Below are 72,089 nucleotides of genomic sequence, written 5' to 3' on the forward strand. Positions count from 1 at the left end.
TTAGAAGAGCAGACCCACTTCTCCTGATTTCTGTTTGTATTATATCAGAATACCGAGAAGGCTCAGGACATGCCATATTTTTTTTCATTAATACCCAGAATATTTCCCCCACTTCACCATAATAGCAATAATAGCCTCACTTTCTCTGTGGCCTTTCTGAATTGACCTTCCTTCCCGTCAAATGATTTGCTACTCGGTTCTCCTTCTATAGGAATGATTTTCTACCTCTATTATAGCATGTTGTTTAATAAAGTCAGATTTTAAGTCATGTTCTGAGCTCCTTAGGCTCTTCTTCCTCTTCTCACTCATCTGCATTCCCCTAGTACATAACACAGTGGTGATTCTAATAATACCTAATGTCTAAAAATTCAGTATATTATGTTTTTCTTAATAAAATATTTTAATTTGGGCTATTTTTATACTGCAAAAACCTCCACATCTTTTAAACTTTTGTGGAGCATAATTGGATTGTATTTTTATTGATATGTAACTTTCTGTTGCTGCTACTTTTATAGGTCCTTTTTCATATTGTTAATGACAGAAAAAGGAGAGGCCTGTACATGCATCTACATTCTTTGGGAAAATGTCAGGAAAACCAGATTGAAGCTATTGACTAATTTAAGAGACACATGTATGAATAAGTGAATTAGTAAATTTATACCTGTGTAAAATCTACTGATTTCATAATTGCTTAAGATTTCACATATATAGTATGCTGGACAATAATTGGTATGTGATTTAAATTTACTGTGTCATTTGAATACATTGTTTGCACATTTGCATACAAGAAATTCTAAATTATCACTGGAAGAGTTAACCACTCCTTGCTCATAAAATATCTTTCCCCAAAATACATTTGTATCTTCTATTAAATAGTCACAAGCAATTTATGACAAAATGAACATGTGCACTTAAGTATTAAATATGGTTATGAGTTTCTGAGAATATGCCAGATTGATAATATTTACAGGTAAAACAAAAGGAATATTTTTTAAACATACAGGTAAGAAGAAGGCAAATATTTTACTGATTAAGTGAAATTCTGCAGTGAATGAACACTCCCTAAAAAGTGAAGGACATTTCAAAAGAAAATATATAGAGCATTAAGCTTAAAGTTGAAAATGACAGTATTCAATTTTCTAAACTGACTCAAGTAAATTATATTAAGATTATGAATTACTTATTTTATTGTTCCCTGAGATTATAAGTATATTGCAAATGTCACTCTTGATGCCAAGACCTGTATTCCATTTATATATTTATTGAGAAGAGTATGGAGTGTGAGACAATATAATATGTCAAAATAGTTGAGATAATGATAGAATTTTACCAAAATATACTTACATCAGTTTTCGGTGACTTCTATAACAAATTACCCCAAGGTAGTGCTTAAATCAACAGAAATTTATTATCTTATAATTCCAGAAGCCAAAAGTACAAAAATAGTTTGACTGGATCAAAATTAAGTTGTTTTCTGCAGTGCTATGCTACTTCTGCAGGCTCTAGGGAGAATTCCTTTTTTGCCTCTTCCAGCTGCTGGCATTCCTTGGCTTGTGGTCATATTACAACAATCTCTCCCTTCATGGATACATCACCTTGTCTTCTTCTGTCTATAATCTCCCTCTGTGTTTCTCTTTTAAAGACATTGTGATTACATTTAGTGCCCAAGTAATGAAGAGAGACATCAAATAGCCTGGGGATTCGTGGACTTTTGAATCACCCTTGAAGTTGTTCAATCATGAGCAACAACGTGTATTTTGTGAGGCAAATTATGTGTTTCTGTGTGTGTGCAGGTACATGTGTGCATGTGAGTGGCATGTGTGTTTTAATGAAGAAACAGGAGAGGACTTTCAGACATACCAGAGTTTAATCAAATTGCCTTTTTCATGTAACTGTTTTGATGAATTGTAGGACTAAACACTATCAACTTCTGTAAACATTTGATCTTATGATGTCACCATCATGATGTCTGGTCTTAGAGTGTTAAGGACAAGAAAAGTATGTATTGTTTTTTGAACTCTATTTTCATTTAATGGATTCTCTTTCTTTCACATTGTTGTTTTTTTTCTCAATGTTCAGCTTTATTGGAGGATAGATGGCTTATAGAAACAATATTTTTTAAAAATTTATTGAGGTATAGTTGATATACAATATTATATTAGTTTCAGATGTACAGCATAGTTATTCAAAATTTTTATAGATTACACTCCATTTAATGTTACTATTAAATATTGGCTATATTCCCTATGCTGGATAATAACTCCTTGTAGCTTATTTGTTTTATCATAGTAGTTTGTACCTCTTAATTCCCTACCCCCTCTTATCCCCCACTCCCACCACTGGTAATCACTAGTTTGTTCTGTATGTCTGTGAGTCTCTTTCTGTTTTGTTATATTTATATTCATTTGTTTTATTTTTTAGATTCCATGTATGAGTGATAACATACAGTATTTGTCTTTCTCCATCTCGCTTATTTCACAAAGCATAATATATTTTTCCAAAGAAGACCTACAGATGGCCAGGAGTCACATGAAAAAATGCTCAACATCACTAATCATCAGAAAAGCAAATCAAAACTACAATGATATATCATCTCACACTTGTCAGAATGGCTGTCATCAAAAAGACCACAAATAACAAATTTTAGTGAGGATGTAGAGAAAAGGGAAAAGCTGTACACTGTTAGTGGAAACATAAATTGGGGCAGCCACTGTGGAAAACAGTATGGAGGTTCCTCAAAAAACTAAAAATATAGCTACCATATGATCCAGAAGTTTCACTCCTGGGGATATATCTAAAAAAGAACAAAAACAAAAGCACCAATTGGAAAAGATACCCACACCCCACTATTTATAGCAGCATTATTTACAATACCCAAGATATGAAAGTGTTCAACAGATGAATCAATAAAGATGTGGTATGGGGACTTCCCTGCGGTCCAGTGGTTAAGACTTCGCCTTCCAATGCAGGGGGTGCGGGTTCTATCCCTGGTCGGGGAGCTAAGATCCCACATGCCTCACAGCCAAAAAACCAAAACATAAAACAGGAGCAATATTGTAACAAATTCAATAAAGACTTTAAAAATGATTCACATCAAAAAAAAAAAACTTAAAAATGAAATGATGTGGTATGTATATACAATGAAATACTACTCAGCAATAAAAAAGAAGGAAATTTTGCCATTGGCAACAGCATGAACAGATCTTTCACATTGTTTTAAAGTCATTTATTCACTAAAAAATTTTCCTTGATATGAATTTTTAATCAAATATTTAACCAGTTTGATATTTTCAAACATCATCTATCACATCTTGTAACATCATGATAATAAGAATTTGTATTGTCTACATATTTAACAAATTCCCATGATCAATTCTGAGTAATATCTCTTATCAATATCTCATTCTTTACTTTTTATATGTTTTAATTCATTATTATTTTATATACTATTTTTTGTTTTTATTATTTTAATGTCTTTTATTATGAATGAGTGTAAAGTAGGGAGTGTTTCATACTTTTTAAAACTTAAGCATCATTTCTCAGTTGTATTTCAAGGAATACTTCTCTATATGGTACTTTTTATGAAAAAACTATTACCAAATAATTGTTGTCTAATTCATCCTTCCTTTAATATCCCAAAGTATGTTGCATGCTGTAGACTCTGGCAAATCTTGCAGCAATTTTAATAAAATCTATTTGCTGAACTTTCTAGAACATGATGAAGAGTATTACCTTAAATATTCCTCTTCTTTTTCATATTCCTGTTCTTCTTTTTCCCCTTCTTCTCTTCCTATATAACATATGATCTCTTAGAACAATCTTTTATATTCTCCAGTTTGGGGAGTGCCCAATTAGAGAACAGCTTTCTCCTATTAATATGTTTTATATTCCATTTCTTAAAAGCTCTTCACTAAATGATTCTTCCTAACACTGGTATTTGTATGGTATCACTGTACTAGGCAAAAGCACATGAGATAATCTTATTCTAAAAGCATGTGTTTTCCCAATTTTGTCATTGAGGCTATAAAGTAAATTGAAATGTGAGTCATTTACTCTGGAATGTCTTTTATATGTCTAAATCATTATAATTATTAAGAAATAAATGATTTCCCAAACTGAAAAATTGTAAAATATTGTCACCAATAAAAAACTAGAGATGATATGATTCACAGCTTTCATTTAACACTGGGAAAATAGACCCAGAGAATTTAATTATATTACCTAAAGTCATTCTAAGACTGGTAACCAAATTTTCTAGCTCTGAAATTGAGTGTGTTGTTTTTCCCCAGATGATGCTATTGAACTATTGATGTATTGTATGTTCACATTTTTGAAAATGATGACAACTCGATCACTATTGTTTATATATAATTTAAAAATTACTCTTTGATTTTTTTATTTTTAAAATCCATCCAGAGATTGGTGGGTTGAATTATTCCAATTTTAGAAAATTACAAAGTGAACATAACATTGACCTTTTTATACCTAGAATATTCACCTACAAATTTCAAATTGGAATCACTAGCTTTAAGTTCCAAATTGCCAAGGTAAATTACATGTTCAAATTAGAAGATACTTTGAGGGAAGCATATAAACTATATTACAATTGAAGGTTATAGCAGAAATCTATTTGCCTGCACACAGGAAAAGAATCTTACAGTGGAAAATGTCCTTTCTTTAATTATTATTAAAATTTAAGAAGACATTTTTTCAAAAGATAGCTAGCCTAATATATGTATCTTATACCTAATTTGTGAAGTTGTACATAATAAGTTGGAAAATATCAATCTCTTCTAAGAAATTCTTCTATTCAACCATAAATATAAATAAATTTAATGCACTTGAAGTAATCTTATGATATTTTGGTTTATATTTTGTGTTAAAATAGCAATTTTATGCTATTAAAAATAGGCACACTTATAAGATTTTTTTTTTTTTTTTTTTTTTTTTTTTTTTTTGCTGTACGCGGGCCTCCCACTGCTGTGGCCTCTCCTGCTGCGGAGCACAGACTCCAGACGCGCAGGCCCAGTGGCTATGGCTCACGGGCCCAGCCGCTCCGCGGCATGTGGGATCCCCCCAGACCGGGGCACGAACCCATGTCCCCCGCATCGGCAGGCGGACTCCCAACCACTGCGCAACCAGGGAAGCCCATAAGATTCATTTTTAACCTTACATTCTGTGTTATAGTTTTTCATAGTCTTTTTTAGAAGTCAAAAATTTTCTATTTTTAAATAGTATGTAATTCAAGTCCATATCTATTGGTACACAAGTTGCAATAAAATAAATTTTAAAACATGAGGATAAATTGGCTTTGAGGGAAGTAATCAAATAGTAATATATTTTTCTCATAAATCACTTGGAGTTTCACATTTACAGGAAAAAAAAATTCTAAAATGTCATAGACATGTATTTACCTCCAGGCACCCAATGTAATAAAATGAATCTATTTCCATTTGTTCTGTGACAGGAGAAAAGTAGTCAGCCAACCACAGAGAACATGTTTTGGAAGATGTTTTGATTTGTGGGCTCTTTCAGATTGATAATGAATATGAGGTTTTATTCACTTCCATCTCAAGTTTACTTGGAAAACAATACCATAAACATCTATGTTGTGATTGGAATGCAAGATTATGTGTTGTCACTTAGATTTGTAATAGCCTAACAACTTGTTTTACAGATGAACAAAAGACTTAAATGTCATCTTCCTTTTTAAAAAGAAGATTTATAAGTTATTAAATTACTACACTGTGAATGGTTTACAATAGTAATTTGATTAAGCTGGAGAACAGATAAAACATGTTAATATGAGGTTGATGTTTGACATAATTTATTTTAGCCTGAATTATTTTCATTCTACCTATCACCATAATACACATTTCTTATCTTCCCAAATGAGTCAAGAATCATGAGGTCACTGCTTATGAAAACACTGTATATAAATCATTTTAATTACTTGTGAATAAATTTATTACTAGGGAACACAAAGTATCACATATGAAAATTTATAGAATGTGAACAGTTGAAATTGTCATTAAAGAAACCTCTTTGGGCTTCCCTGGTGGCGCAGTGGTTGAGAGTCCGCCTGCCAATGCAGGGGACACGGGTTCATGCCCTGGTCCGGGAGGATCCCACATGCCGCGGAGCGGCTGGGCCCGTGAGCCATGGCCGCTGAGCCTGCGCGTCCGGAGCCTGTGCTCCACAACGGGAGAGGCCATAGCAGTGAGAGGCCCGCATACCGCAAAAAAAAAAAAAAAAGAAACCTCTTTACATATATCACACAAAAATTTACATTAGAAAGAGCAACCTGTTATACTCTTTCTAATGTCTATAAGACAATGTTTTATGTTATGTGATTATCTTATTATATTTGATATTTTATATTCAATATGAACTCTAAAAAAAGAATTCTATCCTATTTCAGTTTTCAAGCTATGAATAATTTTACAATTATTATTGATTAATAGCTATATTGTGTGAGTGTATATGAAGGGGGGGAGGAGTGGAGAGAAAGAAGAGCCAGTGTAAGATTTTATTAGTATTCAATAGCACTCGGAATGTTATTTCATTTTATGCAAAGTCTGAAAAGTCACAAACATTTCATGAGTTGAGGTTATTTAATTAAAAATGATCTTTATAAGCTAGCAAGAAACTATTCCAACTATCACTCTGCACTTTTTCTTCATTTTGGTTACTGACAAGGGTCCAAAGAAAAGGAGCAATGTGGTGGGCAAGGGTGAATTACATACTAAGACACATGCCCCTAAGAATTGAATCATTATTAATAGTTCTACAAATCAAAATAATTCTGAAAATGGTGCAATCAAACATTATCAGTTGTTATGGAATACATCATTTCAAACCTTCAGAGAAATTGACAATAGGGTATAGGAATCGGTTCCTATGAGAAGGAGATTTCTTATGCAATATCACTGTGAATAATTCTCACTCAAAAAAGCAAACGTAACAGTAACGCTGAATAGTGTTTGCTTTTAAGTGTTGATCTGACATAAGAAATAGAATTTATTAAATTACTAGCCGAAAAATAGAATTAAAGAAAAATCCAAATAACACCTGTCAAAATATACAAAACAAGCAAACAAAATTAAGTATTCATTTGCAGAAACACAAAAGTAAACTTTAGCATGAGTGTTTCCAAATATTAAATGTAAACTAGACATAAAATATAGATAATCTCCCACATATAATTAACAGTATGTATGAAATTTGTACTCTAAAACAATAAAAACAATTATTTTCAAGCAGACAGAAAATGTATCCAAAAGTTACCAAACATCAAACTGTTATGGAAATATCTGTAAGTTTTAAAAAATAAAATATTTAATGTCACATTCTGATAAAAGAAGGCATTAAAAGCAGAAATGAAAAACAAAATTTTGCATAAAATAGACCCAATTACTTGGAAACAGTGAATAGATATATTTCTTAATTATTTTAGTATAAGATGAAATCAAAACTTCTTTGCTCTCAATTTTGAGACAGACATTAAGATGCAGAATATACAGTGGAACTGTGAGGCTTAAAACGAAGTTATGAAAATGATGACATTTTAGTTAACAGTTTTGCTGCTGACCATTTTGGAGGTACTGGTACTGGACTAACTGTAACACAGTAAAATATAAAAATGGAACAAATATTTGAGTCAAATCTTTTCAAGTGTAGGAAAACACCTATCCATGATACTTGATAGAAAAGAGACAAATAAGGGACGTGTTACCTTCAGTCTGGCCTTCAATATTTATGCACTTTCAGACTGCGGCTGAAGAATGTGAAACAGGCAGAGAGAATTTGTCTTTCTGAGCTGATGATACAAACACTGGAGCTCAGTTTTCAGAAACAGCTGAAATTTGCAGAGAATATTATTGGAAGATAGTAAGCTACCCCAAAGTTTGAACCCAGAAGTCTTTCATGGGGCTTTTCTGTATGTCTTTGGCCAAGAGTTAGTCTGGGCAGGTGAAGAATGAGAATTTTAAAGTCCTGAAGCGTGTAACCACTGTGCAGTTTAAGGCAAAATGGAGATAATAGTTATGCACTCCTTGGACATATTAGAGTTCTGTCTACCTTGAGTGGAAGACATTACTGAGTACCTTGAGCACTCGTTTGTCACTCCAGAAATTCTGTGTTTTCATAGTTAGAGTCATGCTCTAAATTCAGAAAATATCCTAATACTAAGGGAAAAATCAAAACAGACCCAATCTAATCACTAGGGTCAAGTGAGAAGATACTATCTGCTTTCATCATGCTGGGCACACTAATCATCCTCTATTCAGTTCAACACAGATTAAACCGTCTCCATAGAAACAAGCAGGAAGATATTTTGGAAGGAAGACATAATGTAATCAACACAGAGTAAAATGTGGATACTATACCATGACCTGTATTTCAGCTGAGGGCACATTTCTTGGTCTTCTTTTCCAAAAAAAACTTCTAATCAGAAAAAATTTTTTAATTATTTAAGAACTTATGATGTTTGGCCTTATTTAAGCCTTGAAACAGTTCGGTTCATAGATTTGAATCTAACGATAGGCTGCAAAACTTAATATAATTGAAACACTTGAATACATTTTGATTTCTGCCTTTTTTTCTAATATTACAATAAGTTATTCAGGTTTGTTTATTTAATCAGTCATGCATTATTCTGAATTATGGATGAGTTCTAAAGCATTAAATTAAAATAAGAAACCTAACCTTGTAAGCAGAACTTGGAAATTACTACGATCAAGGTATTTTGGAGTGAGGAATATTAAAAACCTGGAGATATAATCAGGGATTACACATAAGCTATTGGAATATTGGAAATTGAAGTAGTTAAAATTCTGCTGCCAGTCAGAGACTAAAATTTGGATTCACTACTCTCCATCATTAAATGTTCCTGTAGAAAAGATATCATACATGAAACCTCCACAGTATAAAAATGATTATAAAAACACTGAACCAGAAAATTAAAATGATTGTTTATTTAAATTGATAATGTAAAAAAATGAGTCCAGAATTTTGATAAGTGTGGTATTTTGAAACTAATTTAAAAGTATTCCTAGTGCTTAAGTTATGATTTTACTTACATATTTCAAAATGTACAATTCAAATTAATGATTAAATCTTTATCTTTAAGAGAGAAAAGACTAATCTAAATGATAATACAAGAAAAATGTAAATATTTATACAGAAAAAGGATGACGTTATATTTTGTTTGTCAAATAGATTCCATTATTTGTATAATCATGAGGTTGCAAGAGAAAAAATAAATGATATATCTGCAACACACACACACACATACACACACAATTTCCTTCTTCTCACTATCCCCTTTATCTCCTAAGAAGTTATATATTGTTTATGTATCTTGCTTTGATTAATGGACTCTTTAGTAATTGGCTGGCTTTTTTCATCATAGAGTTATTTATTTATTTATTTATTTTTAGGGCATCCTGTGAATAATTTTTTTAACATCTTTTTCGAAGTATAATTGCTTTACAATGTTGTGTTAGTTTTTGCTGTATAAGAAAGTGAGTAAGCTATACGTATACATATATCCCCATATCCCCTCCCTCTTGCATCTCCCTCTCACCCTCCCTATTCCACCCCTCTAGGTGGTCACAAAGCACCGAGATGATCTCCCTGTGCTATGCAGCTGCTTCCTACTAGCTGTCTATTTTACATTTGGTAGTGTATATATGTCCATGCCATTCTCTCACTTTGTCCCAGCTTACCCTTTCCCCTCCCTGTGTCCTCGAGTCCATTCTCTAAGTCTGAGTCTCTATTCCTGTCCTACCCCTTGGTTCGTCAGAACCTTTATTTTTTTTTAAGATTCCATATATATGTGTTAGCATACGGTATTTGTTTTTCTCTTTCTGACTTACTTCACTCTGTATGACACACTCTAGGTCCATCCACCTCACTGCAAATAACTCAATTTCGTTTCCTTTTATGGCTGAGTAATATTCCATTGTATAAATGTGCCACATTCTCTTTATCCATTCATCTGTTGATGGACACTTATGTTGCTTCCATGTCCTGGTTATTGTAAATAGTGCTGCAATGAACATTGTGGTACATGACTCTTTTTGAATTATGGTTTTCTCAGGGTATATGCCCAGTAGTGGGATTGCTGGGTCGTATGGTAGTTCTATTTTTCATTTTTTAAGGAACCTCCATACTGTTCTCCATAGTGGCTGTATCAATTTACATTCCCACCTACACTGCAGGAGGGTTGCCTTTTCTCCACACCCTCTCCAGCATTTATGTTTGTAGATTTTTTTGATGGTAGCCATTCTGACTAGTGTGAGGTGGTATCTCATTGTAGTTTTGATTTGTATTTCTCTAATTATTAGTGATGTTGAGCATCCTTTCATGTGTTTGTTGGCAGTCTGTATATCTTCTTTGGAGAAATGTCTATTTAGGTCTTCTGCCCATTTTTGGATTGGGTTGTTTGTTTTCTTGATATTGAGCTGCATGAGCTGCTTGTAAATTTTGGAGATTAATCCTTTGTCAGTTGCTTCATTTGCAAATATTTTCTCCCATTCTGAGGGTTGTCTTTTTTGTCTTGTTTATGGTTTCCTTTGCTGTGCAAAAGCTTTTAAGTTTCATTAGGTCCCATTTGTTTATTTTTGTTTTTATTTCCATTTCTCTAGGAGGTGGGTCAAAAAGGATCTTTCTGTGATTTATGTCATCGAGTGTTCTACCTATGTTTTCCTCTAAGAGTTTGATGGTGTCTGGCCTTACATTTAGGTCTTTAATCCATTCATAGAGTTATTTTTTATTTACCACACTTTTTATCTACCTCACTCATAATGGTCTTCAGTGACTTAAATCCCTGAAATTACCCAGGCTTCCCGTGTTGCTTCATGATGGTGAAACTGATACAGTTGGTCTCAGGCAGTAAATCAGACATGTACTTGATGGCTACTTAACAATCACCTAGGAAGATTCCAGTGTTTATTAAATGTCTAGTAATAAAAAGTATCTGTGGTTGTATTCCAGTAAATACTTATGGAAACTGAAATTTGAATTTTGTATAATTTTCACTTTGCACAAAATATCAATCTTCTTTTGACTTTTATATCCATTTCAAAAATGTAAAAAACATTTTTTAGCTCAGAGATTGTTCAGACAGGCAGTAGGCTGTATATGGCAGCTATGTTTTGGCAATCCCTTGTACAAACAGGCTCCAGTCTTACATTTGAAGCATCGGGGAATGATTTTGAATTTAAAAAAATACTAAACTAAGATAGGTGCGAGGGGATTACACTTTCTAGCTCTGAATAGGGACTTAAAAATTAACTATTAACTCTAAGAGGTAGAGGAAACAGGAAATAGTTGCTCTAGAATCAAGGATCAGCTATTTAAAATCTACAACAGAAGTGGCTATGAAGTTTTGGAGAGACCAAAATACATTTAGTGAAACTGACTTGAAGACAAGAAAATGTGGAACCTTGAAGTGTGTGTTATTGGAAGACTCATTTACAGCTTTCAGCTGAGGTCTCTTCCTTTGCAAAGATGTGTAATAATATTCATTTTCCAGCTTTGTTGATACAGCTGAGTGAGATAATTGATACAGAACTGCTACATAGGTGGAAATTCACATACCTTCGTTGTTATTCTGTATATATTAGCTTCTTTTTTAGGACTTTGCCTACTACAATATTTTATTTTGACTTTATAAAATTGAATTAAATGTTTATGTTGATAATCAATGTTCTCAAATCAATATGGTTAAAATCTAAATGCACCCATTTTATTAAATTGACCAGTTTAATTTCACTGTAAAGGTTATCTTATAATGTTTACAAATTGGCGACAGAGATAATATTGTAATAGCTTAGGTAAGCTGAAATAAAACATTGTGTTATTTTGTTTTGTTCTGTTTTAATTTTGGTCAGTAAGGACAGACAGAGATGAAATATTGTGCGTTTATTGCACTAACCTTTAAAAAATTATAAATTAATTTAATTTTTTTATTAATCTGCTCAGCAAATATTAACCAGGGGTGCAATCACGTGTGGCAATTATCTTTATAACTTTAAGAGATAGAGTAGAAAAATAGGAACTACTTTTCCCTTAAGAACAAATCCAAAGTATAATTAACCACCTCAGCAAGAAAGGCACAGTTCTTCACTGCTCTTCAAATAATCCTGAAAGAATTATTTATTCCCCCTTAAAATAGATGACCAACTGAACTCACATCACCTCCTCTCCTTTCCTGCTGTGTGTATTTAGTCCTGAGCACACAGCCCACTGAGCCATCAGCTATTATTATAGTGCTATTTTCCTCTTTAATGTTACTTTTGACCTCTACATTGGTAATACGATTCAGGGTGCTTTGATTAAGGTCAATTTATCATATAGACAGTGAACTTATATGAAAAATCTGTTCCGTCAGTATAAGGATATAGGTAAGAAGTGCTTTAACAAAAGTTTCACTTTCTAAGTGAGATTTACTTCATTAGATTCGAGGCAGTGTAGCTAATGGATGAAGTTAGGAGATATTGCCCTATGCATTGTGATTGATATCAAAATTGTCTAACATTCCCTCTTGGCACTATTCTATTGATGTATGTGTGGTCTTTGGAATGTCATGGAACGTAGCTCCAGGTTACTCATTTGTGAAATGGCAGCACAAAGATCCATAGACCTCAAAGAAATTCAACATTATAATTATCAAATTTTTGTAAAATGTTAAGTAACACAATTTAGCCCTGAGATTAGTGTTCCATAACTTCCAGCAATATACAAATTATCCCTCTGATATTAAATCATTACTAAAAATAAGTGGCAGAGTTTATGAATCAGAGAACTAGATTTTAAGTTTTGGCAGGCTTATTTTCCCTTATAAAGGAAGAATAAGAATTATTAAATAAAAGTCATTGGGAAGCAAATCAAAGTTTATAAAATTTTGAAACTTAAGCAACATAATCAGCAACTCAAATATTGATTGCATGCTAATTATAAAGTTCTCTGCTAGCTCAGGAAAAAGGATATTTTTCATACTAAAGTAAGGGATCTATAATTATCAAATTATTTTTAGTATCACAAATAGCAAAAGTAAGCAGTCATATGATTGTGTTAAAGCCATATGAAATAAATACTGTGTTATTTGTTTTAGTTCATATCTGTTGTTAATGTTGATGAAGCTTTTAAAAAAGTAACATTTTTAATATTATCCTTTTCAATGGTAGAAAATATCCTCATCAGTAAAGGAGAATATATTTTTTCACATACCTTTAAAATATTGGGAAATGTGGAATATAATGCAAGGGAAAATTCACACAGCAAGAAATCTGTTGGAAGAAATAATTAGAATGAAGGGGTAGAAAGAAAGAAAAGGGAGGTAAATTCATTGACTGGATATATGCCAAGCACTGACATGTGTTACCTCACTTAATACATATCACTACTGAATATAATTTAACAACAGGAAAATTGACCTAATAACATTAATTATGGAGCCTAAGATCACTCAGCAGACAATTTTAAGAAAATAAATGTCAATACAAAACTAGATAACTCAAAGCCAATATATATAAATGTTAATATACCACAGTGCCTTCTCTAAGAAGTAGAAATTCTTTATCTTCCTATCTTCCTATACTTTCTATGTGGTGAATGATTTTACTACTATTTACTAAATTTTTTTAAAATGTAGTTTCTATAACCTAAAAGAACTTTGATGAAAGTCTTGGAATGTATTGAGTTTTGTTTTAACTCTCACATGAGTATAAAAAATCCTAATAGAGAAGAATTAACAAAGGAGTTAGTGGAGAAATTCTGCGTGGGAAAAATGTGTTGAAATAAGATCAACAATTCATTTGAGGAAATTAAATATATAGGAGAATGTGAAATTCCCACATCCAAGATGACATAAAGAAAATGGAAGTGACCACTTATGAAATGTAAGACAAAAAGAATGATTAGTTTTGGAGACATGGGCCAAGAAGAGAGGTTCAGATGAGTTGCTGTAGTAAACTAATACATGTAAGTACTTTCACTGAATTGTAGAGAGTGGATAATCACTGGATAGCAGTTACAAGTAAGACATTGCTGCCCTATCAATACTCAATCAGATGTGTCAAAAACTGATAAACAGAAACCTCAATTAAGTAGAGTTGGGAGACAAGAAGGAGGAACTCTCACACCCTGAGACATAGCTGAACCCACAGAAAGAAAAAAAGACTCCTCACCCAGCAAGGACTGAGCCAATGAAAAGCCATGGACTCTTTGTTAACTAGAGCCCTCCCAACTTCTTTTTCCTGTCTATAAAAGCAGTCTCCTTCCCTTGCCTTGCAGGGACTTGCACGTGGCTTGTCATGGTTGCAGACCCCAAACTGCAATTCCCTGCTGATCCTGAATGAAGCCCATCTTTGCTGAAGAAATATTTGGCAGTCTATTTGTTTCAGGTCAACATATGATTATATTGACAGCATTTTGAGAGTGTAAGAAAGAGATGTCAGATATACCCTTGTCGGGCTTCCCTGGTGGCGCAGTGGTTGAGAGTCCACCTGCAAATGCATGGGACACGGGTTCATGCCCCGGTCCGGGAAGATCCCACATGCCGCGGAGCAGCTGGGCCCGTGAGCCATGGCTGCTAAGCCTGCGTGTCCGGAGCCTGTGCTCCGCAATGGGAGAGGCCACAACAGTGAGAGGCCCGCGTACCAAAAAAAACAAACAAACAAGCAAACAAACAAAATATATATATATATACCCTTGTCTCTTTCATCACCTATTAGTAAGAGGTATGAAGGTGAAAAAAGGTAAATGAAATAAAGCTTGGGGATATTCATGCTGTACAAACAATATTTCCATAACTTAACTTCAAAAGCTTCCTGGGAACAAAAGCAGGATTCCATTGTCAACTCAGTAGGAAGAATAATTGAGCTAAGAGCCAGGTCTCTGCCTTTGGAGGAATGCAGTTGAACTCTCTGGTGAAATCATCAGCAGGTAATGACTCCTGTCACTCAGGTCAGGAGGCATTTATAAATGGTTTCAGAGTTCTAACTAGTCCTCATGCCACCACTCTTAAGCCTCTCCAGATCTTCTACAGGGCTGCTAGGGAAACAGCTACTCACCTCATGAACATCTTTTAAAATCTCCTTACTTGTTTCAAAAATAGAACACAGAATTCTTACATTCGCATAAAATGAACCCCCCTCCCAAATTATCATCTGCATTCTGCTTACCTACTCAATCTAAAATTTCATTTATTTATCTTTCATATCTTAAATTTTGATATCCACAAAACCATATGCAACTTTTTCAGCATTCTGTGCCATTGTCTCTCTTCTCTGTTCCAGCCATTCTAAACTGAATTGAGATACTTAGCTATACTAAGAACCAGTTTGTAATATTTCTTATGTTGTTTCTCTTTCTGAAATACTTTCTTCTACTACCTTCTTTCAAGTCCGTCTATTTTTCAGGTTAAATGTTGGTAGATTCTTTCATAGAAAAAAAAATATCACTGGCCATTATCTTTAAGTTCACTTTCAATTTAAATCAAAATTTAACTGATAGCATACACAAATCATTCACACACTTCTCTAGCCTCCAAGGATTTGTATTTGAAAGCTGTAATTTTTACTCCTAAACACCTAATATTTAATTAGATGAAACCTAATTAAATAAATAGTTAAACCCTCTATAGTATGACTATGCGAATAGGTAACATCTAAGCTGATGTGTGAAGAAGAAGCAATAGTTAAACAGATGAAAGAAGAGAAGGCATTGGGGAGAGGGGTCACAGAGGGATGAACATGGAAAAGACATATGGTGAGAGATGCTACTTTAGGGGAGCAGGGGCAGAACTGCATGAGCTGTTGTGCCATATTAATGAGTTTCTACTTAACCTGGAGGATAATGTGGAGCCTAGGGAAAGTTGTTAAGCAGAGCAATACACATGATCAGATGTATATCTTTAAGTGCTCATCATGAATAATTGAATAGAATTATTCAGAGAGGCTCATGAATGGAGAGAGACCAGTTTAAAGGTCTGTAGTGATCTAAGGGTAGAAAATGGTGGTCTGTATAGTCAGCCCTTTGTATTCAAGGGTTCTGCATAGGGAGATTGAACCAACTGCTGATCAAAAATATTTTTTTCCTAAATTTCAGCAAGTTACAAAGACCAAAACTTGGAATTTCTGTGCACAGACAACTATTTACATAGCATTTACATTGTATTTATATACTTACATAGCATTTACAATGTATTGGGTACTACAAGTAATCTAGAGATGATTTAAAGCATATAGGAGGATACGTGTAAGTTATTTGCAAATACTGTGCCATTGTATTTATTTTTGTTTTTTTTCTAATTTACTGAAGTATAGTTGACTTATAATATTATATTAGTTTCAGGTGTACAGCATAGTGATTTGATATTTTTATAGATTACACACTATATAAAAATATTATAAAATATTGACTGTATTTTCTGTGTTATACATTACATCCCTGCAATTTATTTATTTTGTAACTGGTAGTTTGTACCTCTTAATCCCCTTCACCTATTTCACCCCTCCTGCCACCTCTTTCCCCTCTGGTAACCACTAGTTTGTTTTCTGTATCTGTGAGTCTGTTTCTGTTTTGTTGTATCTGTTGGTTTGTTTTGTTTTTTAGATTTCACATATAAGTCAAAACATACAGTATTTGTCTTTCTCTGTCTGATTTATTTCACTAAGCATAATACCCTCCAGTTTCACCCATGTTGTCGAAAATGGCAAGATTTCATCTTTTTATGGCTGAATAATATAAAATGGAATATTATATACCACAACCTATTTTATCCATTCATCTATTTAATAGAGATACCATGGCATTTTATATAAGGGAACTGAGCATCCGTGGATTTTATTATTCACAGGGGGTTCTGGAACCAATCCCCATGGATACCAAAGGATAACTGTACTACACTGTGAGATAAAGATAGAGAACAGTTAACAGGTTTTGGTGGAAAAATCAGTTACCCCTAATGATTAATTATATGTGAGAAATGAGAAAATAAAACTATGCTTGTGGATTAAACAAGCATTAAGACAGTCGAAGAAAACAAGGGCTTTTATATGGTGTAGGGACAAGTTCAAGAATATAATATATGCAGTAAGCTTTTAATAAGCTACGGTGTAATACTGATATTTATATCTAATTTTTCCTCAACAAAAAATAGGTAAAAAACTTAACCAGAAGTATTGAGGAAAATGTCCATGTCCTGAAAAAGTTTAGATAATTTTTTTGATTATGCCAAGTACACTTTTCCCCTGGTTTCTTGGTCAGTCTCTTTACCAAATGTTAAATATAGAACATTAATAAGTTCTTTTCATATATTTAATACTGTATTTTTATATTTCAGAAATAAGGAAGGGGCTCTTTTCTGTAAAATTTTTTCTGAAATTACTGTCAAAAAGTGGTGAACTGATATCTGAATGGCTGTGCATCTCTTTTTCTGTACAAACATATCTGAGATCTTACAAATATACTAAAACAAACAAAAAACATTAAGATCAGGCAGGTTAGAAATTTTGAAATTTAAAAACATTGCCAGTGTTAAACCTCATGAGGAAAACAGATTGCTTTTATCATTGCTAAAGAAGAAAAGGCCTTTCTTTAACACACTTAATACATATAAATTTATTTTATAAAATAAGTGAATCAGTACACCTTATGACAGCTTGTCACCATTAAAGGCCGGTTTCTATAGTGTTCCACATTTGCCTAGTATTAAAGCTCAGCAGAACTATTAAATATAAATAATTATAGCAATGATTGCAATAATAATAATGAAGAAGGATGAAAAGGATGAGAAGAAGAAGGAACCTTATTTTTAATAAGGCAGGATCATTTGATCCAAAGTTAAATTTGTATCACATTTACAAAGAAGAATGTTTTGATGTACATTATGTTCTCTTAACTCATTAGGGTAGGAGGGAATCATATTTCCAAGGAGACTGGGAAAGTTGGAAAAAGACGTTAAAATTTAGACTATTTGTAAACAATGCTGCAACTTACGTTTTCCAGTTTTCCTCTTAGATATTTTATGAAGCAATAAAAAACATAATAAAGACATATTAACTCTCATCTATTCCTTGAATTCTTTTTATTAAAAAAAAACCCTTATTCTCAACCAATGAGACATGCAATGCTCCTTGGATCACAATTTCTAATGAAGTTACTTTTCAAGCCTTTAGCCGGATTTTTAAATTTAATTTCTAATGTAGATGTTGCTGAGGTTCTCACCTTGGCTCTGATCCCAAGTTCTTTTTTTTTTTTTTCTTCAAATCAGCAGAGGCAGGGCTGACAGGAAGGGGATTAAGATGAGAAGTGACTCCCCCTTGTGCCTCTGCATCATTCCTTCCCCTTCTTCCCCCTGTGCCCATCACAGCAGTGGATGAACAGAGCTGGAAAACGGAGCACAGGGTAGAGGTATGCAGTCCGTTCTAACAGCACAGTCTCCCTGGATTCTGGGTTGAGTGTGTCAGATATTTAGAAAGCAGCAGAGGAATTCTTGATAACTACCAACATCCACATATAAGGTATAATAAGTAACAATCATATTTATTATCTTTATAAAGATAACTAAAAATGTAACAATCAAGAAGCTGTGTTGAGAGACATTCTGTTTTTGCCAAGAAATCCTCTCACTTTCAGAAATTTTTTATATAAACTGCATCACACACACAAAAGATTATACTTAGAATATATTTACAATATAAAAAGTTATATTAAAATAAATACTGATGACCACACCACCCAGCTTGAACATTTTAAAATAAATCGTACTTTGGAAATCTCCTTACCAGAGCTGTGATTTTTGTGTTAACCATCCCTTTGACATCCTTTACAGTTTAAACATACATCTGTTGTATATATGTATATATATATATACATGTATATATATATATATACAAAAAAATTGTTTGGTTTGAACTTTATACAATTCACATAAAACTGTGTGCTCTTTTCAGTACATTTCATTAAATTGGCCCACAGTTACATATTTATGACCTATCTGAATTGATGTATATAGTTGTGGTACATTTATTTTCAGTAACGTCTTTTATTATTTTATAAAGATATACATAATTTACTTGTCTTTTGTACTATTGATGGAAAATTCTTAAAAAGCTATTCAAAATAGTTAACAATAAATATTGCATAAAAACGGAACAGTGGAAACAAAATCATAACCACTCTGAACATTGTCAGGTTTAAAAAAAGAAACAGCCATACCAGTGAATCTCAGCCAAATTCGTACCATTAGGGGAGCTTCCTTTTCTTCCCTACTAAATATAAATTTGATATAAGTATATCTGAACATGTACCTTGGTGCAAATGCATTAACTTTTTTCTTAAAAAAAACACACTTAGAAGAATTGGCAAATTGTTGAATGTATACATGTTTATTTGTATTAAATGATGCCAAATTGCTCATGATGTTGTACCAATTTAGTGTCATTAGCAGTTGTGTGTGAGTTCCCATTAATCCACTAACACTGGTCCTTGAACGCTTCTTGAGTTTTCCAGTCTGGTGGACGTAAGGAAAAAATATCTTTCTAATTCCTGCCTCATCAAGTCTGGTGGAGTAAACTGTGCATAGCCCAGAAATCTTGAGATAAAGCTGGATCTGATAATATAGTAGGACTGGTGAAAGAGTAGGTTGTGTCCCTCAGAGAGAAAAAGAGAGCACCTGAATATCCGAAAGGCTAGTGAAGCAAAATGTTAACCTGCAGCTGAAGCAAAATGTTAACCTGCAGCTAAAAATAAAATTCTCAGTCCTCTAATAGTTCAGTAAAGCCAAGTAACTACCTTTGGGCAATGGAATGTAAATGGTAATGATGTGGATTATTTCCAAGTCATCTCCTTGCAGATAAATCCACTTTCTCTAGACTCTACGTTTTCCTTTTATATTGTCTGGGAAATGGTGATAATTGGAGCCAATTAGGGAGTTTGGTTTTGGGGATAGCAGCACCAACACCGAACCCTCAAAGCTAAACGTCTCATTCAGGGACTTTACATGAGTGAATATAATCTCATATTTAAGCTACTTTATTTGTGATCTATTTGTCACAGCAACTTAGCCTGTACCTACCTAATGCACTTGGAAAAATAAATATTTTCTACTCTGCGTGTCTGAACTTTCAAATTAAATAAAATCTATCATGAAACAAATCTATCTTTCTATCCAAATATCTACATATATGCTAAAAAAGAAATAAATGTAGGTGGTGCCCATGTTATATAAATGTATCTAACAAGAAAAAGTAAGAATCACTACTCATGTGACAGGTCATTTCCAGGTATGCACTCTAGCTAGAAATAAAGAAATATAATGGGGCTTCCCTGGCGGCACAGTAGTTAAGAATCTGCCTGCCAATGCAGGGGACACGGGTTCGAGTTGCTGCGGAGCAACTAAGTCTGTGCGCCGCAACTACTGACCCTGCGCTCTAGAGCCCACGAGCCACAACTACTGAGCCCACGTGCCACAACTACTGAAGCCCGCATGACTAGAGCCCGTACTCCACAACAAAAGAAGCCAATGCAATGAGAAGCCCAAACCCGGCAACAAAGAGTAGTCCCCACTCGCCGCAACCAAAGAAAAACCCGTGCAGCAGTGAAGATCCAACACAGCCAAAAATAAATAAAATAAAATAAATTAATTTTTTTTAAAAATGCCTAATCTTTTAAAAAAAGAAATATAATGAAGCAAAGCTCAATATAATATTTTTTTCCTTTTGGCTATATTTCAGAAAAATAGTTTAAGATTATATCTCTAGTCAGATGACCTGAGTTTCCTTCATCTACTAACACTTTTCTTTACCCATAAATTAAAATTCCAGTTTATATCGAGAGATTTTTTAATCAAAATGCTGTAATTTTTAATTCATGAAAACTTGGTTAAATGATGAATTACTAAGTATCTCCTGGTGAAACTGTTTATCTAACTCTTACTTGAAATAGTGAAAGAACACATCAGTGAGTTTTCCTTAAATTGGCATGAAATTTTAGTTGCCATGGACAAGATAATTCCTTAAAATGCAGTATGTTGCAAATGCAGTAAACATTAACATTTAAAATATAAAGTTCTATTCTGTAACATCCTTCTTACAAACATTCATGGTTAGCAATTAATAAATATAATTTATTAACATTTTAATATTAAATCAATCAACAAGTTTTAATATCCAGGTCTCAGAGATTTGTGAAGTGTTTATTTGTAGCAGAATATTGACCTGTGAGTTTCTACTTCCCTCAAATAGAAAAAAATATAGGTGTATTTGTTAGTTTTAGATGTGGAGGAAGCATTGGATTTCAGTCCTCAGTTTACAGGGATGTAATTGGAATTGTTGAAGGTTGTAAAGGTATAGTATCCTTCCACATAATGGTGGTGGCAGAAGTAGTTCTAGAAGCCATGTATGTGGATTTCAAATAAGAATACTATTCTTTGACTAAATCCGTATTCCTTATTTATCTACCTTTATATATGCTCTTTGTAATGTGTGTTTTTTCAGTGACCTATTCCTTTCTTTATTATTTTAAATATAAGTGCTAATGATGCTGACTGTTAAGTATGATTTTGAAGCTTTTAGTAATTTTCATAGCATGTGAGAGAGCTCCCAGCTTTTGGAGATGAGATCTGTAAATGTATTTAAATGTTAGGTAAACTAGCTAGCCCTGCTTTCCAGTAGGCAAACATTCAAAGCAAAAATTGAAGTTTAGTTATGGTACATTTATGCATTTCAATAATAGCACTTCACCGTGATCTTTCAATGTACTCAAATTTAATTTTTACATACTATGGTTACAAATCATGATTGAACAATTGATTAATTTTTATTATTTAGATATTGCCACTGACACATTTTAAAAATAGGATTTCAGTCACCTTGTGGGGGGATAGACTCAAAGAAAATAAACTAAATTTCTTTTTGTCTTTTGACTAAAATTTGTGTTCAGAAGAACAATCCAACAATTTCCAACAATTTTTGCCCCTTCCCCCAACAATATAACCCACTGTTGACATGCCACATCACAGTGGTACATTTGTTACAAATGAACTAAGATTGAAAAATCATTATCACCCAAAGTCCACAGTTTACGTTAGGGTTCCCTCTTAGTGTCGTACATTCTGTGTTTTGACAAATGTGTAATGACTTGTATCCACCATTGTAGTCTCAGATAGAATGGTTTCACTGCCCTGAAAATGCTTGGTACTCTGCCTATTTATTCTTCTTTGGCCCTAAACCCTGACAACCACTGATCATTTTACTTTCTCCAGAGTTTTGCCTTTTTCAGAATTTCATAAAGTTTGAATTGTGGAGAATGTAGTATGTTCTGATTAGCTTCTTTCACTTAGTAATATGTATTTGAGTTTCCTCCATGTCTTTTCATGGTTTAATAGCTAATTTAATTTTAACTCTGAATAATATCCCTATGTCTGGATGTACCAAAATTTATTCATTCATTCACCTACTATAGCACACTTTGGTGCTTCTACGAATTGCAATTATAAATAAAGGTGCTATAAACATGAATGTGCAGGCTTTTGTGTAGACATAAGTTTTCAAAGGAATGCAATTGCTGGATCATATGGTAAGCGTATGTATAATTTTGTAATAAACTGTCAGTTGTCTTCCAAAGAAGCTTCACCGTTTTGCATTCCCACCAGCCATGAATGAAGAGTCCTTGTTGATCTTCATCCTTGCCAGCATTTGGTTGTCAGTGTCCCAGATTTTGGCCATTCTTATAGGTGTGTAGTGGTATCTCACTGTTGTTTTAATTTGTAATTCCCTAATGACATATGAAGTTGGACATCTTTTCATATGCTTAGTTGCTATATACATAATATATATTTGGTGAGGTATCTGTTCAAATCTTTACCTATTTTTAAATTTTTGTTTTATTTTGTTTTCTTATGGTTGAATTTCTTGAATTTGGGTTCTTTGTATATTTTGGATAACAGTCCTTTATCAGATTAGTCCTTTGCAAATCCCAGTCTGTGGCTTGTTTTCTTATTTTCTTGACATTGTGTTTTGCAGAGCAGAGCATTTTACTTTAAATGAAATCCAGGTTATCAATTATTTCTTTCATGGATTGTGTCTTGTTGATGTATCTAAAAGTAATTACTATACCTGAGGTCAATTAGATTATCTCCTATGTTATTTTGTAGGAATTTTATAGTTTTGTATTTTACATTTAGGTCTGTGATCCATTTTGAGTTATTTTGTAAATTCTGTGTCTAGATTCATTGTTTTGTCTGTGGATGTCCAGTTGTTCTAAGACCATTTGTTGAAAAGACTATGTTTGTCCCATTGTATTGCTTTTTTCCTTTGTCCCAGATCAGTTGGCTTATTTATGTGAGCCTTTAGCAATATGGTGACAAGGTGTGGGGAGATGGGAAGCATAATATAGTCCTGTGATTAGTCTCAGTCTTCTGGCAATCCTGTGCCCCTGGACTGTGACCTTCAGCAGTGCATTTCAGGTTTTTTCCCCACTTAGGTGGGACAGGATGGCTAAAGGAAACTGGAGTTGGGTGCTTCCCTTCCTGTGGGTAGGTTAAACTCTGATAAAATATTTTCTCCTGAGGGCACATAATGCTCTGGAGTATATCAAATGGTTATTTTTTTTCCCTCCCTTTGCCTGAAGCCAGAGGTTTTTTTCAGCTTTGATATTCACTGTGAGGATCAGATCAGGCTTTTGGAGGTAAAACTCACATAAGCATGGAGGTCCCCCATGGCGAGGTCCTCCTGTGGCTTTTATTTCTCAGGCTGGCCCACACCAAACCTCCATTAATTTGTCAATTACAGTTTAGGTTTTCCTACCCCTGCACTGGTTCCCATGAGGGTTTCTGCTAATGGGTTTCTGCTCTGGTAAATTATGATTCTCTGTAATCACCTCTGTCTCCAATTTAAAGGGCAGTGGTTTGCCCTGTGTCTTCATTTCCCTGCCAGATCTAAGACTAGTTGTTGATTTTTCAATTTCTACAGCTTTTTACTTGTTGGTGGGATGAAGTAGCAACTTCTAAGCTCTTTATGTTCCGAATTGAAAACCTGGTTTACTTTCTTCAAAAAAGATATTTATTTTTTATTTTTATATTTTTATTGAAGTGTAGTTGATTTACAATGTCGTGTTAGTTTCTAGTGTACAGCAAAGTGATTCAGTTATATATATGTATATATTTATATTTATATAATATTTTCATATTCTTTTCCATTATAATTTATTACAAGATATTGAGTACATTGAATGTAGTTCCCTGTGCTATACAGTAGGACCTTGTTGTTTATGTATTTTATATACAGTAGTGTTTATCTGCTAATCCCATATTCTTAATTTATCTCTCCCCACCCTTTCCCCTTTGGTAACCATAAGTTTGTTTTCTGTATCTGTGAGTCTGTTTCTGTTTTGTAAATAAGTTCATTTGTATCCTATTTTAGATTCCACATGTAAGTAAGTAATCTCATATGATATTTGTCTTTCTCTGTCTGACTTACTTCATTTAGTATGATAATCTCTGGGTCCATCCATGTTGCTGCATATGACATTCTTTCATTCCTTTTCGTGGCTGAATAGTATTCCATTGTATATATAGATATACAATGGATATATATATAGCCATATATATTGATCTGTTCGGATTATCTGTTTTTTCTTGATTCAGTTTTGGAGGGCTGTATGTTTCTAGAAACTTGTCCAGTTCTTCTAGATTGTCCAATTTGTTAACATATAATTGACAATATCAACAGTATTTTCTTAATGCTTTTTGTATTTCTGCAGTATCAGTTTATATTGCACTGAAATTACATTACAAAATCTCCCTTCTCTGCCTACACTCTCAATTACCAGCTATGAATTCACATAGCAAAACATATGACAGGGCTATTGTTATTTGTATATGCTTTCCAGCCTTTAAAAATAATTTTAGGGTGTTATAATTTCAATATTATTATAGCACTTAATCCATAGTAATAAATGTTATCCTTTATACTACATTTTGAGAAGTATTATGTACTCTATGATGTTTTACTCAGTATATGATTGTTTATCATTGTGAGAATATTTAATTCTTTCACTCCAGTAGTTGCAGATGATATGTTTTGATGCAATTTTTGTCAGTCTCTTGTATTCATTCTATTTTTTTGTTCCTTGTTTTTTATTTTTATTTTGTTGTTGTTGTTGTTGTTCCCATTGTATTCTTTCTGTTGCTATATGCCTAGTTCTGTTTACTTTTGTCCCTATAAATTTGGAATGCATGCACTCATTTTAAAAATATTTATTTGCAAATATTTTTTAGTACGTATATACAGAGGACTTCTTTTCAGTTGAAAAACTACAGAGTAGCAGACAATGAGGTGGAGGGAGTTAGAAGATTGGGTTATTTTGAGCAAGGTTTGAAAGTTCCCTGAAAAGGAAAGAAAGCATCATCCCGCTGGGTGTCTAATGAGTTTTCTCTGGGTGTGTGTGTGTGGGGGGGGGGGGGTTGTCCATCTATGACAAGTTTGTGGTCAGCCCTTCTAAAGGGTTTAATATGCAAATTCTTGTCCTGCCACCTGGAGAAGTTGGCCCTGTTGTGCCAAGCAAGGACTGCCAGCATACCGTCATTTTTTTTAACCTTTAAATATCTTTAAATCACCAAAAATAGCCATGAACTTTAGCAGCTAAAATATACTGGTAGTATCCCTGGTGAAATGATTCTCAGCACTCTTGCATTTCCCTTCTGCTGCCCTCTAAAATTGACGCATTTGTGAAGAGGGAGATCTGAATTGCTCTCTGCTACTAATTTTTTAATACATGGGTCAGTCTTCAATGTCTTATTTCATAACTAGCAGAACTTTATAAAAATTCATAGGGTGTTACTTGTTTTCAGTACTAGTGAAAAGATTTTTTTGTTTGTTCATCTATTTGGTAAATTAAAAGTTTAACTTGATTGTAACAAAAATATCAATAAAGGTCCCATTGTAAAAATGAATAGATAAATCTAGCAAGAAAATATTGAAAAATAACTATCTTATCACTTATATGTGAGTTTGCCCTACAAAGCTCTGTAACATTATTTACAGAATTATTTGAACAACTACATTTTAGTGGCTGTCATTGATCCTGTTTCACAACTCTATCTTAAATGATGGGATTTTATTTACCTGTAAACAGAACCAGTACTGTATTTATTTTCTTCATAGAACTATTTGCTATAATTTCTGCAACATCGAATATATTAGAGTTTCTTTTTGTAGCTTTTCCCCCATAAGTCATGGCTTAGATTACCTGAGAATTATTGGCTCTAATCTTTACAAACTAATATTTTTTTTGATAAACCACAGGATGCTTCATTAAGAATGGTTTAAGCAGGTAGAAAAAAAATCCCTTAAACATCAAGATACATGAAATTAGGCAGTCCAGTGCACCAACATAAAGTACCCTGGATCTATTTATTCCCATGTTCCGTTTATCTTAACATTTTCTTTCATCTTCATGATTTAAAAATGGCTGCTAATCCTCAGGGCATCTCATTTAAGTTCCAGGCAAGAAGAAGAGTGAGGAAGCAGGGGGAAGAGTCGGGTGTAGGTAAATTCATGTGCCATGACTTTGCATCCTTTAAGGCTCTTTTTTGAATTTTTACTTGTGTATGAAGAGCTAAGTAAAAGTGCCCCTGCTGCCCCAATGACAAAAAAAAACCCTCGATAATCTACAAAATCATAATTTCCATGACTTCTCCTGGTGTTGGTTATGTTTTATATACTTATTAACAAGAGTAAGTTTTATTTATTAAATGAATGAATGGATGAATGAATGAATAATCCAGTGGTGGAAGTGTAGGAGGTTGTTACAGTAAGTAAGAATTTCATTGGTAGAATAGACAGGTACCTTGGTGGAAGTGTCTTATTATTTCAAAAATACTGTCCAGGTTAACTGTGCCTTTATTTTCAAAAGGTAGATTTAATGTAAATACACAGTGAGTTTCTCACAGTGTGTTTCTCACAGTGAGTTTCTCATATAGAGGTATTAAAGTATGTGAATCCACCAAAGTCATATATCAATATTTTTGATGAAACAGAAGTAGTAGGATTATCTTTGCTCTTGAATCAAATCATACTTTTCTAGATTGATAACTTGTGACAAAGTAAAATACAACCTGAGGTAAGAGAGGTAGTATCAGCTACTAAGCAAATGTTCTGGGCTTCTTTTTTTAAAATCACTTGTTAATTGATAGCCTTTGGTAAGTTGTTTACATACTCTGAAGTTTAGTTTTCTCATCTAAACTAGAAAAATGACAGACTGTTGAAGGATTAATAAATGTATTCATTCATTTGAAATATTATTGAGCATCATCTATATGCCATTTCATGTTAAAATATCAGAAAGATATCAGTGAAATACCTAGAATACTGGCAGTGAACAAATAATAGTCTTCAAGTAACACAACTTCATCTGACTTCATTTATTTAAAAAAACCATTATTTTCAATTTGAAGTATTATGTTCATTTTTTAAAAATCTGTATACCTGTACTTCCTGAAATTTTATGAGATTGATGCCAGGGTGAATCATAATTTATTTTACTAACTGAAATTCCAAGCTGCCTACATGTATATTCAGTAATATGTCATAAAATGTTTAGTTTACATGTTTAAAAAAGAAAAATGTAGAATGCATAATGTAAGTAAAATAAAAGGCATTCAGTTCCTGTAATGCACTGCAGAGTCCAAATATAATTTCCTTATTGACATCATGATAAATTTAGCTTAGAGAGTTCAAATAAACATTTGTTGCCTCCACTCAAAAATGTGTTCAACCATTCATGCTTCAAATGCCTATCATATTTTTAAGTGAAAATAATTTATAACCCAATTATAGTGTGTCTTTTAGTCTGCTTGAATGTGATACTGAGAGAAAAGTTTATTAATAAATTATAGTTTGTGGGAAAATTGAAATGTGATAAGAAAAAATTTAATAATAAGGGCATTTAGTTTGATTATGACCAAATAATTTCACTTAAATTCTTGTAGTCCACAAACCTCTAATGGCATAAACTTAATGTTTCTCATTTGTATATTCACAACAGCAAAGAGACATAAAATGTGCCAAAGGTATATCAGCACTGCCCGGGGAGGGGGAAGAAGTTGGAGGAGTGGTAACTGCTGGGTTAAGTGGGAAGAAAGCTGCTACCATAGTGTAAGATGTGGCCCAAAGAGGAGTCATTCTTTCCAGCACGTTGAGAGTTTGAGGTCACTGCACTGCTGGGTGGGCAGAGGTCAGAAGTTAGACGTGGGACTGAAAAGCAGTCATTACTTTCAAGTATTCCTAGAGAGGACTTAGCTCCACCTTTGACCCCATTCTCCATGCAAAATCTCTTCAGACAGGAAGATATAGAAATAAAAATTTGCTTCTCTGAAGACACTGCAAGGCCCTGAGCAAATTTTCCGATACTTTCCAATTTTATGTATTCCTAAATACGCTTATGTTTAAGTATGTTTCCAAACTAAAACCCCACTCCTACATGATGAATCTAAAGTAAAGCCCGTCAGTTCCAAAGCCCCACTGATAGTCACAGAACACTGAAATACCTTTTTATTGTTGTTGTTGGTAAATCTTTAAAAATTAATTGAAAACTATAATAACTAAATTTACAACATGATAGATATTGCAATAGGGTAAAAGAAAAATTGACCCCCCTGAAAAGGTAATATAATTCTATGAACAAAAAGATGCTTAAATGTGCATGAATAACATATCTGCATTTGTGCATAATGCACCACTCTACTGGTATTTCAAAGAGAATCAAGAATATAGTACAATCATGAAAGAACATCTACTTAATATAAAACAGTAACAAATGAAAAGAACTATTAAAAGAAAAGTACTGAACATTTAAAATAATAATAATATTATTAATTAATTAATTAGCCTGATATAAGGACAAGAGCAAGCGGGAATAACAGAGATACATAAAATGCTAAAGTAAAAAATAAGAAAAACTGAGGGGGGAAAAGGAAACACAGGGAAAGAAAATCTCTATAATTATTGGGCATATGTTTAGACTTTGATAGAGTTTATCATGTACAAGCAATGGAAAGGCAGTAAGACCCAGACCTAGACAAATCATCATGAAAATTCAGAGCACTAAGGATAAAAGAAAAATTTAGCTCTCTAAAGGTACAAGAGTTAAATTGGTTCTTGAGCAACACAAGATAATATAATAATATATATTCACTTCAATTTACTGAGGAAAAAAGTTTTAATTTAATATTGAATTCTATATTAAGGCCAACACTTAATCAAATCTGTTGGTAAATTATTTTTAAATGATCATTTAAATATATATAATGTTATTCATATGTATTATATATATATATTACTTGTATTAGAATAGCTTACACATTTTATAATGTAACATTTAGCATTATATATCATATTACTTTTAGAATTACTTACATATAAATATTTTAAATATATATCTACCTATTTACATATATATACATATATATAATATATATGTATGTATTTTATATAATATATATACATAAAATCCCACATGGACATGAACAGAAAGATAGTGACAGATAAAATCCAGGAGAGTGGATTCAACTCAGGAGACTAAGAAAGGAGGCTCTGATGTGAATTATGCAACACCCTTGGAGAAGACTCAGTAGAGGTTTGAGCAGATTTATGCAGGGCATCAGAGAGATTACAACTGAAGAAAAACAAAATTATAGGATTTAATATGATAAGGTCTTTGATATTTTTGAAAAATTTAATGAGAACATGAAAGTTACGATTCATAGACTTTGAAATTTTATATCTGTTTACATTGTCATCTGTAGCCCTAATTTGTTGGAATTTAGTATTATTTCTGATTTAAAATTTCCTAAATTTTTCCAAAACATTTCCTAAATGCCTTTTTGAGATTTATCATTTCAATTGATCATCTTTTCAAGAGATGTCATAAAAATAAATGTAAGAAAGAAGAATTTGTATTAGGAATAATTAGAAGTGATAAATATGAAAATCCTAATTTTCTCATCATCTTGTAGAGGAGACTTAACCAATACAGTCAAAAATAATTATTCAATTTTCTTAATCATTTCACAATTTTTAAGACTATTTAAAGTTCAACTCCTTTTGTAGTGAAAAAATTAACTATTTTTTCTCTATTTCTTTCTTTCTTTCTCCTATGAAATTGAAGTTACATTTAATACCATCTATTAATATCACTTGTATGGAAGAATTCTGGTTCCTCTGCAGTCATATGAAACCTTGATACATATGAAACCTTGAATACTCCTGATAATTACAACTAAAAATTCAAAATCCAGTCGTATGAAACCTTGATACATATGAAACCTTGAATACTCCTGATAATTACAATTAAAAATTCAAAATCCAATAATATAAGCAACTAACTGAGGAAACAAACATTTGGGCTCCTACAACAAAATACCACAGACTGGGTAGCTGACAAATAGAAATTTATTTCCCACAGTTGTAGAGGCTGGAAGTCCAAGATTGGGGTGCCACCATGGTCAGGTGACAGCCCTCTTCTGGGTTGCAGATTGTAGATTTCTTGCTGTGTGTGTCCTCACGTGGATGAAATGGGCTAGTAAGTTCTCTGTGGCCTTTTCTATAAAGGCACTATTCCCATTTATGAGGGCTACACCCTCATAACCTAAGCACCTTTCAATGGCCCCAGCTCCTGATAACATCTTATCAGGCATTAGAATTTCAACATATGAATTTTGAGGAGACAAACATTCAGACCATAGCAGGCAGATTGTGGAAAGGAGGCAAAACATGCAGGGTTGGTGTGCTTGGTAGCAAATATCTTAGCTTTGTGTTTTATTGTGTTCTGTTTTAGTTTAGATTAGTTTAGTTTAGTTTTTCTTTTTGTAGCTTTGCTCAGAGGCTGAGTGATAGTCATGGGTGTAATCCAAAGTTAACTCTTAAGAAGTGGAAAGAGGAGAGCATGGTAAAACCAAAGTAGAAGGAATGAAATCAGCAAGATTGAAAAACAGGTAGATAATATTCAGAAGTAACAAAACCTAAAGCTAATTCATGAAAAGATCAACAAAATTGACAGCTAGACTGATTTTGGGAAAAAAGAAAAGACACAAGTCATCAAATCAGGAATTGATAAGTATAATCAACACATACACTCCTGTCATTTTTGGAAAATAAGAATATGATGAATAATATTCTGCCATGAAATTCTTGAAAAAATGATTATGATCTAAAGTTAATAATGTTTATTTTTGATTATGAAGTTTTGTGTAATTTTTTGCTATTTTAATTTTGTTTTATATATTGTTTTACTTTCATAGCTATTGTTTAGCGTGTATTTCTCAAGTATGACATTTAATTACCATTTTAACAAGGTCTTAGTAAGCAGAGATAAAGGGATGGTAGAATGTATTCCTTAAACAAATCAAGGACCTCATATAATACAAAAACACAGGTAACCTTAAATTACTTAGATGTTCTTTTATTCTTTTTAGAATTTATTTATTTATTTTTATTTGGAATATAATTGCTTTATAATGTTGAGTTAGTTTCTGCTGTACAACCAAATGAATCAGCTATATGTGTACATATATACCCCCCTTTTGGACTCCGCTTCCACCCCCTACCCCATCCCACACATCTAGGTCATCACAGAGCACTGAGCTGAGCTCCCTGTGCTATACTGCAGATATAATCTTAATCTTAATCTTGTGTTTGCAGCACCAAGCATGGTGTTCGTCTGTTGCAGGCATGCACATAAGTAATGGACATACATTTATTTTTACAGTACATTAATGCTGTTTACTCATAAAATATTAAAATACAAGATGAAAGATTTAAACTAATACTGCTTAGTTATTTTTATGGGCTTGGTATTACATATGCTTCATATTATGCAATGTGATTTAATCCTCAGAATCAGTATTTGTTTGCACTTCTGGGTTAATTCCTGGATGTCTATTGTAGAACAATATGCAGCAAATTCTGGCTCTCACAGCATTTACATTTTATGGATAAACTGGTAGGATAGTTCTTATTACTCCCATTTTACCCATTAGAAAATTGTATTTCACAATTGGTTTGGACACTTTTGTAGCCAGACGTCAGCAGAAGTATGTTTCCTTTTGAGCTTCAAATGAAATTTCCTGCAATCTTATGCCATGTTTGGTAAGAAAGAGGCAGGCTTAAGTGTGTTAAAATTCACATCTGTCTATGATCCTCTGCTTCTGCTGCATTGGTCAATGAACTACTCACCACCAGCCTTTGATTTCTGTATAGATTCCAGATCATAACGAGCTCAAATAACACTGATATGGTCATGGTCATCAACCCTTTTCTGTAATTTTCATAAAAGAGCAAATAAAGCAAGAGTTACAACAATAACAACAAAAGTCAAAGAAATGCAAGTAACCAGAATTGAATAATAAAAACAATTACAGTTAAGTAAAATTAAGCTATTTTTGACAATGTGAGCTCTTACCTCTTCTCTACTTTCATTACTCTTGTGCTTTCTTCAGCCTTCGCATTCAAGGACATGTGCAAGACATTTTAGTATTTGCTGTATCCTGCCAAACCATTTCCCCAGGGCCTCTACCTGAATCCGAGGCAGTTATTTTCATAGACAGCTTTGCATCAGTGCAAACTCTACTTGCATTAAATCAAAAATCTAGTAAGTGGTGAAACCAATATTCACATGCCTCAAAAGAGTATAGACTTTTCACTGCATTTGCTGCCTCAAATATATGAATAATAGCAATAAGTCTTGAATAGAACATAGGGGGATTACCTTTTTAGAGCATAGCTATAAGGCAAAAACAGTGTAGCATTTAAGCATTCAACCTATTAAAATAGCTAAAATTCATAGTGATTACTATGGGCTAGGCAATACGATAAAAGATGTTCTCATTGTTTCCTGACCTTCTTAAAATATCCTTAAGAAAAAATACATATTGTTATCCTCAAGTACCAATAGACAGAGGATTGGCACACAGTGACATATCTGGTAAATTGCGGTAACATAATCTCAACCAAGTATGCATGATTCTAGAATTTATTGTATTAACTATTATCCTACACTATTGGCACATTATGTAAAATGTACAATGGCATTGCAGATTTTACAGAGGCAGATAACAGTGTGCTGAGACATCAAATAACTCTCCCAGTGTGACAAAACTGGTAATGATGAGATTTGTAAACATAACCTTTTTCTGTGACTCCAAACCCTTGCTCATTGCACCACACCATGCTACTGTTTAAATCAATGCCATTTCAGCTTTTAGCAACCAGGGTTCCTCACATCTACAAGCGCTAATTAGATTTAGTCAGCCTCTTTTATCTGGATGAGGCCATTGTAGTGTGAAGCCGAAAACCCCAGTGACCTGTAAATGACATTAACTTAGGCTAATAATGTAGCCCAAGTATGCTATTTTTAAATTTGTCTTCTTTGAACTTTAAAATATGAACTATCAAATATTATTAAGTTTGAAAATAATGATCTTTCAATGTCACACAATGGCATTATCTGATGAATGTAATTTTACAATAAAGGAAATCCTTTCTTAAATTTAAGGAAACTTTTTCACACTTTAACTTAATATTCCGTTTCCTCTTGTTCTGTTTTTCATTTCTTTATAATACATTTGGCCTTTCAACAAGCTTATTTTCTGAAGACAGCATATTGATGTGCTGGGGTTTAATACCATTAGTAATAGATTTCTGATTTCAAGTTGTTTCTTAGATTTCATTTTCTTACCATAAAATAGTAAAGTTTGTTGTCTTAAATGTTACATTATTGATCATTTCACTGACATTGTATCAATCCAGCGTCGGTGCCAGACCCAGTGCTGTAAGCAATGAATTTGCTTTTTTTCTTTTTTACATATTACAGTATATCTTACAGTTTATTTTTAATATATAATTGAGTATTAATTTGTCTAATGATTTATCTTATGAAGTGGATTATTTTAATAACCTGTTATCATTCTTTATAAAATAAGTGGCTAAAACCTTAAAATTACTAAGATCTTAGTAATTTTTCATTATATTTTTCACTATATTTTTCATCAAAGTAAAAAATATATTAAAGATCATAAGCCATTTCCATAACTTTATATTATTTTAAACTAAACTGTTTAGAGTACATATTATGTATCAGTATGCATTTATTAATCCATACCCAAATCCATGCTAAGATTATCATATTTTTTATGAAAGCCATATATCCAAAAATATGTTTCATTCAATATGAGAGCCTTCCCCCAAAGAGAAAAAATTCTTCTTTAGCTCCCCATAAAACAATATCAGGATACTTTTAAAATTATTGACACTCAATGTGTTCTTCTAAATTACTTAAGTCATGGAAATGTTTTAAAATAGATATGAGCATTATAAAGCCTTAAATCTAAGACATTACTTTTTTTAACACAATTTTATAAAATCGAGATGCATCTTAAAATAGTTGTTTACAATTAATGTAATATATTTTCATTTTCTTCAAAAGCTATTATTGCAATTTTGTTCTCAAAATGAATGAGTCATAAAATAAAGATACAATGCTACCCATTTATCTCATATTAATTTGAGAAGCAAATATATAAGATAGAAAATTTGAAGAAGTTACATATGAGATCCTCATTATTATGAAGTATTTTTAGCAATAAACAAATAAAACAAACTGAATATAAGCATCTTTTTGAGTTGCTTTAAATTTATGGTGGTCTTCCAAGAAAAATTATACATTTATCTTTCTGAATCTCACATTGCTTATATTGAAAATAGGTTACAGTCATTGCCCCATTATATACAGTTACAAGGTACTTTAAGATAAACTATCATTTCAGAATAAAAGTAAACATAAAAATGGGGAAAATATGACTCAAAAAGATTATCTTCTCTAATTTTGAGCAACTCAAATAAATAGATTTAAAAAAAGAGGAAGGTTTGTCAAATGTTAATTTGGAGGATTTGAAGCTGTCAGACCTGGGATAATGAGTAAGCCCTTATTCAAATTCATGTTCTCTCCCAAGAGGTGAATTATCAGGAGGTTGCAATTCATGTGCTACAAAAGTGCACTTATTATGAACTGGCTTCTTTACATGAAAGTTCATTTGTGTAAAATGTGTGAGGTAAGAGAGGGGAACAATAAAATGTATTTAAGATGTGCATTTGCAGACCATAGTTCGTTCACTGTGTGTCCAAACATATACATAAGCCTTGAGAGTGACAGAGCTTCATGTTGTATTCTACTGACAGAGTGGCCAGCCTGATTCAAGCCTGTGTAACCCTGAAAATAATACTTTTATAGGAAAATTATTTGCCCTCACAGCCTGGCTGTGAAAGAATTAGAAAAAAGACATCATTTACTCTATGTCTTCCTACTGCTATAGTTCCATCTTCACTTGCCAAGAAGCTGAATAATTCAACAAATAATTTATAAAAATCAAGATTTATCATACCATTTATTAGACAACATGAATCAACATCATTCTAGCCTAATCTATACAACAGAATAAATTAAGAAAGAGCAATCTGGAGGCTGATGATAGCCACCCAATAAAAAATCACAATCCCTAGTTTCTTTTCCACACCTGAACCAGTTTTCAATACCAGTTTTCAGAACTGAAACCCAGTAACTGGATGATATTCCGGGTTCCCAGATTGAAGGAGCATGCAATTTGTGGAAAATGTATACAGTAAACATTTCCCAATTCCCTCTTCCCAAGGAATCTATCACCAGTACTAGGGTAATGACACACTGAGGACAGGGGGATACTCGCAATTTTAAGGACTGATGGACACTGACTTGTGTCGTGATAATGATCAGGCATTATCATGGCCTTGTTATGTAGAGTTATACGGAGATCAGGGAATAAATTTAGTCCTGGCCATATCTGACTCACAGTGTATCCACTGTCACAAAGGCACGCCAAGAGTTTATTTCTCCAGTCTCCTTGTATATGCTTGTACTTGAAATGAGCAAGTAATGGAAATTTGTCTCACTCCCACACTGACAGTTTACCTCGTGAGATAAGGGCTATTGTACTGTAAAAAGTCAAATGGAAGCCTCTGAGATTGTCACCACCCATGGCTAAATAGTTGATAAAAAATAATATTGTATGCTGGGGGTATGGCAGAGACTAGTGCTACTCTTGAAAACCTACGGGATACAACAAACAGTACAGGTGTTGTTCTCTCTATCATATTCCATTTAATGAACAACTCTGGCTGTTACTTAAAGATGACAGTAAACTCCTACAAATTCAACCACATGGCAGCCCTGATTGCAGCCGTTGCGCCATTAATACCTATTCTTAAACAGTTCACATGGTATGAGTTATATGGTGGGCATCAATTTATTTTATGAATGCATTTTTTTCATTTCTGTGTGTACCGAGACCCAGAAGTGGTCTGCATTCATTTGGAACATATATCAATGTACATTTACAGTATAGCCCCAGGACTGATGTTAATTCTCTTGCCCCTTTTCATAATATAATTCTAAGGTGTCTGAGCATTTCTGCAGGAGTCAGATTTGTTCATTAAATGAAGATAGTATCACTTTGAGCCAGTACATTAGTAACATCCTGTTACTTGGACCACATAAGCCAGAAATGGCCAAGCTATATTCTTAAATTATCCCAGATTTAACCAATGGAAGCCTCTTCAATTTGGTTTTTTCTCAGGCCCACATTAATTTTGGAGCACTTCTTTATTTCTAGCACAGCAAAATGTTTTAGACTCATCTTGTACTTCCCTTCCAAGCCCTGCAGTTATTTTTACAAATGGCCTACATCCTTTGGGTGGAGAACAATATTTTTATAAAAATATCAGAGATATGTGTGCTTATTGCTACTGGGACATCACTGTTTCTAGATCCTTTCAACAGATAGAGCAAATAGATTGTGTGCTTGTGTGTGTTTAATCATGAGATTAAACTGATTTTCCCAATCCCAACCAATTAGAGGATTTTTGCTAAGCTTCCCACTGTATATTTTATTTAACTTTTCCACAGTGAGAAATCTTTCTCCCAACATAATACATTTACACATATACTCAAACCCTCAATATACACAAAACAGGTTTAGGATTTCTATACCCACACCTCTTAAGTACACATTTGCAGATGAGGGGAAGATTTGTTTGTAGCTATTTTTATGCTTTTAGATTAAATGTATGTAGTTAGAAGATTCTCCACCTTTGTATTTATCAATTATATAGAGTCCTGAAATGCCCATTTATTTTAGTTTTCCAACTTTACTGAGATATAACTGAGAAGTAGCCCCACTTGTTTATTTTTGCTTGTTTCCTTTGCTATCTGTGTCAAATCCAAAAAACATTATTGCCAAGGCCAATGTCAAGGAGCTTACTCCCTGTTTTCATATAGGAGTTTTATGGTTTCAGGTCTCAGGTCTCTTTAATCCAATTTGAGTTGCTTTTTTATCTTACTCCTTTTGAAATGGCATGTGGAAAAATTTATATTCAGGTAGACACCAATATCCTAGGACCAACCACAAATGTTTGACACTATGATGTTAATATAGTATTATATGCAGTTTTAAGCCTATAATTTCATCTTGATTTGGTCTTACTACTGTAGCCTATCATGTAGTGACTCAACATATCCTTAATAATTCTTTACCTCTTAAAATTCCATGCTTCTGATTTTAACATTTTGCACCAGTTTTCTCTTGCTTTATGGTTTGTATGTCTGTTTCTCTTTATTACTTTTATCCTTTTTATTTCTTTTTTTCAATTTTGTTACCTGAAGAAATTCTAAAATAGGATAATCCAATGTTTTTATGGGTATGACGTCAAAACCACAAGCAACAAAGTCAAAAATTGACAAGTGGGACTACATCAAACTATTGATAAAAAGCTTCTGCACAGCAAAAGGAACCATCAACAAAATGAAAAGGCAAGCTAGACAATGGAAAAAACATTTGCAAATCATATATCTGGAAAGGATCTAATATCCAAAGTATATTAAGAACTCATACAATCATAAACACAATAGAAAAAAACAATCCTATTAAAATGATAGTAAGTAAATTTAAGGAGATATAAACAAATCCACAATCATAGTAGGAGATTTCAATTTTTTTTATTTTTCACAAATAGAGCATTTGTGAAGTGCATCAGTTCTCTATTCTCTCAAAATTACGTAAGGAACTCAAAAGGGAGCCTTCAACCTATATATTTTACCAATTTTATTGGTCCCAATGGATTTAATTTCTCCCCAAGAAATTTGTTTTACAATTATTTTGTTAGTAAGGGTTTTTGATGGCCTAATATTTTGGTCTCTGATTTTTTTTTCATAACTTGGATATTATAGCTCAGTAAAGAAATGTAAGTTGATTGTCATAAGAAAATTGATAAACATGGACAAATATAAATAAGCATTGGTTATAAATGATAAATAATAATGATGGTTTAAAAATAAATGGCAGTTAATTATTATGTGAAAAATAATCATATGGGTGAGGAGCATTAGTATAACATTTGACGAACTTTGAACAATATGTGGTATTACTTGAGCAATTTATAAATTTATTGTAGACTTCTGTGTGTTCTGGTCTGTATTAATAATTGTGATAATTCTGCAGCCAGAATTCTAATTGTTTTCCCTTTACACATAATCACTGATTCTTTTTGAGTCTCTATTTGGTGTGTTAGAAGATCAATTATGTGCCTAAGATTAGATTAGTTTTGATTTATTCCACTCTCACCTCAATATTTTTCAGTTTTAGGACTTATATCTCTATTCATTTCTCATGAATTTTTAAGACAATATTCCTTCAAATGTGGAATCTTAAATTCCCTTTGTATTCTTCTTAAGATTCCCTTTTTTAATTCTTCTTAATTATCCGTTCTGTTACATGTAGATTGCACATGTATATTATGTCCTCTTTGTCTCATAATTTCTCTGATATTTTCCATTGCTTTACATTTTTGTGATGCATTCCCAGAAATTTCCTCAGACATTTCTGCCAGTTTATTGATTCTATGTTGAACCTAATCTAATCAGATATATAATCAATCTATAAAAATTTTAATCACATTAAAATATTTAATTTCTAGTACAGTAATGTCCTTTTCTCAGATCTATCTATGCTTGTTTCATGGTGTCATATACTTTTATTTTTTCTCTCATTCATTATTTCATTGTTTTAATTCCTTAAAACACATTTATTGTATATTCCTTTTTTGAGTTTTTAATCTTAAATTCTAAGAGTATTAATCATATCAGTGTGGCCCAAAGTCTATTCTTCATAATAGCTTATCATTCCCTTTGGTGATTTTACTTTTTTTTTTTTTTTAACGGCTTTAGTCAATTCTTTAATGAAAGGTGATTTAACTTAATTTTAATATACAATCATTAGAAGGAAAAGAATATTAGAAAAACGTAACAGAGTATACATCACCAAATTGGGCCGACACCTACTTCCAGATCCAAACAACAGCTGGGAAGTCCCGAGTAACAGCAATCTGGAGCCCCAGTTGGGAAAGGTCCCAGGCGTTGCGTCCACCCCACGGGTTGGAGTTCTGCGGGCTGCCGTTTATAATTCCAGGCCGCAAACTGATGTTATCAGTTTGTGCACAAAAATGCAGCTCTGGTTCATTTGTAACAATTTTGTTAATTTCACCATGTGAGTCAGAAGATTTTCCAGACTCTGGGGGACTGGCCAGGTCCCCAGGGCTCAAGAAATTCCAAGACCCACTCCCTTTCTTATCGTAAGCTCCGTTTCACTTGCTAGCAGCAATTGTTAGGTGTGCAAGCAGGCTCGAAGTTCCGGCAGGGTCACAGGTCGGTCAGAGTCCTGCTTCTGCCTCTGAAGCCTGAACAAGACTACTTTATTAATTTTCCCAACAATGGGCAAGGAATTAAGTTTTGTGGGTTTTTTTTGATCACATACTTATTTTATTTTTACTTAGTTTTTAGATAATTGTTTTTTCTGTTGAGTGTTTTTTGTAGCCATTTTTACCTTTTCACAAGGCTTCTTACATCTTCCATTATTATTATTTTTTTTTTGCTTTATAACAAATTTAATCAGTTATACATGTACATATGTTCCCATATCCCCTCCCTTTTGCGTCTCCCTCCCACCCTCCCTATCCCACCCCTCCAGGCGGTCACAAAGCACCGAGCTGATCTCCCTGTGCTATGCGGCTGCTTCCCACTAGCTATCTACCTTACGTTTGGTAGTGTATATATGTCCATGCCGCTCTTTCACTTTGTCACAGCTTACCCTTCCCCCTCCCCATATCCTCAAGTCCATTCTCTAGTAGGTCTGTGTCTTTATTCCTGTCTTACCACTATGTTCTTCATGACATTTTTTTTTCTTAAATTCCATATATATGTGTCAGCATACAGTATTTGTCTTTCTCTTTCTGACTTATTTCACTCTGTATGACAGACTCTAGGTCCATCCACCTCATTACAAATAGCTCAATTTCATTTCTTTTTATGGCTGAGTAATATTCCATTGTATATATGTGCCACATCTTCTTTACCCATTCATCCGATGATGGACACTTAAGTTGTTTCCATCTCCGGGCTATGGTAAATAGGGCTGCTATGAACATTTTGGTACATGTCTCTTTTTGAATTATGGTTTTCTCAGGGTATATGCCCAGTAGTGGGATTGCTGGGTCATATGGTAGTTCTATTTGTAGTTTCTTAAGGAACCTCCATACCATTCTCCATAGTGGCTGTACCAATTCACATTCCCACCAGCAGTGCAAGAGTGTTCCCTTTTTTCCACACCCTCTCCAGCATTTATTGTTTCTAGATTTTTTGATGATGGTCATTCTGCCTGGTGTGAGATGATATCTCATTGTAGTTTTGATTTGCATTTCTCTAATCAGTAAAGATGTTGAGCATCCTTTCATGTGTTTGTTGGCAGTCTGTATATCTTCTGTGGAGAAATGTCTATTTAGGTCTTCTGCCCATTTTTGGATTGGGCTCTTTGTTTTTTTGTTATTGAGCTGCATGAGCTGCTTATAAATTTTGGAGATTAATCCTTTGTCAGTTGCTTCATTTGCAAATATTTTCTCCCATTCTGAGGGTTGTCTCTTGGTCTTGTTTATGGTTTCCTTTGCTGTGCAAAAGCTTTTAAGTTTCATTATGTCCCATGTGTTTATTTTTGTCTTTATTTCCATTTCTCTAGGAGGTGGGTCAAAAAGGATCTTGCTGTGATTTATGTCATAGAGTGTTCTGCGTATGTTTTCCTCTAAGAGTTTGATAGTGTCTGGCCTTACATTTAGGTCTTTAATCCATTTTGAGCTTATTTTTGTGTATGGTGTTAGGGAGTGATCTAGTCTTATACTTTTACATGTCCCTATCCAGTTTTCCCAGCACCACTTATTGAAGAGACTGTCCTTTCTCCACTGTACATTCCTGCCTCCTTTATCAAAGATAAGGTGACCATATGTCCGTGGGTTTATCTCTGGGCTTTCTATCCTGTTCCATTGATCTATCTTTCTGTTTTTGTGCCAGTACCATACTATCTTGATTACTGTAGCTTTGTAGTATAGTCTGAAGTCAGGGAGCCTGATTCCTCCAGCTCCATTTTTTGTTCTCAAGATTGCTTTGGCTATTCGGGGTCTTTTGTGTTTCCATACAAATTGTGAATTTTTTTGCTCTAGTTCTGTGAAAAATGCCAGTGGTAGTTTGATAGGGATTGCATTGAATCTGTAGATTGCTTTGGGTAGTAGAGTCATTTTCACAATGTTGATTCTTCCAATCCAAGAACATGGTACATCTCTCCATCTATTTGTATCATCTTTAATTTCTTTCATCAGTGTCTTATAATTTTCTGCATACACGTCTTTTGTCTCCTTAGGTAGGTTTATTCCTAGATATTTTATTCTTTTTGTTGCAATGGTAAATGGGAGTGTTTCCTTGATTTCACTTTCAGATTTTTCATCATTAGTATATAGGAATGCCAGAGATTTCTGTGCATTAATTTTGTATCCTGCAACTTTACCAAATTCATTGATTAGCTCTAGTAGTTTTCTGGTAGCATCTTTCGGATTCTCTATGTATAGTATCATGTCATCTGCAAACAGTGACAGCTTTACTTCTTCTTTTCCGATTTGGATTCCTTTTATTTCCTTTTCTTCTCTGATTGCTGTGGCTAAAACTTCCAAAACTATGTTGAATAAGAGTGGTGAGAGTGGGCCACCTTGTCTTGTTCCTCATCTTAGTGGAAATGCTTTCAGTTTTTCACCATTGAGGACGATGTTGGCTGTGGGTTTGTCATATATGGCCTTTATTATGTTGAGGAAAGTTCCCTCTATGCCTACTTTCTGCAGGGTTTTTATCATAAATGGGTGTTGAATTTTGTCGAAAGCTTTCTCTGCATCTATTGAGATGATCATATGGTTTTTCTCCTTCAACTTGTTAATATGGTGTATCACATTGATTGATTTGCGTATATTGAAGAATCCTTGCATTCCTGGAATAAACCCCACTTGATCATGGTGTATGATCCTTTTAATGTGCTGTTGGATTCTGTTTGCTAGTATTTTGTTGAGGATTTTTGCATCTATGTTCATCAGTGATATTGGCCTGTAGTTTTCTTTCTTTGTGACATCCTTGTCTGGTTTTGGTATCAAGGTGATGGTGGCCTCGTAGAATGAGTTTGGGAGTGTTCCTCCCTCTGCTATATTTTGGAAGAGTTTGAGAAGGATGGGTGTTAGCTCTTCTCTAAATGCTTGATAGAATTCGCCTGTGAAGCCATCTGGTCCTGGGCTTTTGTTTGTTGGAAGATTTTTTATCACAGTTTCAATTTCAGTGCTTGTGATTGGTCTGTTCATATTTTCTATTTCTTCCTGATTCAGTCTTGGCAGGTTGTGCATTTCTAAGAATTTGTCCATTTCTTCCAGGTTGTCCATTTTATTGGCATAGAGTTGCTTATAGTAATCTCTCATGATCTTTTGTATTTCTGCAGTGTCAGTTGTTACTTCTCCTGTTTCATTTCTAATTCTATTGATTTGAGTCTTCTCCCTTTTTTTCTTGATGAGTCTGGCTAATGGTTTTTCAATTTTGTTTATCTTCTCAAAGAATCAGCTTTTAGTTTTATTGATCTTTGCTATCGTTTCCTTCATTTCTTTTTCATTTATTTCTGATCTGATTTTTATGATTTCTTTCCTTCTGCTAACTTTGGGATGTTTTTGTTCTTCTTTCTCTAATTGCTTTAGGTGCAAGGTTAGGTTGTTTATTCGAGATGTTTCCTGTTTCTTAAGGTGGGATTGTATTGCTATAAACTTCCCTCTTAGAACTGCTTTTGCTGCATCCCATAGGTTTTGGGTCGTCGTGTCTCCATTGTCATTTGTTTCTAGGTATTTTTTAACTTCCTCTTTGATTTCTTCAGTGATCACTTCGTTATTAAGTAGTGTATTGTTTAGCCTCCATGTGTTTGTATTTTTTACAGCTCTTTTCCTGTAATTGATATCTAGTCTCATAGCATTGTGGTCGGAAAAGATACTTGATACAATTTCAATTTTCTTAAATTTACCAAGGCTTGATTTGTGACCCAAGATATGATCTATCCTGGAGAATGTTCCATGAGCACTTGAGAAAAATGTGTATTCTGTTGTTTTTGGATGGAATGTCCTATAAATATCAATTAAGTCCATCTTGTTTAATGTATCATTTAAAGCTTGTGTTTCCTTATTTATTTTCATTTTGGATGATCTGTCCATTGGTGAAAGTGGGGTGTTATAGTCCCCTACTATGATTGTGTTACTGTCGATTTCTCCTTTTATGGCTGTTAGTATTTGCCTTATGTATTGAGGTGCTCCTATGTTTGGTGCATAAATATTTACAATTGTTATATCTTCTTCTTGGATCGACCCCTTGATCATTATGTAGTGTCCTTCTTTGTCTCTTCTAGTAGTCTTTATTTTAAAGTCTATTTTGTCTGATATGAGAATTGCTACTCCAGCTTTCTTTTGGTTTCCATTTGCATGGAATATCTTTTTCCATCCCCTTACTTTCAGTCTGTATGTGTCTCTAGGTCTGAAGTGGGTCTCTTGTAGACAGCATATATATGGGTGTTGTTTTTGTATCCATTCAGCCAATCTGTGTCTTTTGGTGGGAGCATTTAGTCCATTTACATTTAAGGTAATTATCGACATGTATGTTCCTATTCCCATTTTCTCAATTGTTTTGGGTTTGTTATTGTAGGTCTTTTCCTTCTGTTGTGTTTCTTGCCTAGAGAAGTTCCTTTAGCATTTGTTGTAAAGCTGGTTTGGTGGTGCTGAACTCTCTCAGCTTTTGCTTGTCTGTAAACGTTTTAATTTCTCCATCAAATCTGAATGAGATCCTTGCTGGGTAGAGTAGTCTTGGTTGCAGGTTTTTCTCCTTCATCACTTTAATTATGTCCTGCCACTCCCTTCTGGCTTGTAGAGTTTCTGCTGAGAGATCAGCTGTTATCCTGATGGGGATTCCCTTGTGTGTTACTTGTTGTTTTTGCCTTGCTGCTTTTAATATGATTTCTTTGTGTTTAATTTTTGACAGTTTGATTAATATGTGTCTTGGCGTATTTCTCCTTGGATTTATTCTGCATGGGACTCTCTGTGCCTCCTGGACTTGATTAACTATTTCCTTTCCCATATTAGGGAAGTTTTCAACTATAATCTCTTCAAATATTTTCTCAGTCCCTTTTTCTCTTCTTCTTCTGGAACCCCTATAATTCGAATGTTGGTGCGTTTAATGTTGTCCCAGAGGTCTCTGAGACTGTCCTCTGTTCTTTTCATTCTTTTTTCTTTATTTTGCTCTGCATCAGTTATTTCCACTATTTTATCTTCCACCTCACTTATCCGTTCTTCTGCCTCAGTTATTCTGCTATTGATCCCATCTAGAGTATTTTTCATTTCATTTATTGTGTTTTTCATCGATGCTTGATTCATCTTTAGTTCTTCTAGGTCCTTGTTAACTGTTTCTTGCATTTTGTCTATTCTATTTCCAAGATTTTGGATCTGGGAAATAGAATCTTGGATCATCTTTACTATCATTATTCTGAATTCTTTTTCAGGTAGACTGCCTATTACCTCTTCATTTGTTAGGTCTGCTGGGTTTTTATCTTGCTCCTTCACGTGCTGTGTGTTTTTCTGTCTTCTCATTTTGCTTATGTTACTGTGTTTGGGGTCTCCTTTTTGCAGGCTGCAGGTTCGTAGTTCCCGTTGTTTTTGGTGTCTGTCCCCAGTGGCTAAGGTTGGTTTAGTGGGTTGTGTAGGCTTCCTGGTGGAGGGGACTAGTGCCTGTGTTCTGGTGGATGAGGCTGGATCTTGTCTTTCTGGTGGGCAGGTCCACGTCTGGTGGTGTGTTTTGGGGTGTCTGCGGACTTTTTATGATTTTAGGCCACCTCTCTGCTAATGGGTGGCGTTGTGTTCCTGTCTTGCTAGTTGTTTGGCATAGGGTGTCCAGCACTGTAGCTTGCTGGTCGTTGAGTGAAGCTGGGTGCTGGTGTTGAGATGGAGATCTCTGGAAGATTTTCGCCGTTTGATATTATGTGGAGCTGGGAGGTCTCTTGTGGACCAGTGTCCTGAGGTTGGCTCTCCCACCTCAGAGGCACAGCACTGACTCCTGGCTCCTCAATTTGGGATGATTTGTTGTCTATTCATGTATTCCACAGATGCAGGGTACATCAAGTTGATTATGGAGCTTTAATCCGCTGCTTCTGAGGCTGCTGGGAGAGGTTTCCCTTTCTCTTCTTTGCTCTCACAGCTCCTGGGTCTCAGCTTTGGATTTGGCCCCGCCTCTGCGTGTAGCTCGCCGGAGGGCGTCTGTTCTTCGCTCAGACAGGACAGGGTTAAAGGAGCAGCCTCTTCGGGGACTCTGGTTCACTCAGGCCGGGCGGGAGGGAGGGGCACGGAGTGCGGGGCGAGCCTGCAGCGGCAGAGGTCGGCGTGACGTTGCACCAGCCCGAGGCGCGCCGTGCGTTCTCCCAGGGAAGCCGCCCCTGGATCCCGGGACCCCGGCAGTGGCGGGCTGCACAGGCTCCCGGAAGGGCGGTGTGGACAGTGACCTGCGCTCGCACACAGGCTTCTTGGCGGCGGCAGCAGCAGCCCCAGCGTCCCACGCCCGTCACTGGGCTCCGCGCTTTCAATCGTGACTTGCGCCCGTCTGTGGAGCCCCTTTAAGCAGCGCTCTTAATCCCCTCTCCTCGCGCACCAGGAAACCAAGAGGGAAGAAAAAGTCTCTTGCCTCTTCGGCAGCTCCAGAGTTTTCCCGGACTCCCTTCCGGGTAGCTGTGGCACATTAGCCCCCTTCAGGCTGAGTTCTCGCCGCCAGCCCCAGTCCTCTCCCTGCGCTCTGACCGAAGCCCGAGCCTCAGCTTCCAGTGCCGCCCGCCCCGGCGGGCGAGCAGACAAGCCTCTCGGCCTGGTGAGTGCCGCTCGGCACCGATCCTCTGTGCGGGAATCTCTCCGCTTTGCCCTACCCAGGTATGTGGGGAGTTTCTTGCCTTTTGGGAGGTCTGGGGTCTTCTGCCAGCGTTCAGTAGGTGTTCTGTAGGAGTTGTTCCACGTGTAGCTGTATTTCTGGTGTATCCGTGGGGAGGAAGGTAATCTCCGCGTCTTACTCTTCCGCCATCTTACCCGGAAGTCGATTTTACTTTTAATTGTAAGTCCAAGTTCAGGAGAAACCTTATTTTTCCATATATTCTGGGCTGTGGATATATTCCCAAAGTAAAATTTGGACATTCCTTTGGTCAGTTTCCTGAGCACTTTCACTGTTATATGTGTACATATATATTTAAAAAAAAAATATATATATATATATATTGTGTGTGTGTACGTGTGTGTGTGTGTGTGTGTGTGTGTATATATATATATATATATATATATATATTTGTATATATAGCAATACATTATCTGTTTGGAGTTCTTTACCCACCTAGCTAAGTAAATGTATTTACATTATCACATGATTACCGTAGGCTTGAATTTGTTTTTTAATTTTTATTGGAGTATAATTGATTTACAATGTTGTGTTAGTTTCAGGTGTACAGCAAAGTGAATGTTATATATACCCATGTATCTACTCTTTTAGATTCTTTTCCAATATAGGCCATTATGGAATGTTGAGTAGGGTTTCCTATGCTATTCAGTAGGTCCTTATTAGTTATCTATTTTATGTAGAGTAGTGTATATATGTCAATCCCAATCTTCCAGTTTACACGCCCCCCCCCCCTTATTCCCTGGTAACCATAAGTTTATTTTCTACATCTGTAACTCTGTTTCTGTTTTGTAGATAAGTTCATTTGTAGGCTTGAACTCTAATTCTTCAAAGGACTGTTTTTTCCTACTTAAATGTCAGGACATGTGTAAGTCTTTGTACCACAAATCCAGTATGGTAGGAATAATTTATTTGTTTGTTTCTTTGTACTAATGCAGTAGTTATCAACAGGGAGAATCTCTCTACCTCCCAAACCCCACTCGCATAGACATTTGACAATACCTGGAGACATTTTTGGTTGTCTCCAAAAATGGGGGTGAGATTGCAGTACTGACAACTAGCAGGTAGAGGCCAGGGATACAGCTAAACATCCCACCATATAAAGGATAGCTCCCCTACAACAATTATCCTGTCAGAATATCAACAGTGCTAAAGTTGGGAAATTAATAAATTTAACTTCTATTGCAATTAAAATCTAAACTTTATTTTACTGAATAGTCAGAAGCAGAATATCCTTTTTACCCTTCTAGGTTTTTCTGTTTCTTCATCAATTTTAAATCCTGAAACTTAGTTGAGAATATACTGCCTATACTGTATATACTGTAAGGGAAAACTCATAGTCCCTTTTTCTCAAAAGCTAATGAAATATTTTTTCTCCTCTAGCGAATTTCCTCTAAGTTTAACTGATTTTTTTAATTCCCTAAAATTAGATTAGGAAAATGTTAATTTTTTTAAATTACGTTAAGAATTGGGACCTTTTATACATTACATTACAATTCAATATTTTGCATAGTACTGGCCTGAAAGACCAATCAATCTTCTAATTATTATGAATGGACTTGCTAGTTCTGGAATACGCAAACATGTGAAAACCTTGAGAATCTAACCACTATGTGTAGGCCAGTTTCTAATATATTTAGATTTCATGTTTCTTTTAGAAATATAGATTATAAAAATAATATAATTCAAAAAATTAAGTTCTATATCTTAGCTCATGTTACTATACACAATAACCTTAAATTCTTGCTTCAGTAACATCCTGTTTGATTATTATTTTTATTCGTTACGTATAGATTTGTAGTAGCTCTAATTTTTATTCCATGATTTACCTTCTTTTTAAATTAATATAATGATTCTTTTTATAGATAGCACCTGTCAGTGGAAATAATCAAGTGTTTTTCAAAATGAGGTCAACTCCTCTCAGTAACTTTGCAATATATCACTATGATTCGGGTTCCTCCATTATATTCAAATGTAGAGGACAAAATGACTTTGTAACCTCGATTGCCTGGGAACACTGCCAAAAATCAGATTTTGTGCTACATTAATGTAATGGAGAGAGACTCACTCTTGAATTGCACTTATGTTCTATTGGATTAAAAAAAACCTCACTATAACCTTGACTAGTCATTAAGTATAAAGCCTTGATTAAGGCAAAATTAAATGGTACACATAATATTTCAGACATTATGATAAACAGTAATATATAACAAATATTATAACTGTAATATTAGGTGATAAACAGATATTATAATAAATTCAATATTAATTCATATACACATACACCAAATCTGTATTAAGTTATTACTGTACACTGTGTCCTCTTCTAGTTACACCTCTAGGAAAATCAGCAAGAGCAAAAACAGATGAGGTCACTCCCTCGTGGAATTTTTTCTTTATTTGGGAAAGGCATACAATAGACCATTACTTAAGTAAACACAAAAAAATCAAGTAATGGCAAGTACTTTCATGAAAGATAGATACTGCATTACAGTGAGTTTTACACGAAGCGTACTCAGAAGAAGTGATGTTATGGGCTGAATTGTGTTCTCCAAAAAGATATATTGAAGCTCTAACCCCTGCACCATGTGGTCTTTTTGAAAAGAGGGTCTTTGAAGATGTAAACAAGTTAAGATGAGATCATTAGGGTCCTAATCCAATATGACTAATATCCTTATAACAAAAGGAAAATTTACCCAGAGACAGAGGGAGAATACCATGTGGCGACAGAGGCCATTATAGTGATGCATCTACAAAGTGCAGAATAGATTCTCCTGTCCATCACCAGAAGCTGGAAGAGAGGCAGGGGATAGATTCTTTCTCATAGCCCTCAAAAGGAACCTACTCGGCCAACACCTTGCTTTTGGACTTCTAGAATCCAGAACTGTGAAACAATAAATTGCTGTTATTTTAAGCCACCCAGTTTGTGGTACTTTATTACAGTAGCTTACATGGAACTAATACACTTGATATCTAAGTTGAGACCTGAATTATGGCATAAATCAACTGTATGAAGAATTAGGGAAGATAATTTGGAGGAGAAGTGTTACATATTAGAAAGACATAAGTGCAAACAAGCTCTCTTATGCATAAGAAGCAGAAAGAAGGTGTGTATGGCTGTAGCATAAAAATATAAAGCAGAGAGATTGTTGTAGGAAGTGATATGGAATAAATAGGAGGACAACAAATCATGTTTTCCAATTAAGGAGTTCAGATTTTATTATAAGTAAATGAAAAATTTATTTGAAGATTTTAATAATAATTGAATATAATCAGAAAGGAAATTTGTATTTCAAAAAGAAAGTCTTCATTCTGTAGAATGGATAGTGGGGAGGGGGGGTGGACAAGATGGAAACATGCAGAGCAGTGTGGGATACAGTCCAATGATGCAGTGGTTTAAACCGTAAATTTGGGTGATTTTTTTTAGGCTGATAATTGCTGAATATGGAGAAGAGTAAAAGATTTGTGGTATGTTGGTAGAATCACTGGTGGAGAGTATGTGTGGAATGAAAAGATAAAGAATCAAAGCTAACTCGTAGGTTGTTGGCTTGAGATCCTGGGTTGTCGATATCATTTCCTGATATCAGGGAAATCGGAAGGGAACAGTTAGTTACAGGTAGCACGAATTCAATCATGACATTCCAGCTCCGTTATTTATACATTTTAAAATGTTAAATTTACTGTTTAGATATATGGGTTTTGAATTCAGAAGAGATGTTGGGTCTGAAGATATGCATTTTGGAGTAATCAACATAAAGTTGGGGACTTCCTGGTGGCGCAGTGGTTAAGAAATCACCTGCCAATGCAGGAGACATGGGTTTGATCCCTGGTCCAGGAAGATCCCACATGCCGCGGAGCAACCAAGCCCATGCACCACAACTACTGAGCCTGCGCTCTAGAGCCCGTGAGACACAACTACTGAGCCTGCGTGTCACAGCTGCTGAAGCCCATGTGCATAGAGCCCATGCCCCACAACAAGAGAAACCACTGCAATGAGAAGCCCACACACTGCAACGAAGAGTAGCCCCCGCTCGCCGCAACTAGAGAAAGCCTGCGCACAGCAACGAAGACCCAACGCAGCCAAAAATAAATTAAAAACAAACAAACAAACAAACAAAACCCCTAAAGTTGGTATTTAAGGCTGCAAACCTGGATATAAGATAACCTTCATTAGGGGGATATATTCCCACGAATTACCCCAGAGGCTGCAATTTTTCAATACTGGGTAGGATATAGAACACACAAGGATATTGATAAAGAATCAACAAAGTAGAAGTGGAAGAAAATTCCAGATTTGATGCAGAAAGGTGGAACAGAAAATGCAAACCAGGTCACAGGAAAGGATTACTCTAGAGACAAAGTTCTAGCATGAAAGAATGAGTAGGAGTTAGCTACTGAAATGAATTAAAGACAATTTCAGGCAGAAGGATAAGCATGTCCAAATTCCTGAGGGGAAAGGAGTACATAATACATAAGAATATGAACAAGGATATAATCAGGCAGCAGATCAATTTTGCTTAGTAAAATTCATATTATGCATATTGGATTTCATCCTACTGGGCATGGGTTGACTTCAAATTGTTTAGGTCAGGAGACTATCCATACCACATTAAAATATCATTTCATGTGTGGAGTAAAGAATAGCTTTGAGGGCAGCATTAGTAAGCCCCTACCATGCATCATTTATGTTTCTTTAGTCATTAGCTTAATAATAAACACCTCAACTATGAACCACAATGAAAATCACCATATGGTTCAGTTACCTGGAGCAGTCTTGGTTTACCCTGTATTTTGACATGATTACTAAATGTATACCTTTTCATCCTCAAAAAGTTCCAGGTCAGTGATATGCTACTATATATTCAACAATTGCTGGGGAGGGACAGGTCTTAATTTACAGCATTAGCTGATTTTCATGGTGAAAATACTACTATCATGGTGACCAATTTCAAGCTGTTTTTTTTTTTTTTTTTTTTTTTTTCGGTACGCGGGCCTCTCACTGCTGTGGCCTCTCCCGTTGCGGAGCACAGGCTCCGGACGCGCAGGCCCAGCAGCCATGGCTCACGGGCCCAGCCGCTCCGCGGCATGTGGGATCTTCCCGGACCGGGGCATGAAGCCATGTCCCCTGCATCGGCAGGAGGACTCTCAACCACTGCGCCACCAGGGAAGCTCTCAAGCTGTTTTTAACATCTGACTCACAAAATTTCTTTTTAACAATCAGCTCATCCAAGCCAATAAAAGCCAGTTCCAGAGCAACACTGGTTCTATTTTTGATAACTTACTATTTATTGTTAGTACTCTTTCACTTTCAAATTAGTGTCAGTTTTGATTATAAATCAGTTACCTTGCCTAAAATGGAAGGGTGTTATTGGAAATAAATCAGTCTTAATATATTAAGGGAATGTTAACTTGTGTCATGCTTTGTAAATGGAATCAAATTACATTACACAAAGAAATGAAGTATGGGATAAAGCATTCAATGTAAATGATCCTCCTAGAATAAAATTTTAATTTATTAGCTCAATAATTTTATAGTTGGTTATAGTTCTTTATTAAATAATGACTTATGTAGATCCCATCATAATCATAAATGTTATTTTTAAAGACATTTTCTACTTATATTAAAGCATTTATACATAATCTTTACAAACATCCCCTAAAGTTTATTTTGGAATATTTTAAAACAAATATGTAATCTTTGTTTATAAATTTTTGTTGACAAATCAAATGGCTTATATCATTTGATATAATTACTAATGAACTGTTTAGTAAACCTTGAAACAATAGAAATGCCTCCTGTCAGATTATTATAATAGGAGTTTTAGTTAGAGGCCAGCAACTCCTTTAAGTACTAGGGAACTGAAAAAATATAATAAATGATTTATAATTAGAATTATTAAGAAAAATAATTCAACATGTATGAAATAGGCTGCAACAATATCACCAAGTAACATTAGATAATTGACCTAAGTGAATAAGTTATCTTTCACATAATACAATTCCTTATGTGTCACGTACCCCTTTGGTCTGATATACATTTTGAAAAGATATTTTTATGAATTTTCAATGTTAAAAAATGTAAAATGTCAGTAGTACTGACTAACCAGGCGCAATTCATAAAACTCTGTTTTAATCATGATATTTGTCAAATAAAAATGCAAATTAGGACAATTTAGAAAAAACATGATAATGGTTTTCAAAATTCTAAAGCAATTCATACATAGATATAATAGCAAATTGTGTTAGAGATGTTTATTTGAAAATCTTTCCTGAGAAAAATCAGAAAAAAGCCTAAAACTTCTGTTGTGCATGTAGCACCCATCATTTTCTGCAGTTCATCCAGGATCTGAGTTATAAATTGTTCTTGCAAATGTCAGCCAGGATTTTCCATATTAAGGAGAATGTTCAAGGGTATCCTATGGGGGAAGGAGATTTGGTTTTAGTGAGTCAATCTCTCTTTCTGTTTGGTGTACTCTAGCTTCTCTGTTCTGAGTCTTCATGGTTATTGCTGTTTCCAGCAATAACCACTTGGCACATTTCACTGAGATGGATCACTATTTTCTCACAGAAAAAGTTTTGTAACTGACAAATTATGTAACTCATTGCAACATTTTCCTCATCTCAAAACCACAATCTGGATACAGTCTCTGTGTTGTTGTTTTTCATTTAATTTTGTCTTGATTTAAGTAAACATAAGATGCAACAAAACTGTCACAGAGAAAAATGCCTACTTACACATCTAGAGAAAATACCCATACACCATTAAGTAGCACATTAAAAGACAGTCAAAAAATCATGACTTCACTAATGTTAACAACACTGTTTCATTGTTAAAAACTTCCTCATTATAAAAAAAAATAGGTGTTGGATATCTATAGTGTATCATCTTGGGTTGTTTTCTAAAAAAGATGGCAATGTGACTCAATACTTACAAGCAAGGAGTTTATAATCTTATACGGAACAAGACTTTAAAAAGTAATGTTAAAAGTCCATTTGGAAATAATGTCTTCCATATAGAAAGTAGTTCAGAAGAGCCGCCCCGTGTAGTGTAAACTCCGACAGTTGGTTTTTCCTTTTTTGTAATTCAAGTGCCTGACTTAAGCTTTGATTGCCAAGACATCTACTTCAAAGAAGGGTGGCTATCCCAAATAAGCACATTGCCAGCCACAGGACTAGATTCAGAGCCAGACTGCCCCTTACCCTCATGCTTCTTGGATAACTGACCCTTAGAGCTGCTACTTGCTTCTTTTTTTTCCCTCTTCTCTCCTTTAAATTCCCTCTATTATGTTTTAAATTCACGAAATAAAGAATCAGTCCTAGAAGCCCTACACCCCATCCTTGACCCCCATAAAAGCAGAACCCCAGCCCCTCACTACCCACCCTCAACACTTGAGCTTGCTGTGTTGCCCCAGGTGTGTCATGTAATTTCCAGGACTTACAAAACGTAAACCTTCCCCCCACCCCCAAAGTTTCTTGATGGTTCATAGTAAGAACCACATGGGCTGGTCCAGCCACATCATTGGTTATAGATAGGCTGAGACAGACACACAACAACCCCTAAAATAAAAGAGAAAAAAAAGAAAAAGAAAAAGTAGTTTATGTCTCCACAAAGTAATTGAGATTACATCTTTCTAACTATTGCAAAATGTATACTTTGAGTAATGGAATCATTTGCATTTTTAAAATTCTCTATTCTTTGTTGATGAAACAGACTCAGGCTGGGAGTGTTTCATTGGGAGAATTCTCTTAGCAGTAGTAAAAAAAAAAAAAAAAAAAGACATTTGCGTTCCTTCACCTGCCACCCCCCTCTCCCTGTTTCCTGCCTACAAAACCCCACTTCCACCCATTTCCTGCCTTCACTGGAGCAGATTTACAGCAACTCCACATATAGTTATCACTAGTTAAAGAGGCCCCCCTTTCATATATCTCAAAGTATCAATATTTCCTCACAGATACCAGTCCTAACCTCATAGCACATATTAGTTCTAGATAACTAATTGCTGTGCAACTCTCATACTGTGTATTTTGAGAATCAGGTGTTACGTCTTTTTATCTTTCCATCTTTTATTTGGAGAGCTCTGAAATCCGCAGACACTGGCTTGCTTTTTTGCTGAAGCAGGAACCTTTATCATACTAAATGTTCCTTCCATTTACAGAAACAAATGAACAACTGATATGTTATCTAACTCTTCTTCACAATTTTATTTCAAATGATATATTTTAACATTTTATTAAAATATAATTTTATTATATAAGGATATATGATATAGAAATATTCAAACCATTTATATGGATTTTATGGAAAGGAAGTGCAATAAATTCAGGTGATCATCTCAATAAATTTCTCCTCAATATTATGTGTAATCTTATATAAGACCCATGTAAGCTTTTTGTCTAGGGTGGTTTTTGAAAACCTAACTATTCTAATGGCATTATGTTTCAAAGCATGTTTCAATGGTGAAGATTTGACAAGTATCACTATTGACTTTATTCATTCAACTAGATTCTAACTGATCATAACGTAATATGAAAGGAGAATTTTTTCTAGACAACAAAGAAATAGAGGATGGAAGTAAGTTATATAAGTAGCTCTGATATCATCAGACAGGTTTTAGCTTGCCAGTTATTCAACTGAATTGCTATATGTGCTTGTGCAATGAATAAAACCTACTATATGGCATGCTCCTTTCTTTACAGGCTGAAGAAATATCTTATCAGTAAAGTACAAGAATTTTAGTCCATAGATTTTATGACATATTTACACTTATCAGGAACATTTTTTCCAATATATTATTCCCCCTTCATTAGCTGTATCCAGCTGTGTTTTGAGTTGGCAAGAAAGTGACCCCCAAACTATTGAAATGTTATACATTGCTTTTATCCACACAAGATTAAAACCATTGTTGATGTTTTATTTATCTTGTTCCCAAAGTGCTGTTGTTAAACATGTGTGCTGTTCTTTGCTTCAACGTTTTGCATATTCTCAAACGGAAAGACTCATTCTTGAGATTATTGATCAGCAGTTCAATTCATGCAGTGTTTAGTACAAGTCAGGGATGAGAGACATAGTAAAAACAGATAAACTGACTAAGAGAAAAACAAGAAGGGAAGGAAGGAGAGAGAGAGAAGAGATACAGAAGTGTTCAACTGTAGTGGTTAAGAAATAGGTCACCAGATTCAGAAAGAATTAGCTTAGAATTTTTACCATGGAATTTTTAGATTTTGATATGGGTCAACTCTGATTTTTTTTACCAACTTGGTATAATTCATTTTCCTACTTAACAGATCATTTTTGTATGTGATAATCAAGTACATTAATCCATGTGAAGCACTAATCACAGTACCTGTCACAGAGCACATTGTTGATAAAGTTAGCTATTATTATAGCTAATAGCTACATGACTACAGAATACAAAATGGATGCAATCATGATATGCATCTAATGTGTAAAATTGTTACTCTTCCCTAGATTAAAATAAATAAGAATAAAACACGTCTGGATGGTGATTAATCAAAAATTCCTAGTTTAATGCAATATATGCCTAAGGGAGTTCTTGATATATACTAGGCATGCTACTAGGCAGGTAATCAGCAGTACACATAGATGGATTACTATTTAGTTTGGAAGAGAGAGAGAATTACAATTGAATATGCTAAAGTACTGTGATCAAGGTGTGAAAAAGATACCATGGAAACACATAGGAAGAATGACTATGCTTAACGTTGACATTAGGAGGTGATTTCTCTGAGAAGATCCCTGAAGACTGAAAGAGCTGTTTGTACACACTTCTGTAGGGATGTAGGGAGTATTAGAGCAAAGAGAAGCCAAAGAATTCCAAATAACATGATCACATTTGCAAAGACCTAGATAGGTGTCAGAACATAGTATTTTGACCACTACAAGGAATTCATCACTAGATTCAAGGTAGAATAAAAAGGTGAGAACCAGAAAAAGTATTTTACTTCCAATAAAATATTTCTGGTAAATCATCTGTATATTTCCATGAAAGTAATTTTCTATGGCATAAAATGCCCGCTCAATTTTCCACATTGCATCACTTTAGAACACTCCATTTTACTGGACTATATCTAGATTTTCTGATGATTCTTAATGGAGTATATTATACAGTAAATAGTTTATTACTTCCCAAATGTCTTGCCAATGGGTATTTATTTGAAATGAAATTATATTTTGGAAACCACAACATATCATCCTTTAGACAGGATGAAATTTAGTAAAGTGTAGCTTAAATAACCAGCTTATTGTTATCATGAATATTGTTTGCAAGCTTTTGATTGAAATTATGTTATTTAAACCATATTTTTTCTTGGATGACTTATCCTACCCAGAGTTAGAATAAGGCTTATTTATGTAATTATAATTAACTGCACTCTGAATTGCAGATAGATCCCAACTGAAAAATCTGTCCTATATCCACTTTCTAGCTGATGTGCAGCTGCATCTGTGGTGATGGTGTTGCTGTCTCCCATTTTCACCCAAGTGCACACATTATTGAAAAACAAGATTTTAATGTTTTATGATACTGTATTAAGGGTAGCTCATCTTTAATATGTAGCCTTTCTACGTTGCAGTAAGCATATGTTGATCAATATCCTTTAATAGAACAGTTACCCTGTGACAAAAAATACTGATTTCACAAAGAAAAATAACACAACTCTGAAAAGAGAACCATTTTTTTGGAGTCTAGAGTCTTATTTTGATTTTATTTTTTCAACTAGGAGATTTCTGCAACAAATTTCTTCAGAAGCCACAAATTATGCTCTGGTTAATGAATATTTCTCAGCATGTGTGCTAGGTATTATGAGACAATGACTAACATTATGAAAAAAATAATCAATCATGCATGACTGAAAGCAACAACTACTAAGCAACTTAAGCATTAAAAAGTCATCCTGATCTAAGGTAAATTTAATGGAATGAAAATCCAATACTTGTTTTTTCTGACAGATTAAAAGGAAAGGAAATGACCAATGCTACGAATTAGGGACATGTTTCTTATTGAAGGTGTAACAAACCAGGAAATAAATGTGCATGTACATTTAGTTACCTATAAAATAAACATATATGCACTTTCTTTTCTAAGAGATCTAAAATTTTCCATGTTTCCTCCACCATTTGAGTCACAAATGAACAGACAGATCACATCACCCTTAAGCACAACTTTAAAATATATCAATACATAGAGCCAGAAAGAAATCGATGAAACATGTTTCAGCTTTTTTCCTGTTCCAATCTTCTGAGCCTCTGATTTCCATATTTATTTTTATATTGTTTTACTCTATGTTTCTTTCCAAACTACTTCAAATAGATTTATTTTCTACTTGGGGCTAAAATATTAAAATATAGTGTTACATATGTTTGAAGCTTTAATAAAAGTATCAATTTAAAAAATACTTATTTTGCATTTAAAATAACTTACTTTTGCAAAGACCTGAGCACATTAAAGCAACATTTACATTATTATATTATAATGTTATTACATTATTTCATCATAATCTTCAAAATACATAGAGTAATAACCTAAATGTGCATGGTGTATATTAAAGAATGTATACCTAAAATCAATAAAATATCTGGGTTATAATTACTTCTTGATACATATTAGTGTCCATAGTTGTTATTATTTGTCAAATAATAATAAAAGGAAGAAAACTAAAAATGTGAGTTTAAGAATGTGAAATTTAAATTCAAAGGAGAAAATTAAAGAAAAAAATGAAGTTTAGAAGATACACTTTAAAAATAAATTACATTGTAAACACCAAAGCCACATTTTTAACTAAAGAATTAATGTTAATTATGTAAATTATAAAGACTATATAAGGGCTTACATAAAATAAACAGAATAATTATGGCTAGAGAAAATATTGTGATAAGGTTTTTCTTGATTGTAAAATTTGTCTTTGAACTTGAATTTATCTATGAACTTGAATTTGTCTTTGAACTTGAATTTTAATCTGTATCTTAAGAGCATATTCAGAGATACCATAGAGGAAAATGATATTCTGGAAATGCAAAAAATAGAAAAAGAAACATGAGATAAGCCCCACACTTACCCCATCTCTCTACCCAGGGTCAGTTTCCCAAATTTGACTCAGGGAGGTGAAGCCTAAAGAGAGCACAGTGGTACTGCTGGGCAGAGAAGGCAGAGAGCAGATTTCAAGGACAGTATTACTGGTGGAACTTGTAGGACAGTGCATCAGAAGGAGGGAGCTGTGTGTGGTGGGATTCCTGAAGGATCATTGACCAAGGGCTGCTTTCTTTATGCTCAGGGAGAAATTTCACAAAGCCAAACAGGACACATCTTCTACAGAATACAGTGGCCACATAGGGCTGGAGACTTTGGCATTTCTATTCATCTGAGAGGAGACACCTCAATAATACTGAAGTATTCTTTTGAGACTACAGGCAGATCACACCTTAAAACCATGGACCACATCACATGGTAAAATCTTCTCTAAACCCTCCTAAACAAAGACTAAATTTAAACTCCAAAACAGTCCAGAAAAGCTGCTGTACAGTTACTGCTTGTTAGGGAAAAACAAACAAACATAAAACAAAGAAAAACACTTTAAAGAAAGAAAACATAATTCAAATCCAGGTATTAGAAATAGAGAAGAGTTTTAAGGAACTATTATAAATATATTTAAGGACATAGTAGAACAGATGATCTTAAGAAGTGAAGATGAGGACTCACAGGAGAAAAATCAAAGTGGTAAAAGAGCCAAATGGAAAATCTGTAAGTGAAAAATACAATATTTGAAATGAAAATTTTATTGGATGTGTCTAGAAGATTAGTCACGGAAGAAGAAAAGATCAGTGAACATGAAGAGTTTAGCAACAGAAATTATCCAAACAGAAATACAGAGAGAAAAACAAGATTTGAAATAAAAAATGGTACAGTTTTAGTGAGTTATGAGAAAATATCAGGAATTATAAGAAAGTCTCTAGTACAATAGTAGTTATGTATCTGGGATATTAGAAAGAAGAAGGGAGAGAATAGGGTTTAAAAATTGAAGAAGCAGGGCTTCCCTGGTGGCACAGTGGTTGAGAGTCCACCTGCCAATACAGGGGACATGGGTTCGTGCCCCGGTCCAGGAAGATCCCACATTCCTTGGAGCAGCTGAGCCCGTTAGCCATGGCCACTGAGCCTGCGCATCCAGAGCCTGTGCTCCGCAATGGGAGAGGCCACAACAGTGAGAGGCCCATGTACGGCAAAAAAAAAAAATTGAAGAAGCAGTGATTTCTAATTTTCCAAATGTGTTGGAAATGAAAATGTAATTATGCAACCTTTAGACTAAACACTAAACTATATAAAGATAATTATAGTAAAAAAAAAATGGAAGAAGCAAGTTGAGTATTAAAAAATAGGTTAACTTTTTCCACCAACACAGAAGTACAATTGCTGCATCATACAGTAGTTCTATTTTTAAATTTTTTGAGGAACTTTCAAAGTTTTCCATAGTGGATGTTCCAGTTTACATTCCTACCAACAGTGTACAAGAGTTCCCTTTCTCCACCAGCACTTGTTGTCTCTTGTCTTTTTGATAATAGGTGTGAAGTGGTATGTCACTGTGGTTTTGATTTGTATTTCCCTCATAATTAGTAATGTTGAGCACCTTTTCATGTATTGGTGGCCATTCGTATGTCTTCTTTGGAAAAATATCTATTCAAGGGCTTCGTCCATTTGTTTTTTTGCTGTTGAGTTTAGGAGTTTCTTATGTATTTTGGATTTTAACCTCTTATCACATATATGACTTAATTTTTTTTCTCCCATTCTGTAGCTTGCCTTTTCATTCTGTTGATTATTTCCTTTGCTGTGCAGAAGGTTTTTAGTTTGATATAGTCCCACTTTTGTATTTTTGCTTTTCTTGCATATGCTTTTGCTTTCATGTCCAAGAAATCATTGCCAAGACTAATATCAAGAGCTTTTCCCCTATGTTTTCTTCTAGGAATTCTATAGTTTCAAGACTTGCATTTACATATCCTTTTTCTGAGTTGATTTTTATGTATGATGTAAGATAAGTGTCCAATTTCATTATTTTGCAAGGGGACATTCAGCTTTCTCAGCACTGTTTGTTGATAGACTATCATTTCACCATTGTGTATTCTTGGCACCCTTGTTGAAGATCAGTTGACTGTATATGTGTGGGTTTGTTTCTGGGATCCTTATTCTGTTCCATCGGTCTATCTGTCTTTATCGGTGTGCCATACTGTTTTGATTACTATATCCTTGGAATATATTTTGAAATTAGACAGTGTGATGCCTGCAGCTTTGTTCTTCCTTCTTGACATTACTTTGGCTATTTGAGGTCTTTTGTTGTTCTATATGAATTTTAGGATTTTTTTTCTATTTCTGTAAAAAGTGCCATTGGGATTTTTATAGCAATAACACATATTCCCCCCTGCTCAACACATCTTAAAAATTAAGTTAGGCCAAAAAGAAAAAGACATAAAAGCGGAAACAGAGGTTTTTTTAAAGCATATAAAACAATTTGAAACAAATAGAAAAATGGTGGATGTAAACACAAACATACCAATAATTACATAAAATATAAGTGAACTTCATGATCCAATAAAGGGAAGTAATTATCATATACTGGATAAAAAAGAGAATATAACTATATGCTATCTACAAGAAACACTGTGTGTGTGTGTGTGTGTGTATACACATACACATATATATACATATATATATGTGTATGTGTGTATATATATATGTGTGTGTGTGTGTGTGTATATATATATATATATATATACACATATTCACAGGTAGGTTAAAAGTAAAAGAGTAGAAAAATGTACCTTAAAATTTTAATCAAAAGAAAGCCTTCATGGCTCTTTTTAATTAAAAAGCAAAAAGATTTTATCACAAGATAGAGTGATATTTCATAATGATAAGTGGGCCAGTTGAACAGGAAGATACAACAATAATAAATGCATATGTGCCCCATAAGAGAGCCTCAATATACATAAAGCAAACTCAGGCAGAGCTAAAGAGAGAAAGAGACAAATCCACAATCATTGTTAAGGATTTTATCATTTATCTCTGGGAAATTGAAATAAAACCTATAGGCAAAAAAACAGGAAGGATATGATCTGAATAACTCTACCCATCACTATGACTTAATTTGCATGTACAGGCCACTACACCTAAAACTGCTATTATAAAATTTGTATTTAAATTGAACATGAACTAATTACCAAGATAGTTCATATGTTGGACCACAATATAAATCTCAATGCAATTGAAAATATTGAAATTTACAGAGTACTTTCTCTTACTACAATAAAATTAAATCAGAAATCAATAATAATATACACAATGTAAAATGCTTATATGTACAATAAATGTACAATCAATATATATGTAAATATATATGTAATTTCTTTCCCTTTGAAACTGCATTCCAGAATCCAGAAATCTGGAATGTTTTACTCTTTGGTAAATATATATATATATATATATATATATATATATATATATATATAGATATATATATATGTGTGTGTGTGTGTGTGTGTGTGTGTCTGTGTGTATATAAAGAATATATATATATCCTTTCTACTTATTAAAGATGACATATGTCAGGTAGAAAGAAGGAGCCTATTTTTGATGTAATAAAATATAGGTTTTTCTACACGTTTTTGATTTTTCAAAATTATTATGTAGAGTTCAAACATTAATAGGCTTAAATACTTAAGATGTTGGTTTTCAGAGAGTGAACTCTGGACAAGTAGCAGCACATCACCTGGGAACTCATTAGAAATGCAAATTCTTGGAATTCTAGAAATATTGAATCAGAGACTCAGGAATTGGGACCTAGCAAATTGTGTTTTGTCAGGCTCTCCAAATGATAGTTTTACACACGTAAGTTTAAGAACCATTGGTTTTAAGGCATTTTAGTTTTTCCCTGTCAGAGATGCATACTCAATGTTGTCATGAATGGTAAAAGGTGATATTGATGCATTACTCTTTTCTGAACAATTCTTAAAAATGCAGATGAATGAAAAGACAGATTTATGGAAGTATACTTATCTCCAAATTCATCTAGTTGTATACATTAAACATACACAGTTTCTTGTATATCAATCACATCTCAGTAAAGTAGTTAAAAAAAAAAAAGCCAAACAAACCAGAATAATTACTATTGAAACAGTCTCACCACGTTTCCAGCTTGGCAGTCTCCAGTAACTGAAGTGCAATAGCCATTAACTTCTCAGAAAAATTCTCCCCAAAATTGTGTTGTTTGGAATTCAAAAATATAACTTGAAAAATACTTCAAGTCTGTGTCTTCATGGAACTATTTGATCATTTGTTTAATTTAAAAAGCAAATAATTCAGCTAAAATATTAATTTCTCAAATGGTGCCTTTGATTGTTGTTTGAACTTTTTTGAACATTTGATTCAACTGACACGTTAATCCAAACCAGTTGTATAGAAGTATTTTGGGACAACATAGCCACTATAATATAAAGAATGCCAACATTTTCAAATGCCCTCATTAAAATTCTAAGTTCATTCAATTATTCTTTTTTTCTTTTGGTCTCATGAATTTATGAAGTTTAATTCAAACTCTGAATTTCTAAAGTCCAAACATCCATACTAATTAAAATTCAGTCACAACAGACAAGCTTAATTGGGACCAAAAAGCTCCAGAGAAAATTACAGTAGATTATTTCAAGTCTGAGTATTTCAAGGACTTCTTTGTTATGCCAGGATTCAGTTATTAAGATTTCTCTTGTCCTTTCACGATTTCCTCACAATGAATTTTACTTTCTAGGAAGTTTCATAAATGAGAAACTGTAATACCACTTATAGTTCTGAGAATAACTTAGTAATGATGAGCAAAATTGCTTTGATTTATTTTGTGTTTTGTAGATGATAAGATGGAAATAAAAGAAAACAGTATGTTAATTATAAACATAGAGACAGGATCATCTTACACGTATAGGAATATTAGAGGCAAAAAGTTTTTGACAGTTTCATTCTGTCAGCACAAACACTCATTTAAGCATTTTTTTACAATATTCAGTATTAACTAAATTGTAAATTGGCAATCAGGAAAGACTAAAATCAAAATGATAGATTTTACATAATGTTTGTACGTAGCTAATTTTGCTTCAAGTTAGGTGTATGAATATCTGAAACCTCTAAAATAATGATACATATTTATATGTCAGTGTCTTAGGATAGGTAGGCCGTAATAATAAATACCACAAAATGTCAAGGCCCAAGCACAATGGAAGTTTATTCCTCACTCATACAATCTGATGTAGTTGTCTTCATTGCTCCTTCACATAGTGAGTCAGAAGTCCAAGTCCTTTAAATCATTTGTCTCTCTCATCCTCGAGGGGCTTGTTATTGCAAGAATCCAGCTGGAATAAAAGGAGAGACAGTCTGGAGAGGAAAACACTTGCTAAGCTTAGTCTTGAAATAGAACCCTTCACTTATTTCATGTAACACTGTCTACAAGGCAGTCATATGGTTCTATCTAAATGCAAGGGAGGTTGGGAAATGTAGAATTGCTGTAGGCTGAAGAAGAGAAAATGAATTTTGGGTGAACTGGTAACAGCTTTTGTTGCACTCAGTTACAAGTAATTTAGTATAAATTTAATGCTTCTCATAAAGCTTAACTTACAGAAGCAAACTGAAATGAGACTGCCATTGTTTAAATTTTACCCACAGCAGAACTTTCTGGATGGTCTAAGTGAAGATGAATAGAGGATAAACTAAAATTTTACAAAATTCATCAAAATCATAAACCTGAAACATAGAATTGACTGTGTGTTTGTGTATATGCTCATATGTGATGTCTACAATACTTAACTATGGTAGATAAGGAAAAATACTGGTTTTGTGTGTTTATGTGAATATAACTCAGATATTGTCTTCAATAAGATGTGGTTATCTGCTTCCATTTCTTCAGTTATCACTCGAGAATAGAAACAGTGTATTTGAAAAAGCATGAGATTCAAACATTCCAAATATGAAACCTTGGTTAAGCTGTTTGCTAAATTTATGACTTACTAATTGTGTGACTTTGGGCAAGTTTGTTCATCCCTTTCAGATTTAGTCTCCACATTTTTAAAAGTGCAAACTTTCTACTTTGAAGATTTTGAGGTTTACTTGAGATAATGCATGACAGCTATCTGACTCAGAAAAGACAAGCTATAAATAGTAACTGCTATTTTTATGCCTCTTCTGTCTCCAGTCCTGATCTCTCTCTCTTGAACTTCTGGCCCGTTTTTCCAACATCTTACTAAATATTTCTCTTCTTTATTTCCCTACTTTATTTTCCCACAGGCTAAAAGCATTGCTCCCTACTAACTGTCACCCAGATAAGTAGATTCTACCACTGAAATATATCTAGAATGTACCTCCATCTCCATCATAATTTCACTACTAGAGACTCATTATATCTCATGTATAATGTCTGAGTAGCAAAATAGACAGTGTCTGTCCTCATTCTGCTGTTCCAATGTGCCTTCCCTAAAAAAAAAAAAATATATATATATATATATATATATATATATATGTATATATTTTCTAAGCTTTCCAAGGCACCTTGCAGCTTAAGTGAATTCTAAATCCTTTACCATGATTTTCAAGACTCTAACAGAAATTCACCCTATCAGAAGTTTTTCAACTTCACTTTTTGTCATTCCTTTTGCCTGACCCATGCATATTACCTTAAACCATAGCTACACATTTGCTGCCAACAGCCATTGTTATCATTAGTCTATGCATCTGCTCATCCTGGAACATCTGCTTAAAATATATTTCCATACTTTTTCTGCTTTTCCGTGTTGTCTACTCTAAGGCTCCTTTAAGACTCAGTTGAAATTTAAATTCAGCAACTTAATTTTCCAGGACACCTCATGCCTTGCCAGAAAAGGCCAAAATTAGCCCCAAATTGAGGATAAATTTCAAGTTAGGGACACATTATTTGTTTTTCTCTCTTCCAGCTATTACTTTCCATTGCTGTAAAAGATCATTTTGCTGGAAATTATGCTTTGGCTCAGGATGTAGGCATATCTCTAAAGCTGCTAAATGAGAGAAACTCTCAGGTTGGAGTCCATATTTAGCATTATGAATCAACCAGGTCTGGGGTTTTGTTTATTATACTATTAAACTTTTAGCAACAAATAGACCTGGGAATGGGTCAATCGTGGATTTGAAGAGAGTGAAATGATTGCAGTAATACAGCTAATGGTGGAAATTTCTGGGTCCCCTGTATTGCAGAGACACTGTTTTAAAATCCACACAAATAACAAAAATACATGGAGAGGATGAAAAAACATAGATTATGCTGAGTATTATCGACTTGACCCTCTGACATATCCTGCAACTTTATATCAGTTAGCTATTTCTGCATAACAAATCACCCCAAAATTTAGGAACTTAAGGCAACTTTCATTTATCATTTCTCACAAGACTATATCTGGGTCAGGCAAAGCTAATCTTGCCTGGCCTTGCTGTATAATTGGGGTCAGCTGACAGACTGGCTGAGTGTTGGCTTGTCTCAGATGCCCTTGGCTGGGATTATTCAACTTGTATCTATGTAGTCTCATTCTTCAGAGGACTAACTTGGGTTTCTATTCATGGTATTGCAAGATTCTCAGAAAGAAATAAGAAACATGCCTATAGTTAACACTATTGTATTGTACCTTAAACATTCCTTAGGCAGGTAGATCTCAGTTTAAGTGTTCTTACCACAATTAAAAACAACAACAGGGCTTCCCTGGTGGTTCAGTGGTTGAGAATCTGCCTGCTAATACAGGGGACACGAGTTTGAGCCCTGGTCTGGGAAGATCCCACATGCTGCGGAGCAACTAGGCCCCTGAGCCACAACTACTGAGCCTGCACGTCTGGAGCCTGTGCTCCGCAACAAGAGAGGTCACAATAGTGAGAGGCCCAGGCACCGCGATGAAGAGTGGCCCCTGCTTGCCACAACTAGAGAAAACCCTCGCACAGAAACGAAGACCCAACACAGCCATAAATAAATAAATAAAACCAAGCATTTGAAGCTCTTTTTACAACAACAACAACAAAAAAAACCCACACATCATTTGCATCATATTCTATTGGTCAAAGCAAATCACAAGATCAGCCCAGATTCAAGGATTGGAGTACTGGATTCAACATCTTGAAGAGAAGAGCTGCAAAGTTACCTGGTGAAGAGAATGGATACAGGAAGCACTGAGGGTTTGAGGATATTATTCAACAATTTCCTTCAGACTGTGCCAGTCTTTCCTGCCAGTCTGTGTCTGAGACATTCACCCTTATAAACTGCATCAAAGCATTCTCTTATCTTTTATGTTCTTATTGGGTTTGACAAATGAACAATACCAATAGCAGATTAGAGACTGCATCAAAGCATGTTGGACTGCAAGTTATACATAACTGAATCTCTTTCTGTAAGGCAAAAGATCCTGCCTGGTGGGTTTTATGATACGTTTCTATTCATGATTCATAAAAGGCATATTACACTTGATTAATCAAAATTGTACTTTAAAGAGCTAATGCTTAGCAATTAATTTTTCAGATATTTTACTTCATAATTCATTTGTAAATAATCTATAACTTTGAACAATCTTCAGGATTGCCATCTGTTATTCATTATCATTAAACTTAAGCAGACAAAATATCTGTAAAATATTTTAATTGAAATTATACAGTTGTGGGGACTTTATAAATTAAAAATGACCCTTGTGATTCAAAGTGTGTCTATACTTATTTTATATGATAATAAAATTATTTTCAAATTAAACAAATAATTAAAATAATGTAGACTGAGCATTGATTTTATCTAATTATAATTTGTGAAAAAAAGTTTCTTAAAATCATTATATTCAATACTTTGTGTTTCCCTGAATTAAGACACCAATGTAATTGTGAATGCTTGAATCTTTAAGTATTTCAGTTAAACTAGAGTGTTGTATATCGTGGATATTATAGAATATATTTAACTATAATATTATAGTTTGGCCAATGAGGAAAGAGTGATATTTATTTTTAATGTGTATCTGATAAAATAAATTATAGTATATACATACCCCAAAGTTTACAGAAACGTTTATTTAGAAAAAATTCTAATTAAACAAATATTTCTCAAATTTGCTTTATCCAATCTCTGTCTATATATCTACGTATATAATTTCATTATACTCATTATAAACACATGTATTTATGTGTGTATGTTTGGTGACCCATTGTAAGTTACTACCATTAAGACTATACCCTTAAGTACTTCAGCATGTGTCCTCTAAGAATAAAAGATATTCTTCTACATAATTTCAATAGCATTATCACAACTAAGAGTAAGAAGAGTCCCATAACGCTATTGAATATTCAGTTCATATGTAAATTTCTCTCAATAGTTTCCAAACTCTCTTTTAAAGAATTTTTTTTGGAAGATTCAATCAAATCTCACCCCTTCCTCTGACTGTTATATATATATATATTTTAGTCTCTTATTAGCTAGAATAGTCCCTCAAGGGTGATTGATTGACTGATTGATTGTTTTGATAAATACTTTTGGAAGAAGTCAGTAAGTTGTCTGATTGCTCCCACATTCTGGATTTGTCTCACTGTTTTCTTTCTTTAACTTGTTAAACTATCCAATGTATTTCCTCTGGGATTTATGACTAATTGTTTGTTTTGTTCAAGTTGAACATGATTGGCAAGAATATTTCATAGGTGATAACGTATACTCTATATTGCATCACAGGAGTAGCATGTATTGTCAATAATTAACTGTAAACTGTTAATTTTGCCAAGTTTGATCATTTGTTTAAAGTAGTGCCCACCAGATTTTTGCATTTTAGAGAGGCTTTTTTTTTTCTGATTACTGAAGAAGTCCATGCAATTATCATGTTATCCAATGCACTTTCATCCAATGATTACTTTTCTAATCAATTATTACACTTGGGGTTGCAAAGTGTTTTCTAAAATTTCTAAGATGGCATTTCATTTATTAGTTATATTCTTCTGTAAAGAAAAGGTTTTCTTACCATTGTGTCTTTCTATTTATGTATTTGTTTATTTAGTATCAGTATGAGGCCAAGATTTTAAAAGTATAATCAATTAGTACTATTTTGATGTTTGAATGATCAACTTTGATTTAATATCAAATGAACAATTAAATATAATAATTGTTTTTCCTCAATCCTTTTCTAAAATTTCTTATATTGACTCTCATTGTATGAGTTTATTCTCTAATAGATATCTAAGGAAAGAATCATGAGTATGGTTTTCCTTGTGTTTTTGCATGTTTACTGCTTTTTTTTCCTTGAAAATGTTGATTCACTGTTGGCTTTCTTTGTATGTTTCTATTAATAAGTACAAGAGAAATTTTTTTTTTTTTTTTTTGCGATACACGGGCCTCTCACTGTTGTGGCCTCTCCCGTTGCGGAGCACAGGCTCCGGACGCGCAGGCTCAGTGGCCGTGGCTCACGGACCCAGCCGGTCTGCGGCATGTGGGATCTTCCCGGACAGAGGAATGAACCCGTGTCCCCTGCATCGGCAGGCGGACTCTCAACCACTGCACCACCAGGGAAGCCCCGGGAAATTTTATTTTATTATTTTAATTTAATTTAATTACTTTACTTTATTTTTATAATTTCTTGGTCTTCTTGCCTGGACTGGGGAACCAAGAATTCTTCTATTTATACTTAAGATACAGTTATTTTTTTTTTTAAGTTTTACCACTCAAATCAATTTTTCAAGCCTAATATCAATCCTATTGATACTTAGATTCTCATATTATTTTTTCAATCAGAAAATTTCATTTTAATATTAAATATTAATTGTTTTCCACTGTTTAGTTGTTGCTCTTAAGGGTCTACAATTTATATGTATATATCAACTCATATCTGCATCCACATCTATGTATTTATACATTAATATATACGGTTTTTTGTATTTTTTTTGATCTACTTTATTTTTCCTTATTATTTTGTCTTGGCTTTTTTTTTCATTCTTCTCTTCTGTATTTATTAATTTATTTGCAGTTTTTGTCTATTCTTCTGTTGGTACCCTGTAACATTTCTGAGATGTTTTGTTCTTCAGTTGTTTTTCCTTTGTTCAGTTTGCTCTTACATCACATATTTCTTTTGCTTGCACATTACAATCATGAGTTTTTTAATACATAATTTGTTGTGTTTCTTTCACTTCTCTAATTTCTTGTTTAACTTTAACCAATTAAGAGCAAAACGTTGGTGCACAATTTACTGAGCTTTGTCAGATCCCCTTTTTCACAGCAGGGAGTTATAAATTTTTTCATACCTAAAATTATTGATTAGCATGTTTTTATTCTTATAGTAACTTTGTATGGCTATAAATTATTTTTCTTGCTTATAATAAATTTTGTAGATGTTTTTTGTACTAGCAATAATAAGTTGGGTGGGGTGGAGAAGGAGTTTGGATGGCTTATTTATTTTCTTTAAAAGTTTTCTATTCTTGTGTCACAGTGAAGTTCAGGTCTTAATAAATGGTAGCTTCCTGTGTGTGTGGTAAGGGGGGGAGTTGGTCCCTGTGCCTTCTGCCTCTGATTCAGTGATGCCTTCTTGTTTTATAGGTTTATGAACTTGAACAGTGTGCTTGTGTCTCTCCTTTCACCACAAAGCCTTCTTTTTCCTCCTATTTCCTAGATGTACTTCCCAACACTGCTTCCTCTGGAATTGTTCACTTTTAATGCCCTTTCTTTTTGATGGACCAGATCTGACTCATTCTCAGGATTCTTTATCCAGAGCAAGAAACTGTCTCCAGGGAAGTAGTATTTATATTCCACCACTGTTAGGGTTCCTCTATATGCCTTTCTCTTTTGGCAATACTTTCTAATCTACTACTCCTCAAAAATGAACTCCATTTCTGCGTCTGCTGTCTTCAAATGTCTGTTTCCCCAGTTACATGTAAATCGAATTTTACAGTATTCTATGTTTATTGACTGTCGTGTAGGATGTGTGAAGAATTTTTGATCTAAGGTTGTTAACATTATGCGTATACCAAAGAGTTGTTAATATTATATGTAACCCAAGGAGTCTCAAGAAAATGTATCTTAAATAGTTGAAAGTCAATGAAATTAGAATATATGAACCTCTCAGAGGGCAGACAGCAGAAGCAAGAAGAACTACAGTCCTGCAGCCTGTTGAACAAAAACCACATTCACAGGGCTTCCCTGGTGGCGCAGTGGTTGAGAGTCCGCCTGCCGATGCAGGGGACACAGGTTCGTGCCCCGGTCTGGGAGGATCCCATATGCCGCGGAGCGGCTGGGCCCGTGAGCCATGGCCGCTGAGCCTGCGCGTCCGGAGCCTGTGCTCTGCAACGGGAGGGGCCCCAACAGTGAGAGGCCCGCGTACCGCAAAAAAAAAAAAAAAAAAAAAAACCACATTCACAGAAAGATAGACAAGATGAAAAGACAGAGGGCTATGTACCAGATGAAGGAACAAGATAAAAGCCCAGAAAAACAACTAAGTGAAATGGAGATGGTCAACCTTCCAGAAAAAGAATTCAGAATAATGATAGTGAAGATGATCCAGGACATCGGAAAAAGAATGGCGGCAAAGATTGAGAGGATGCAAGAAATGTTTAACAAAGACCTACAAGAATGAAAGAGCAAATAAACAGAGATGAACAATACAATAAATGAAATGAAAACTACACCAGAAGGAGTCAATAGAAGAATAACTGAGGCGGAAGAACGGATAAGTGACCTGGAAGACAGAATGGTGGAATTAACTGCTGTGGAACAGAATAAAGAAAAAAGAATGAAAAGAAATGAAGACAGCCTAAGAGACCTCTGGGAAAACATTAAATGCAACAACATTTGCATTATAGGGGTCCCAGAAGGAGAAGAGAGAGAGAAAGGGCCAGAGAAAATGTTTGAAGAGATAATGGTCGAAAACGTCCCTAAAATGGGAAAAGGAATAGCCACCCAAGTCCAGGAAGCACAGAGAGCCCAATACAGGATAAACCCAAGGAGAAACACACCGAGGCACATGGTAATCAAACTGGCAAAAATTAAAGGCAAAGAAAAATTATTGAAAGCAGAAGGGGAAAAATGGCAAATAACATACATGGGAACTCCCATAAGGTTAACAGCTGATTTCTCAGAAGAAATTCTACAAGACAGAAGGGAGTGGCATGATATACTTAAAGTGATGAAAGGGAAGAACCTACAACCAAGATTACTCTACCTGGCAAGATCTCATTCAGATTCGATGGAGAAATTAACACCTTTACAGACAAGTAAAAGCTGAAAGAATTCAGCACCACCAAACCAGCTCTACAAAAAATGCTAAAGGAACTTCTCTAAGTGGGAAACACAAGAGAAGAAAAGGACCTACAAAAACATACCCAAAACAATTAAGAAAGTGGTCATAGGAACATACATATCGATAATTACATTAAACATGAATGCATTAAATGCTCCAACAAAAAGACACAGGCTTGCTGAATGGATACAAAAACAAGACCCATCTATACACTGTCTACAAGAGACCCACGTCAGACCTAGGGACACATACAGACTGAAACTGAGGGGTTGGCAAAAGATATTCCACGCAAAAGGAAATCAAAAGAAAGCTGCAGTAGCAATACTCATATCAG

This window comes from Hyperoodon ampullatus, assembly GCF_949752795.1.
Source record: "Hyperoodon ampullatus genome assembly, chromosome: 16".
Classification (NCBI taxonomy): domain Eukaryota; kingdom Metazoa; phylum Chordata; class Mammalia; order Artiodactyla; family Ziphiidae; genus Hyperoodon; species Hyperoodon ampullatus.